The following is a 72089-nucleotide window of genomic DNA, read 5'->3' as shown; positions in this document are numbered from 1 at the left end:
TAATACACTTACCTTAAATGGTAAGTGTATGCCATGTATGATATGTGTGATAGATACGACTGATTGCGTGTCGGTACGGGAACGATCTTCTGATATTGCACGTACTGTCAGGTTATAAATAAAGATGTGAATATTGTATGTAATGTAAGGATGATGTATGAACGTTATGAATGAAAGCCTGTCGGTACGTGAACGATCTTCAGATATTGCACGTATTGCCAAGGGAAGTGATTAGCTCCTTACATGGACATTAAATAATAACTTATAAACAGTGTTCCTTCTATAGATAATATATATAGTTCCTTCTATGGATAATGTATAATGTTCCTTCTATGGATAGCATAGTGTTCCTTCTATGGATAGTGATGTGTTCCTTCTGTGGATAGTATAGTGTTCCTTTTATGGATAATATATAGAGTGTTCCTTCTATGGAAAGTATATAGAGTGTTCCTTCTATCGAATGTATACAGAGTGTTCCTCTTACGGAAAATATATATAGTATGGGTAATAGTAATGGTACAGTTAATAGATATTACGTGACGTTCCTCTAATGGATATTTATACAAGGTTAAGGTATTAATATGCGTCTTCGGATACGGGAAGAAATGCATGAGAATGAATTGTATGTTGCCTGATTAACTAGAACTCACTCAGCGTAGCTGACTTTTAGTATGCATGCAGGTGAATGTGTTTAATGAGCTAGCATGAGGAGGGCACATGGCGTGGATTGAAAGGCTGGCATCTGAAGATGGAAAGAGAAATGATGTTTTAAATATGATGTTGTATGTTATGTTTTAAAGAAAAGATAGAATGTTTTGTATCGAATGATTAAAGTTAATGTTTCCGTGAAAGTTTTAATAAACTCTGATTTGTAGAACCGTGTTTATGAGTAAATCCAACGTCCAAAGTGAGGCACCGGAAACGGGGCCTTACGAGTTGGTATCAGAGAAAAGTTCGAGAGATTTAAGCATCCTAAATGCTTAAACTCGAACAGAGAATGGGAATTAAGTAAGAAAATAAAGAATATGCCAGTTCAAGAATGCCATGTGTCACTCAAGCAAGCTCAGTAAGGGTAAAGTATATGGTTAAATAATGTACAAGGATGTTAGCTTAGTTGTTAAAGGAAGGATATGTGTATGTTAGGGATAGGATTAACTGATTGTTTGATTGATTAACTGTTTAAAAGTAGAAACTAGCACGAGTGAAATCATAAAGGGAAAGTATGTAGAACCTGAGAAGTAATGCAAATAGTTAATTACACTTGGCCACTATCATTAACTACTTACCTTACGAATCATGTGCTAAATAGTTCCTAGAGTGATGACGTTTGTGTTTTCCCTTTTAGAATACGATGGCTGGAGCATAAGAGATTGTTGGCACTGGAGGTCGCACTGGACGTCAAGGCAGGCCACGTACTGCCCGACCACCCTCTATAGAGACAGCTTCCAACACAGGAGATGAAGGAAGTGCAGCTAGACGAAACCCGAGCAACAACAAAGGGGTTCAACTGGATCCCGCAATTCAAGCAGCTATTCTTCAAGCTGTAGCTACTGCTGTGAAGAACTTGACTCCTAAAGGGTCTGCTAGAATTCGTGAAAGAACTGCTGAAGGAGCGGGTGGAGTTGGTAAGAAATATGATGAAGGAGAGAATGAGGCCTCGAGTGTGGTTAAGTCAGTGAAGGTTGATGATAGGAAAAGAGGTCGAGGTGGGTGTAACTATAAGTCCTTCAAAGGATGTGGCCCACCAAAGCTAACCGGTTTGGGAAACACAATCGCTACTCTCCAATGGATAACCACTATGGACGGTTATCCGCATTAGCGAGTGCCGTCCCGACCAAGCTGTGGGTTATGCCACTCAATCATTTGGTGATGAGGAAATGTACCGGTGGGAATGTGTGGAGTAGAGGAAGACTTGGGAGGAGATTAAGGCGATGAGGTGGAATGGTCTGAGAGAGTTGGTGATGAAGAGGTTCTGTGCCAATACCGAAGTTGAAAGAGCTGAGATGAAGTTCCTGACCTTGAAGGCGGGAAAGATGACACACCGTGAGTATACTACTTAATTCAACCACATGTCTAGGCTGGTACCTCACATGGTGAAAACTGATGTGTTGTAAAACACACTTACTTTCCGTACCTTTTTAACATGTTTTAAGTGCTTAATAGTATAATAAATAAGAGTTATGGCTTGTTTTTTGCATGTTCTTACAAAGATTGATAATTGATTGTAGGTTATGAGTTTTAAGGGAGAAAAGTTTCAAGTTTGAAGACTCTAGGGGCATTTTTTGATCAATTTTGAAGACTAAAACTCAAGGCCCAACCCAATCCCACAAGATCAAAGCCTTACATGATATTATATAAGATTATTAACAAAAAAAACAAACCCTAACCAGCCCTAAATCCCGAAATCAGCAGCCCCCATAGTTCCAATCGCAATCTGCAGCCAAGAAAAGAAAAGAAAAAAGGGTTTTGGAAGCTAGTGGCGGCTAGAGGAAGATGATGATCATAAGGGAGGTTGTGGACAGCAGCTAGGGTTGATATTAATCAATAATCTCAGCCCCAATTGGTAGTAAAACATCCATAAATTTTGTGTTCTGTTCAAAACTTGTTGATTTGATCTTTAAACTTAATTTCTTTTGCAATTGAATTGAAGATTGGATTGTGTATGATCTTGATAGATTATTGAATGATTAATATGATGTTTATGATGATTAATATGGTGTTTATAATAAGATATACCTGCTGTCCAAAAGTTATGTTAGGCTAAACTTGTTAGTTCTACACTTCTACCTAAGTTAGATGAATATTGTTAGGTTTTAGTAAGTTTTATGGATTGTTTGATCATCATGACTTGATTTGTTAATGAAAGTTTGGTTTAATATTGAATTAGCTTGTGTTTAGTGGCTGTGATTTTCTTAATTATACTCACAAACCCATTGCTTTGATTGATTGAATTAGTTTTGATTGATTGTTGCTTGTTTGACTCTTTACTTTGAATTTAGAGATTGTTTGTGGGGTGTACAACCGTAGGGTTTAGTTGGGTGTCTTAATTGATTGAATTCAGCAGGTAGGCACCTTCTTAGAGACCGAGAGGTGATAGGAAGTAAACTCGTCTCATAGCTTTTACTTGTTAGGATTAGGATCGCGCGAGAGTGGTTTCGGTTCTTGCCGGGTTTGGGTTTGTGAGCGATTAGTTGATCTAGTTTAAGTTAAACCAAATTGTTTCTCTATCCTTGTTACGTAGTATTCATTTCCATTAGAGTCGTGTGTCGGTGAGACCGAGAGGAGAGTCGACATTAGAACACTTTAGCAATTCGTTTCCCGGTTTGCTCTTAAAATCAATTAAGTGTAAGTTAGAGTTTGTTAGTGAGACCGAGAGGTGATCTAGCTTTCTTGAATGAGCCTTAGTTGTGTCATCCTTAGAAACCGGTGTCGTGAGATTCTTTAATCCATTAGCTTATTATACCTTCAATATGATTCTTACCTAGGTAGACGTTTTCTCCAATTGCAGTTAAGTCTCTAAGTTTTATCAAGTGTTTAGTTAAGTTAAGTTAAGTTAAGTTAATTAATTTAGTTAAAGTAAGTTAGGTCAAGTAGTTAATTATTAAAAATCATTTAAATATTCTTAGGTGAGTCTTGGTTAGGGTTAAGTATTAAAAACGTTTTTACGTGTCCTTGTGTTCGATACTCGGACTTCCTTAGTTCTATATCATTAGTGATCGGTACACTTGTCGGTTTTGTGTGGTTTCTTTAGGAGTCTTGTTTTATAAATTTAAAGCTTAGTTGTGAGTTAATTAGAAAGAGCATCATTAGACACACATCAAACACTGAAGCTAAGAGGATTAAGTGTTACATCATAGGACTTCCGCAGAATGTTCGCACTTTGGTTAAGACTAGTAAACCCGCAACGTTTGACTCAGCTGTGGAATTGGCTGAGATGGTTTATGAGGACTTTGCCATAAGTGAAGAGGAAGAGACTGAACCAAAGAGAATGAACCCAACCCCAAAACGAAATGAAGCTGACGAAGAGGATCCACGTAAGAAGAAGGCAAGGCATGAGGAGTTCACTGTTTGTGAAAAATGTGGAAAGAAGCACTCGGGAGAATGCAGAATGGGATTAGGTGTTTGCTACAGGTGTGGGAAAGCAGGACATTCCTCCTGGGAGTGCAAGGATCACCATAGGTGTCATAACTGTGGAGGGCATGGACACCTACAAGGGACTGCAGGAAGCCAAGGGACGAGAGCAAAGCGGAGAAGAATGCTTGAGAATAGTTTCCTCCGTTTGCTTAGAGAAGACCATTCAAGAAGGCTAGCTACTAGCCATAAGTTTAATTTATGTTTGACTTATTAATGACTAAATGCGTGTTGTTTTATATTGAAGTTTAGACTGGCGTTTATTAATTATATGAATTGTCTTAGATGCATGATTACTTATGTTATGATAAAATGTCGTTTTAAACAATAGTGTTGGACACCACGAAATAACGTCCCTTGGAAAGGACAGTACGAGACTTGGTACATCGAGGGCCTCATGGACAAGCTACCACGAATAGCTAAAACCCGTGAACATCACTCGGTGACTGAAAAGTCAGGAGAAAGAAGGATAACCCAGAAAACAAAGGCGATTCGGCAAATGTGTGAATATTATAAGTGTTCATTTTGCCAAGAATGAGCTAGGTTTCTAGGACGAAACCTCTTCAAGGAGGGAAGACTTGTAACATCCTGAATTTTCAAAGAATAATATTTAAATATATTATTTATATAAGGCATAATAGTTACTCGAATTAATAAAGAAATAATAAAATAATAACAATAAAAATAAAATATGAAAGGATAAGTAGGCATTGTATATGGGATTAGTTATGGACCCAAAAGGAAAGATGGGCCTTAGGTTCATGGGCTTAAGGGAGTACAAATACCCCCCTTAAACCCTAATCATTTCCATTTCCATCCATATTATCTTTCCATAATCTCTACACACTCAAAACACACGCATAAACCTCTCTTAAGCCGTGAGCAAGAAAGGAGAGATTCAAGATCAAACCTAGCCTAAATATTGATAAGATCTTTGGTATACAATATAGATACAAGATTCAAAGCTCATAACCAAGCTAACCGTGACCTATCGAAACATAAAGGTTTGTTCTTCATATTAAAGTTTATGTTTTTATGAACGGTTTGTTATGAAACTAAACCCTAGAGTAGATCGGGTCTAAATGAACCATAAAGCTGTAAACTTGATGTTAAAATGAACATAACGAACTAATGGATAAGGATGGTTCACAAAGAAAACTCTAGATCTAGCTTAAAGAGTGTTTTTATGCTTAAAGGTTCAATCTTGGCATATACACAGATCAAGTCTTGGACGGGAATGGTCAAGGGGACGGTTACGGGTTATTATAAGGCCATAGTAGAAGTGAATATAGTAAAATACCCGTTGATAAGGGAAGTAGAAGGACAGAACAGTAGCGGCATGTGTGGTGTACGTATACGAACACCCAGCTCGTTCGATTACACCTGCTGAACTCGAATACATTGCTCAAAGCGATTACAACATGTAATCGAATACTACTTAGGGTCGCATACATATGGAACTCGTTTACAATATCAGTCGCATACATTCGACTCGCTCGCATAAGGGTCGATTACTATGGACTTAATCTTAATAAGGGACTCACTTACTTTATAATCGATTACAAGCATATACTCGCTCACATTATCTAGACTCGATTACAAAGGTGTGGTCGCTTACAATCAATGAGTTCGATTACAATATACCCGATTATATACATAGCTCGCTTACAATACAAGACTCGGTCACCTTGCCCTTATTCGCTTACATGCCTTAACCCGATTACAATACTTAGTCGCATACATACACTTATACTTGATTACACAGCTCAGAAACGATTAAAATATAGTAAATCGCTTACAACTTGGACTCGATCACATTGAGATTCGCTTACAACTTATGAACTCGATTACTTCTGGTAACTCGATTACATTGATGATTCGCTTACAACCTTATACTCAAACATAATCTAACTCGCATACATTACAGTTCGGTTACATTGGGCTTCGCTTACGATGTGAGTTGCATACAATACTACTCGCTTACATCTCTTTACCCGCATACACAGCCTACACTCGAATACAACACTTGGTCGCATACAAGTGACCAGTCGATTACATTGTTAAACTCGTTTACATATCAAACCTGATTACAATTTGAAACTCGCTACATATTAAGCTCGATCGCAATACGAACACTCGCATATATTCATGTTGGTTACGAAAGACTCGATTACGATATCATAACCGAATACATATGCACATCGATAACATGGACTCGATTACGTAACATGTGATCAATTATTTTAGGTAAATCTCATGCATCGCCCTTAATCGGTCATATCAAGACTTAAATACATAAGACTCACATTATCAAGGCCTGTATGCATGTATACACTACATGGATATAAACACACCTGAGGACTGAACACATGGGTGACCAAATACATATGTGCATGTAGGATACACGGTATAGACCCAAACACTATATACCCGATAGTATGCATAAAATAAAGAAAGAAAGAAATACAAAGGTGTATTGATATGTGTAACTCTATATTCAAATGCATTTGGGTTAATGATAAAATAATCTAAGTAAATGAATACTGAGGAATAAAGAAAAGAAAGGACACAATACATTACATCATAAAATAATCTAAGTATAAAGTAATCTAAAACAAACCATTAGATTAGACCAGACTTAGCCATTTTGGCTAAAATATGAATAATATGAATAAGACATGTATTGATATGTGTAACTTATATATAGTCAGCAGAGCTCAGTTAAGAAGAGGAATAACAATAAACAAAGAACGTAACAAGATCCAGGTGAGTTTCTAGCCCCATTCCTTGTTATGTTTTCGGGGCTGTGTGGATACTCGATGTGACAGTTAATACACTTACCTTAAATGGTAAGTGTATGCCATGTATGATATGTGTGATAGATACGACTGATTGCGTGTCGGTACGGGAACGATCTTCTGATATTGCACGTACTGTCAGGTTATAAATAAATATGTGAATATTGTATGTAATGTAAGGATGATGTATGAACGTTATGAATGAAAGCCTGTCGGTACGTGAACGATCTTCAGATATTGCACGTATTGCCAAGGGAAGTGATTAGCTCCTTACATGGACATTAAATAATAACTTATAAACAGTGTTCCTTCTATAGATAATATATATAGTTCCTTCTATGGATAATGTATAATGTTCCTTCTATGGATAGCATAGTGTTCCTTCTATGGATAGTGATGTGTTCCTTCTGTGGATAGTATAGTGTTCCTTTTATGGATAATATATAGAGTGTTCCTTCTATGGAAAGTATATAGAGTGTTCCTTCTATCGAATGTATACAGAGTGTTCCTCTTACGGAAAATATATATAGTATGGGTAATAGTAATGGTACAGTTAATAGATATTACGTGACGTTCCTCTAATGGATATTTATACAAGGTTAAGGTATTAATATGCGTCTTCGGATACGGGAAGAAATGCATGAGAATGAATTGTATGTTGCCTGATTAACTAGAACTCACTCAGCGTAGCTGACTTTTAGTATGCACGCAGGTGAATGTGTTTAATGAGCTAGCATGAGGAGGGCACATGGCGTGGATTGAAAGGCTGGCATCTGAAGATAGAAAGGGAAATGATGTTTTAAATATGATGTTATCGAATGATTAAAGTTAACGTTTCCGCGAAAGTTTTTATAAAATCTGATTTGTAGTATCGTGTTTATGATTAAATCCAACGTCCAAAGTGAGGCATCGGAAACGGGGTCTTATACTTATGCAAGGTTAAGGGGTAAAGTGCACTACCTGCATATATATTTCTATTTGCAGGTGTTAACCAAGTTCAGACGCTGGCTCAGTTGGCCAGTGCCTGTTTTTGTAAGTCAGTGAACCGACCTGGGGCGCGGATTTGAGTCTCCCAGGCCCGGTTTTGAATTTTTTTTAAATTCATTTTTTAATCAAATCTTATTATTAGTATTACCTATATACCACATTAAATAAATATTTCTTTGATAAACCGAACCCCAGACTAATTCTTTTCTTGTGTTGAACTTTTTTTTCTAAATTAATCTGTTACACATACAAACACACATAGGGGAATGATATTTTGAGAACATGATTAGTTATAAGAACTCAATATGGATCACACATTTAATTAATTGATTATAGAATATGTGACTGAGATAACATTTAATTAAGAAATGAATCATGAAAGAGAATAAAGATTTGTGATAATTACACAAGTTTAAATTTTAGTTACACATGTGTAGAAAGCCGATTCGGTGTGTAAAAAAATGATGTAACTTCTTTTACATTACTTACACTTACATATTACATATGTGTAGAAAAATTCAAAAAAAATAATATTTGTTACGTTGAGTTATTTCAAGTCCTCAAAATTCAAAGTCGTTCTCAAAATAAATCAATGCTATACACATATTACATATCACATTTATATAATAAATATAATATTCTCCACCATTCGCTTAACAAATCGAATCATATTCTTTGTTCAAAATAAATTTTCATTTAACTTTCTCATATTATATATACGCATTATATTATATAATGTTAATTCTCATTTACATGTAAATCTAACATAATAATAATAATAATAATAAACTATAATAATTATGAATATTAAACTAATAATATATTAATTACAAACTTTACTTAAACCTCATCAAAACCCAAAATCCCTCATATTTCGTTTATACTTAATTTACGTTATCATTAACAACTATGAACTCTTGTCGACGTATCCGGAGGAGTTCGATCGCATTTAACTTAATATGTCTCATATTCACTTATCCTGCTCTATGAGGTAAGTAATTCACATCCCCCTTTTTACCATTTATATTTTGGGGGCGTTATGCGTTCACAAGGTAAACTTACTTAGATTTTCACTACAATTCCAATATATTCGTAAATTAAAATTGCTCGATTAGTTGATACGTGAGAATGTGACTATGTGTTTATTTTTGTTGTGGTGGTTGGTATCTCATCATCAACCTCATTCTCATCAGTATGATCATACGCCGCCAGAGTAACTCAACCCTTGGGACGAGAGAAATGGCACTTTTATTTATTATTCTTACACTAGTTGTAGTGATTCGTATTTATCACATGGAATTGTCTTTTTAAATATTATATTCACACAAAACTGTGATTACTTGCTCAACTTTATGTTGACAAAATATATATTTTTTTTCACGTGTGACGCAGTAGCTTTTTGTGATGAAGAAGGAAGTTAAAGAGTAGTTTTGGACTTTAGGTTGCATGTTAAATAAAGACCTATTTTTATTTTCTTTTGTAATGTTATTTAATTTGAGAACAATGTTTGTGCTTTTTTGGAATTTGATATATAAATTAATAATTTAGATATTGACACGTGTATTTTACTTAGTGTCTTCTGAGCTATGATACAAACATTGTCGCGTCCCGACATGTTCCGCCATAGGTTGTGGTGTGACAAAACATTAGTATTAATAGAGTGTTCGGTGTCTTAAAAATATGTGTAATTACAACTTTTTTTCTTCTAAAAGTTTTTACAATAGTGGAAACGGAAAGTGCAAAACTAGAATAACAGATCGTAAAATTGTATACTGAAAGTTACATGGTTTTGTCTCATTTTTTCATTATATTGAGCAACAAAAGCCTTTTGTGTAATCAATGGATAACTGGAAAAAAAACATAAAAAGTTGATGAATTTAATATTGGATTATTAGATCAATTCAACCTCTAATGAAATTAACCCGAAACGAAACAAGAGTGTCAATTATTCAACACAAAAAACAAGAGAATAAACAGCTAATATTCGTTCGCGTTATGACGTTGGAACTGTAAACACACCAGCCTTGGAACCGAGTTCCAAAACTTCATAACTGAGTTGGGAAGCATTAACCAATTGATTATTATATCACAATTGTTGCCCGTTTGCCTTCTGTCTTGATGTAAACACTATATTTTATTGGGTTTAAGCATTCTCTGCCTTGATTGTAAATGCCACTTTTCAAAGGTTTAAGAGAAGTTAATTAAAGATAATTATATTCATTGATTCCACAAACTACATAAAATTTAACCCTAAAATTGGTAAAGTTTCAACAAAGTAAAACAATCCCAAAATAGCTCGTCAAAACCTATTCCCCAATTTTAATTTTACAAGTAGCCACATTATAGTCACTTAAAAATAGAAAACATCCGTAAGGGAAGACGGAACAGAGCATACAGCGAACATGTTTAAGTCCATGGGCAAACAAAGTTACCTTCGTCGGTGCAAGAATTAAAGGCTATTGGAGTTAAGAATGAATTTCTGAATTTAATGATGGAAGTGAATAAGAGGGGCATATACTTATATACAGATGGACGACATTCAATTGATTGGGTTTAATCACTTCAATGGTCTACATTCAATTGAAAGTGATCCAACTACTCATGAAATGGCTTCTAAGCTCCATCATCCAAAAACGCAATCACAATATGAAAATCATATAAAATAAACATTATTTTAAAGTGTATAATTAATTATAATATTGATAGTACATAAAAGGAACATAAAATTGAAATTGAAACAGATACAAAAATGGTTACATAATTAATATCATAAACTCGTGAAGATGTTTCAAGAGAGAAAATATGATAAATATTTTCAAACTACAAATACAAAGAACATATATGATAACCATCATAGTTTTTTCAGATATAGTCAAAAGTCGAAGCATGCATCTTTAACGCAACGCATAAATATTGAATATTATAAGCTCATACACAAAATGTAGAAGTGCATACATGATATTTTAAGAACTTAAACAATATTAAAACGGTTTTTGAGTTTTATCCAATCAATCCAATTGTACCCCGACCTATTATGACCCGTACATGACTGACGCATTTTGGCACGAGCTCGGTTTTACCCATTCGTTTTCCACAAAATGTATAATATGACACATATATAAGCAAAAGGAGTGAAATATTCACCTCGGGCTCGACACAGTTCGTCTACACCACTAATAAGCAGAATGCCATTTTTTGTATGCATGTTGCATGAAGATCCACTATGAAAAATAATGTATCATACCTAGTCTAAAAGAGAGAAGGATGTAGAGAACACGTAAAAATGTATATATAAATTGTACAACAGAGCAAGGCATCATTTTTATATTGCATAAAAGCTTCTAAACTTGTTTAGTCCACATGTGTTCTTGGATGAATAATATTAAATTATCGCATGATGTGGTCCAAAGTGATACTTTGGATACTTCTGTGCAAGAACTAGGTACAAAAATGTTTGCAAGGATAAAATAAAAAAAAATCCTTTTAAAAAGTAATAATTATAAATCACATAACTCATAAAAACAAAGTTGAGAATGCAAATTAGAAGCAACTATATAAAACCGAGAATTAAAATATATGTACAATTATCAAAGACACCTAGTTTCTAAACTATATTATAACTATCTGGTTAAAATTTCTTCAAGCTGCAACTGCACCAACAACTTTCAAAATTTAATAAGTTCCCATGAACCCGATAGCTTGAACGTGGGTCGACCCCTGACCCTCAAGAACTTCTTTGCATATTTCTCACTTCCCCTCCTATACGTTTTATAATAAGTTCGACTGTTTAATGACAATAATTATCAGTGATGAAGTATTTTAATTCCATAATAATGAATTATGATGGAATTTACATGAAACATTTAGCATCCCATGAACGATTTAGTATTTCAATTATATAATAATGAGATGACAATAATTATATATGATAAAGCATTTTAATTCCATAACAATGAATAATGATGGCATTTACATGAAAGCTTTTGCATCCCAAAGGAAAGATATTAATTTTGATAAACGGATAAAGCTTTATAATGTTTCACTAAGCGCTTTAAGAACGGATCCAAATGTTGGCAAATTACTTTTTCTGACCAATTATGAAATGTCTTTTTATCCTTGTCATGTAATTGTAAAATTACATCCATTGCCTATCACCCGTGCTTAATAATATAATGATATAGATATATATCATATGAAGGAGTTGGTGATGACATATTCATTACTTGGTATATCTGTAGAAACAGTTGGACCACCTGAATGAAATTCAAAAACTGAATAAGTTATTTGTTATTTAGTATAAAAATTAATAGTGATAAACCTTTATCTTAAATGATACCATAAATACAAACATAAAAAGATAATATCTGAATCCGAATAAGATCATAATGTGGGCTGCAGCAAAGGTGCGACCGGTCAATGCACAAGTAAAATACATTTCCTCTGGAACTACCAACTATTATGTGAGAGTCAACTCATAAATAAAAAATGTGTCCAACCCACATTCTAAATATCAAAAATTGACATACTGCAATAATTTAATGTCGATAGTTGGCCCGACCCATATTCAAAATATCTAAAATTGACTATTTTAACCCTCTGACTTTGAATTTACTAAAATAATTAAAATGCCCCTTTGCTGAAATTAACTTGCATCAAAACTTTTTTAACACTAAATGGTCCTTTCGACAAGTAACCTATATGTTTCAATTTTATAATTATAATTGTATCACGTAATCTCTCAATTACAATAATATATAACTACTAAATATAAGCCTTCTATTAAATACCCTTATGATAAAAAACTATAATTTGACAAAAACATGCATAATGCAACAAAATCACATCCGTTTGCAAGCAATAGCGGGATCTTATCCTTTATCCCAAAACTACCCGTTGGTGAACGCATAATACAAAATATCTAGGTCTGGGCTATATCTCCTACAAAATTTAATTGACCTCGTGAACTTGTTTAGCTGAAGGGATTAGTGTTATGTTTTACTTGACAGGTTAGCGGCTAACCGAGCTAGCTATCAAGTGAAAACATACTAACTGGTAAATTTCGGGCCAAATAAGACATGTTTGGGTAAACCCGCGAATATGGGTGTCGTGTTTAAGTTCACATGCTTTACAAAAATTATTAGTAACCTAGATTTGAACCCTAAAACTATCCATATGTGTAATGAAAACTACTTTGTTTCTTTTTATATATATATATATATATATATATATATATAACTTTTGCGGTATTATTTAATGTATAAGACTGCATAATAATAAGAAGTCTTCAAATCTCACATATCCTGTTACTTCCTCTTGAGTTATCTGCATCAAACAGTAATAATTTATTATTTAATTTAATACCTTAATATGGTCTTCAGTTTCCAATTTTTTTCTCCATGCAGTGATAGCCCTCGCATCAAGATTGCAAGTAATGAATGCCAATGATAAATCGTCTCTGTGTCTTCATTCTAATAAAGTAAATGGTAAAGGCATGGCACATAGATTAAATGGTAGAATCTGGAAAAAATCATACCTTCATATACAACATGAATTGACCAAGTAAATGTAGCTTTTGGTTGCTTTGCATGAGGTGTGGTGGTGAATTATAAAAACTTAAGGCATATCATTTAAAGGCAAAAGCATGAAGTGCACCAAGCTGAAAATAATTTGACCTCCTCATGTCAATAGAGTTTTCTAATAACATGTAATTAGACAAAACTAACTGATTACTCTATGGCCTATCATTATGATGCATCAACAACTTATGATTTCCTGACATGTCTTATTATGCTTCTCCTACATCAATTATTTTTTAGATTATCTAGTAGCCTTCGGCTCCGTGGGCTTTATCCACAAAATACAAATAAACACTATTATGAGACTTATAGAACTCATTTTACATCAAAATAGCTAAAGGATCCCATATGTTTCATCCATACTTTTTAATAACATTTTATGCACGCCATAAGATACATTGACAAATGATAAGATCTCATTTTACATCAAAATATAGATATAGGCTCCCATGTGTTGTAGCATACCAAGTTTATAAAACAACAAAGAATTGCATTTCCATGAAGATTGCCAAACCAACATGTTTAGTCCTAAAAGAATAAAAATGGAAATGAGTCACAAATTTAAGCTCAAGTATGCAGTTTATGAATAATTATTAGTTAACTGAAAAACAGAAGATCAAAACATGAAATCAGCCCCATAATAGTATGATTATCCAATAAATCACAAATTACACACATGGGATTTAAAGAATGGAAGCTCAATGTGAATGCCTCTCAGGTGAACTCAAGAATTATACATATTCCTGCAAAATTAAGTGAAAGAAAATCCAAATTACAGGGAGAAGAGAGATCAAATTTCAAACCCGATGTCTAATCATCGATTATGTAGAAATCTACAAGTATCAAAAGATTTCTTGGGTTCTAATGTATATAAAATTATATCTTTTTAGCATCAAATAAACTCTAAAAACTGCAACTTCTATCAAATAATATAGTTCAAATAGCTACTTATCATGTCAAAATGTATTTTTAGGTAATCCCAAGCCTCAAACGAAGAAACGAACTAAAAGCCAAAGAAAAAATCAAAGAAAACAGTGAACACGCCCCTATGCCTCATGGAACACGTCTTCATGCTTTCCTGTGCAAGTAAAAACAAAAATCTGAAAGAAAAGACAAAATACTACACACAGGGCCGTACCTCACAAGACATGGGGTCGTGGTCAACTTTCAGAAAAGACAAAGGATGGACATGGGGGACAGATGGACATGGGGGGGGCGTGCTTCCCTTTTACACGGGGTCGTGCCTGATCACCCAGACTACCTATAATAGTGGAGCATGTTGCATTCAACAAGTGTTCTTGAAGAAAACTTCTATACGAGTTTCACTTATAAAAACACCCACATTACACTTATATTGAAGATCTTATGGAGAGTTTGAAGGCTTGGAGACTATCATCATCATCATCATCCATCATCATTGAATAAGGAAGATTCATCCACATTTGGTTAGATTATTCTAGTATCATGTGTTTGTTATCTTCTTCTCTTTTGATGTTCATAACCATGCTCATTATGAGCTAAACTCCATTTACCATCTAATTTCTATTAAGAAGCTTTGTTTTACTTGATGATTATATTAAATATGTGATTTAGTTTAGTAAAGTACATGATTATTTTGCAATTATCCTTTGATGAAAAATGTTTTTATCACTTTAACTCAACAAATCAAGGTTGATAATTAACACTTATTCATGATTCACTCATATTCTTGGAGACTAGAAATGGTAAAAAGAATATCTTGATAACTTATTCAAGATAAAACATGGATCCTTGTATTGTACTTAGAAATGATGAGATATAGGTTATGATCTATTTCTCTAGTTTTGATAATGCTGAAATAACATTGTTAACATGATTGCTTAGATTATCATGTTAGTTAAAGAAATCATATGTTAATGGAATGTGTAATTATTACCTAATTAAATCAACCAAGAGGAGGTTGTGTGAGTTAACTACAATCATCCAAAGTTGTTAGAATTGGTATTTGAGAAATCGAAGTCAATCCTAATCTTTTTACTTTACTAAACTACTTGCCTACTTAAATTGACATTCTTGTGGTAGTATGAGATTAAGCAAGGATTGACTTAAAAATACGCATGCTACTTTCTTTTATGTCATAGAATATGTTCATTTAGAAATAATGGGCTATTCTATCATATATTATTAGGGCAAGTTTATCACATGTTTACTTAATAATCATCAAGGTAGAATGGAGTGGATTCTTTATCTTAGATGGTAACCTTCATATAATTGATTTACTCATTTAGAATTTCTCTTCTTGTTCACCTATATATTATATATAAGTATTTCTATTAAAGTTTGAAAATCAACCCTAAAATGATTAAACTTTTCGATTAAAGTAAAACGAAGATTTATTATTAAAACATTTGTGCCCATGGATCGATACTTGGTTCTTACCAATACTATTCTACATATACGATAGGTACACTTGCCTATTTTGTGTGTGTTTAGTCTTAGTATAAATCAGTTTTATAAACTTAAAACATGATCTTGTGCGAAAGCTAAAATTTCATCCCATACTATTTTACCACACCGCACACACCACATCAAGTTTTTTTGGCGCCGTTGCCAGGGACACGGTACGTTTCTAAGAACGTTCCAAGTTTTAATTTAATCATTGTTTATAAATTGTACAAATTTCTAACTTTTATTTTTTCTACTAACTATTAGATTAAAAAAAATTTAAAGCTCGCCTAACCTTTACTTTTATTTAATTACTAACCTTTAGTTTCAATTTAAATAGTTTAAATATGATTTAATCCCATGTATGTCCTCTACATTCGGACCTGAGCTTGTTTCTCCAATTTCTGGACCCGAACAACTTTTTCGCCGAAGAATACACAAATAGGCAAAAGAAGACGTTGAAACAATCAAAGACGAATCGGTAGAAGCCACAACATCGGAAGAAAATCAAACCGAAGAAATGATGGCAGCACCAACCAATAAACCAAACATGAGTCAGTATGCAAACCCTCGAAGGCTACGGCAATAGAGTGGCTCCACTCGAAATCACCGAAAATTTCGATGTCAAATCAAGCTCTATTCATATGGTGGAAAATTCAGTTCAATTTCATGGTCTTCTCGACGAAAACCCTATTTCTCATATATCTCGATTCTTACGAATCTGTGGAACCTTAAAATTCAAAACTGTTCAAAAGATCAGATCTTATTCTTTCTCTCTTTATACGAATATTATATAATAGAATAAGTAGTTAATCATTTAGGCTTACTCTGACTAATCAATCATTAAAATCAATTTACATCTTATAATAATTATTATCATAATTACTTAACTCCCACTAAATGGATTATCATAATTACTGGCCCACTAAATGATAAACCTTTGGATTTCCTCCAACTTCAATAGGAAAAGGACGGAAGAATAATTTCATAAAGCATGAAGTTTCATGAAGTTGCACAAAACGCTTTAAGAACGAATCAAGGCATTGGCAAATTACTCTTTTGGCCAATTATGAAATGTTTTTCTTTTGTCTTTGTCATGTAACTGTGAAATTACCTTCATTTCCCGTTATTGTTCCTTAATAATATAATATATATATAGACTATTATTTTATTTATACACAATAATGATAGTTTTATGAGCCACATAAAAATTCCAAATTATTCATGACATGTTAATGTCAATTTAAATAAAAGTATGAGCTTAAACAAAATCTTCATAATGATTCATGAAAATACTTAAAAAGTCAAAACCAAAACATCAATGTAATAATGTAATTAGTGACATGGTTTTATGATTCAAAATCAAAACATCCATTTGATTTGTGACAAAATATTATCTTAGCATTAGTCTCAAATTCTTAATAAAGTAACTGAAGAAAACACGTATCTAATCCTCTAAGGGAAAAGAAATCACCCCTCGTGGGTGCATCACTTCGCCCCCAAAGCCATACTCAGGTGCATGAATTGGTTTGAGCCTCACCTTGTCTTCCTCATCCAGTTGTTCAAAACACCGCTCATACATAATATCTGACGTGCTCCTAGTATCGAAGAAAACATACTGTGAACGGTAGTGACCTATCAGAGCGGTGATTATTAGTGGGTGTTTGTTACTTGGACCTCCTTTCACCCGCGGGAAAATTACGGGCTCACTCTTCCATTCTTCCTCATCAATTTCTTGCCTTTTATTACCACATATTCGCCCTCCTTGAATCATATAAACATTCAAATCCCGGACCTGCTTTTTAGGCGGGCCTTGGTTATCCAAGTGTTCTAACTTTCTGGACTTGACTGCAGCTTCAATTTCGTTCCTTAAAGTTACACACTCATTTGTGTTATGACCGATATCGTCATGGAACGTACAATGCTTTTTGGGATTGAGGAATGTTCTCTTCATGATTGGCTGAGGCTTTTTGAATTTAACGTTCTCGGTAGTCAAAATTTCTGAAGGAGTCTTCGTTAATGTAGTCCAGTTGTTGATATTGTGTGTTGAAGCACTCGCTTTATTTTTGTTGACAATCAGTGACCTTGCATCAAATTGCTTCGATGTATCCGCAGAGGGTTGGAACCTTGACCAAATTGATCCCTTAGCTTGTCTATTCGGTCGCGGATTCTGAAACTCCACCTTTGGTAACTGTTTAGGGCTTTCTGACCCTAAGGTTTTTTCAGTTCTTGCAAACACTTTTACGGCAGTCATTATTTCATCCCATGCTTCCATCTTTGCCGGTTAAGCAGCGGATTAGAGTGTTACTCCGCACCTTCTTGCGGAAGGCTTCTCTCAACATGTCCTCACTTATTCCTCCGATATTGAGGCTTTCATCGTTAAACCAGGAAATGAAGTCTTCAATAGACTCATTGTCCCGTCTCACGATGTCCAAGATTTCGGAAGGATCACAGGTGTGCTTCTTTTGTTGACTGAAGTGTTGAGAGAATTCAGCCACCAGGTCATCCCAACTTTTGATTGCCCATCCGACAATTTTTCAAACCATTCGCGGGCTGCTCCAGTCAATGTCAATGCAAACATGTGGTACCAGTAAGGGAGGGTCCAACCACTGACTCCTCCAACAGCCACAAAGTTTAATAAATTATCACTTGGATCTGACATTCCATTATATTTCCCCCAAAGTAGTAGGAATCTTAACATTAACGGGGAACGGAGCAGTAACGATGCGTGAGATAATTTTCGATTTCTCAGCAAATGTCGCGGGACGATACGGTTTCATGAAGTCTTCTTCCGCATCGCTGTGATACTCAGTATGATGAACTATCGCATGCGGGCGACTAGTTCCCTCTCTTCCATGGATTCTGCTATCACCACTGAAATAACTAACTTCACTTGGACGATACGTTGGATCGTAGCTTTCATACTCAACTCTGTAGGAAGGCTCGCGCATGACTGTGCGAGGACGTTCATGTATCCTTCTTTCAAAATCATCTTCAGAGAATCTCCCCGTCTGAAAACTATCCTACATCTGGCTCCTTCGACCTGTTGTAGGAGGAGATGGAGATCTCCTTGGAGTCTCATCATAGGCCAAAGTACGGACACGGATTCGCTCTTCACGAATCATGCGCTCGTATTCGGCTAAGGCATTCTCTTGCTGAATGCGTAACCAATCCTCGGGAGATTGAATCCCTCTAGATCTAGAGTTACGACATTGAGACCTCACCGGTTCGGAATTGTCGGATCCGTCTTCCAGACCCAATTCCGTGCGAGCTTCCACTGTAACACATCCTAAATCACCTGGAGTCGGACCCCCAGGTGCTTCGACATCATTAGTACGCCTAATTGTCGCCGGAGTTCCCATCGAGCCTTGGAGAGATTGACTCATATTGTTCGGAACAACAAAAACTCTTACAATTCTAGCACAAGCACGGATGGCGCCAATGAAGAAACACGGATCTAATACCCTAAGGGTCTAGATCCAATGAGTCCACGGGTATGGGTCGAATAAATACTAAACAACGATACAAGCCTAATCTCCCAAGTCCAATGACGAAAACCTGCAAAACAACCACCATGAGCTCGTTACGGGAAGGACAAGAGGGGGGTCTTCCCGTAACCACCCTCCGGCGTGAGAATAAGTACTTGTTTCGATTGAGAAGAAAGTACAAAGTATTGAGAGTAGAAGTGAAGTGTGAATGAATACCTCATAGAGATGGTGAAGGTATTTATAGCCGAAGGGTAAGGGAATGTGATTGGTCCAGCTGTCCCTTTCTAGAAGATGCTTTTGTAACTGCCTGGACACGTATCCGTGTATGATAGGACGAGCTATATCGGCCATGTGCATGGTTGTAACAACCTGGACACGTGTGTGCTCATGATAGGACGAGCTATTTTGGCCATGTGCATGGTTGTAACAACTTCGCCAGTTGTCCTCCTTCTATTGGCTGTTACGTCTCGTGCTCTTCAAAAAAGGATCTTGGTAAATCTTCTAGAAATTAGTTGGTTAATTACAGCTGTTCTCTGATGTCACCTTCTAGTCATCCTTGTGGTTGGGAATAGTACCTTGCGGATGACTTCTGAGGGCGTTTGGGTTCTTCCGCGTACAATCTCTAGAGCTTGTTATTAATGTTCCTCTATCTTGAGTTATGCGGGTGATTCATATGTCCCGCGGGCGACGTATGAGGGAGGTCCCCTCTTACCCGCAGATAATTTTCAAGGATATTTGGGTCTTTTTGATACCCTCTATCTATAGTAACCCAAGTTTAACAATATTCATTCCAATCATTAAACTTCAAAAAACATCCATATAGCTATCACATGATAAATTACAAACCCTTAGAATAATTATCTATTTATTAATACAATTATTATTAATGTTCAAATTTAATTAGTTTTTCCACTATTAACCAATTCATCACACTTTGATAACTTAATAAATAAAAGGAGGTTTTATACATACACATATAGATACGTCGTAAACGATGCAAGGTCCCTAAATTTTAATGCAAAGTTTCCATAAAAGTGAAAAGAATCCTTCACCACACCAGGCATCCACAAATCATCGCCCCGAGATCCATTAATCGCACAACCAACGGTCATTATCTATCTGCAACCGCCTCACTACGCCACCGTCGACGTCATCCATCGCCACCGCATTTGATCTGTTTAATTGAAATATATACATACATATATATATATATATGGAATCGATAATGGCTAGGGCGCTTGAGTACACTCTCAAATACTGGTTTAAATCCTTCACCAGAGACCAGTTCAAGTTACAAGGACGCACTGTTCAGCTCTCCAATCTAGGTACGTACCTCTTTCTTTTATCTTATTAATTACCTACTCGTTATTATTATTATTATTAATTCATGCAATTTCAATTCCCTGGATGATAGATATTAGTGGTGATGCTTTGCACGCTAGCCTTGGATTGCCACCAGCTATAACCGTAAGCATGGCCAAATCCGGAAAACTCGAGATTGCGGTGCGTTATAACCTCTCCACTAATATCACATGTGTATTTGTTATATATGTACATGTATTGCGTTTTAATATGTAATAATTATATGCTTGAAGCTTCCTTATTTGAGTAATGCGCAACTCATGCCAATTGTCGTGCAAGTCGATAAACTCGTGATGTTAGAGGAGAATGATGACTGTAGGAGCACAACCAGGTAATTACTGATTGATTAGTGGTCTAATAATTTATAATTTTGGGTTTAGAGTAGCAACTAATTAATTATATAAAAGTACTAATTCATTTTCATGTGTTAGTGCACAAGCACCTTCTAATTCATCGAAAAGCAGTGGCTATGGATTTCCTGAGAAGGTTAGTTTCATCGCTTACTTTAATTGCAGCCTTTTTGAACTTGATTCTTGACACTAGATTACTGACTTTAGTTTTTTAATTAGATAGCTGATGGAATGACACTACAAATACAGACTGTCAATCTGTTACTTGAAACTCATGGTGGTAGTAGACATCTCCAAGGAACAACTTGGTAACTTTATGATTTTTGTTAAGAATGTTTCGGCTGCTTCTTACAGAATGTTATTTCTCTTCTTATTTATTTGTTATTTATATGCAGGGCATCACCGATGGCATCTATTACTATCCGCAATCTGGTGCTGTATACCACAAATGAGAACTGGCAGGTCAGTTCCTAAATCCACGTCTACTTTAATAGCCAATGTGTTATAAATTATAATATCAAACAGTTTTTCTTGGAAAACAAATGATTATTCAGCAATTATGTGTGACAGGTTGTAAACCTAAAGGCAGCAAGGGAGTTCTCTTGTAACAAAAACTTCATTTATGTGTTCAGAGTAATTTTCTTGTGAATGTTTCTCTAAATTACATCTCATAATTTGCATTTTAGGTTCTTTATTGTTGGCATGTTATTTGTGATGGTATCTGTTTACACAAATGCATGCATATTTATGATTTTAAAGTGTTTTTATTTATTTATTTATTTATTTATTCAACAAATGACCAGAAACTTGAATGGGAGTATCTATCTATTGATCTCCTGCCTCATCCTGATATGCTATCAGAAAACTCGGAGGGGACTTCTAACCAAAAAGATGATGATGGTGCAAAACGAGTATTCTTTGGTGGTGAACGGTTTATTGATGGAGTCTCTGGAGAGGCTTATGTAACACAATGTTAACCCTCTTTAAGACTTGATATCCTGCAAACTTCCTGTCAATTTCATTTTATGAAAAACATTACCTTAATTCTATACAACTTCCCTTTTTTTTTATAATCAGATTACAGTACAAAGGACAGAGGTTAATTGCCCACTAGGTTTGGAAGTTCAAGTGCATGTTTCAGAAGCCATCTGCCCAGCATTAAGTGAACCAGGTTAGCAGAAGATTAACAATTAAGCGTATTTTTATTTATTAATGGGTCAAATTCATAATTTAGCTAAGGATATGGGTCGAATGGGTGAAATAGATCAGATTAAACAATTGTTATACAAGATAATAATATATATTTGTAATCATATTTGACTGATTTAAGTGTTTATAATATACAAAATATGAACAGGACTTCGAGCTCTTCTTCGCTTCTTCATGGGCTTATATGTTTGTCTTAACAGAGAAGATGTGAATTCAAATACTCAACAGGTTAAATCTTACTTTTTATACTTTTCCAGTTTGCAATATTTATCAAGTGCATTAATTGGCTTGTCTAAAAGCAACTCTTTTCTTGCAGCAATCAGCAGAAGCTGCAGGGCGTACACTAATCTCCTTTATGATAGATCATATATTTCTTGGGATCAAAGATACTGGTTTGTGATTTTTTACAAAGGAAATTTGTCTTCTTTTTTTCTGTTGTAGTAAACTATACATTTATATTCGGGTATATTCATGCCATAAATTAATGGCACTTATTGAAGACTCTGGATTCTACTTCCAGGGTTCCAGCTAGAGTTTCTGATGCAGTCACTTCTTTTCTCTCGGGTAGTTTTCCACAACACTTAAAAATTTAAATATCAAAGAGCTACATGTTTATGTTTTGCCCTAATCGTTTCTGCGTTTCATTTGATCTTGCAGGCAAGTGTCTCTGATGGAGAAACTGGCAAATGCTTAACTCAGTTCATGGTTGGTGGACTAATTTTAAGGTATACCTGCATTAATACCTTTGCATATCCTATTAATATTTGCCTACTTTTTGGTATTGATGTTCGGTATGGTAATAATTACTGACCGGCATTGGTGGCCTGTGATTTCATGCATTTGAAATCTTTTTAGATAGCACAGTTTTGTACAGATCTGATTTTTCTAGCAACTATGAACATCGCTTTTTTTATAGGCAGCATTACTTAGAATGACTTAGCAGAATCTAGGAACCAGAACATGTAGTCACATCACATAAGTATTAAAATTTTGTGATCATAGTAAACTTTTGTCACTGTCAAACTATGAAACTTACAGTTATGATAACTAATTTCAGGGATACTTACTCTCGCCCTCCATGCCCACTTGTGCAACCGTCATTGCAAAATGCTCCAGAGGAAATTCTACAAACTCCATATTTTGGTACGAACTGATTGATTTTTCATATTGTGTTGCTTATTAATCTGCAAAGTGCAAACACCACTTACTCATTTAAAAAATTGACAGTTTTCATTTTTTCTTATCAGGCAAAAATTTTTGTCCTCCAATATATCCACTAGGTGATCAGCACTGTGGACAAAACAACTCTATGTCACTCTTATCCATTCACTCCCTACTATTTATGCCCTCTCTTGCCCCACCTTCATTTTCTTCACAAACTGTGATCAACTGCAAGCCTCTAACGGTACAACAATGGATTTCATTATTAAAAGGTAAATTGCATAAAAGGCAACCAACTTTGTTCGAGTTTCTATTTCACGTAACCACTTATTTAGGCAATATGCACCATCAAACTCATAAAAGTTTTATGATAAACCCGACCTAGTTACCCGTTAACTTTGTCCATGTTGACTTTTCCTGATGCCACGCCTGGAAATTGGTTAACTTGAAAGATCAAAATTTTCAAAACTTCGATGTTTTTTTGTGAAGGAAAATGTCACATAATAGCAATATATTCGGTGGTCTGTTTTGGTAATTATATATATATATATATAGGATGAGTATCATTACATAACTGTAAAATTATTTAAGAACTTGAAGGAACCCTTGAAAACTAACGTTTTTTATAAAAATTTTTGTATGTTAATGTTCTTTGAGATTAGTTTTATCATTTTTTATATCTATATCTACAATTACAATTATGAAAATTAGTTTTTATACATATCTATGTTTTGTTTGACACCTATGTAAATTTGTTACTACATAACGTTTACATATATGTAAACTTGTGATTAATATATGTAATCAAAAAATTTTATATAAAATATGGTACAACTACTCTTAAATAATGTTAATATATAAAAAAATTAAAAAACTATATGGTTGTTGAGGGTTCCTAAGAGTTCTTAACTTTTTTAGAGTTCTTAAATGATACCAACCCTATATATATATATATATATATATATATATATATATATATATTCAACCCTGCTTGCGGTGCGTGCGTATAATGTATATATGTGTGAACCCTCGGGTGGGCAAAAGTGAAATTGCACCAATTTTGACGTTATTTTACTAATCTCGTGAAAATAACGTTAAAATTGGCGGAAGGTTAATCAGGCATCATGTGGTGGCGTTGATAGCCTAAAGACAAGGGTACATGCACCGATCAGCCGGTTTCCCGATGATTGAGTGTTATGTGCCTTATGTCCAAGGCTTGATGCAAAACTACTATCGAGCCGGGGGTCTCACCGGAAGCACCCTCTCTATCCCTATGGGGTAGAGGTAAGACTGTCTACATCTTACCCTCCTCAGACCCTACCATAGCTTTGCTATTGGTGGGATATACTGAGTACGATGATGATGATATATTCAACCCATTTTGGTAGTTATAACTTTTTGAGCGGCCTATTCTAGTATTTATAGCACAAAAACCGTAAAAAAATAAGCAAATAGGGATAAAAAAATTTCTATAGCAGAAGCAGCCTGTTAAAAAAAGACCAAAATGAATCAAAAACGTTTTGGTTATGGATAACCACCTAAAGTATATTGCTATTCATTAACATTTGCCCTTATTTGCGGCGATGAAAAAAGTTGGTCGCCTTTTCATGCAATTTGTCCTTGCTATATAAACAATCAAACATGCGTATTTAACTATTTTGGTTCTGTGATATGTTGCAACTCAATCCAGATTCATCTTCAAGAAGCATCATGTCTAAGAATATTATCCCTTTTAACTGATGGAATTTTTGTTAATCCTGATGATGTAGCACCTGATCCGTCCATCAGCACCCTTCATTTCAATATCAAGGAATTAAACATTACTGTTCCACTTGAGGCAAGAAAGCCTGATCATTTAACAGATCATGACAACTCTAAATACAACCTGTTTAAAGGGGCAAGGCTTCATATTGAAAACCTATACCTCTCTGAGTCACCTGCTATGAAGCTCGGACTGCTTAATCTTGACATGGATGCTGCATGTTTCTGTATGTGGGAAGGTCAACCGATTGACTCCAGCCAGAGAAAAATGACAGCTGGCGCTTCTCACATTGGTTTGTCTCTGGACACATGTAGCAATTCCATTGGAGGTTATGATTCACAATCAAACTCTTCAGAACTATGGAGGTGTATGGAGATGGTTGGTGTTTGTGTGCAGGTCGCGATGGTGACGTCAGACGGAAGCCCATTAAGAAGCATTCCGCCGCCTGGGGGAATCGTCAGAGTAGGAGGTGCTTGTGAAAAACTTGTGTCCAATATTTCGATTGAGCAGTTGTTTTACGTGTTGGATTTTTATTCATATATTGATAATGTTAGTGGTAAAATGGCGATGACTGGAAAAGATAAATGGAGTAATAAGATGGTTAAAAAGGAATCTTCTGATAATAAAAGTTTTAGCTAAAAGGGTCCTGTTGATACTGCCATCAGCTTAGCATTTAAGAACATGGAACTGAAGTTTCTAGAACCTTCTATGGACACTCAAGGAACACCTCTAGTTCAGTTTATTGGAGATGAGTTATCACTGCAAGTTGCTCATAGAACCTTGGGTGCTGCAATGGCAATTTCATCAACTATACGCTGGGACAGAATACTAGTGGATTGTGCAGCGAATGATATGTTGCCGCCTGGTGAAATGATAGCTGTATTTTGGGTGGAAAACAAGAGGGATGTTAGATCAAGAAACAACACAGACCTGATTCCATTTTTGAATTTAAGCATAGTGCATGTAACTCCATATGATGCACAAGATAGAAAGTGGCATAGCTTGCGTGTCGCTGGTTGTATTGCGGGTGTACGCTTTGCTGGCGGAATGAATTACAATGAAGCTTTACTTCACCTTGTTGGAATTCTAGGGCCAGATGGTGGGCCTGGAGTGGGGCTTTCTAAAGGTTTAGAGCGTTTATCTACAGGACCTTTGTCAAAACTGTTCGAAGCATCACCTCCATCTGTCAATGAGGTGAGGGAGGGTCAAAGTAAGCTATTTATCCAGTATGTTATGATTTTTACCATCTGTGGTAATTTTGATCCATACACTTCTGAATGGGTCGGGCTGTGATCTATCTTAAATGGGTTAAATGAGAACACACAAAAACATTAGCTAAAGGGGACGTCCAATGTCTATTTTGAATGCACAGATCTTTGTAAATTGTTTTACACGAAGAATTATATTATTATTATTTATATCATTAACCTTTTATAGTTTTCCAAAGGATAATGCATGTGAGGCCACCAATGTATTCTGCTTTTTCATTAAGAACACCCGTATATTAAAACTACTTTACAGGCGACAAACGTATGTATTCATTCTTATTTATACCAATTTCAGCCAAAAACATGCCTAATGATGAAAATGCCCTTCAGAACAAAGTCAAAATACCGTTATACGGACCTATCAAAAGGCAATGATTTGATGTAAAAACACTTGGGTATTTTTGTCATTTTATAATTTTCTGGTACGTTTTTTAGTTGTGTATTGAACAATACAATACTGAATACATTCTTGGGTAGCCTATAAAGCAGTTTCAATAAACGGGTAGCCTCCATATATATTATCCTTTTTTTAAAAAAAGGATAATTACTTGTTATTCAGTTCTTCAGATTAAATATTATGCATTTCTCATTTAGATAAAAGTATAGGGGGTGACAAGAACACTAGTTACTTGAGCTTGGGTGCACCAGAAGATGTGAACATATCACTAGAATTGAATGATTGGCTATTTGCCCTGGAAAGCATGGAGGTAATGTTGGAAAGACGTATATTCAATGATCTTGAGGATTCTTACAGAAACAGAGGATCTTGGCACACGTGTTTTGAGAGTATTAAAGTTCAAGCAAATGGAAGCCAAAATGACAATGAATCACATAAGTATCCTGTTGAAGTAGTCAAGGTATGTATTTAGTATTTGAATTTGTAAGAGTTCCCAACTTTGTATTTCAGTTGATTAGGCATGTAAACTAACTGAACATTTATTTAATAATAATCGCACAAGCGACCGAACATGAATAACTAAACGAACAGAGCTTTCTTGTCTGTGTCTGTTCTTTAAGATGTTCATGTTTTTTTATGTTTGTTAGTTAACGCTATAAATGAACGGTTCATGAACGTAAATGAACAAACATAACTGAGCTAAAACCATTAACGAACGCATACGAACAAACTTAAACAAATGTGAACTAAGGAATATAAATGGACGTAAACGAATGAACATAAACTAAACGAATTTAAATAAAGGAACGTTCATGAACATAAATTAACGAACAAGACATGTTCATGACTTCATGTTCAGTCGTTTACTAGATAAATAAACATAAAAGAACTTCCCGCCGAATGGTTCACGAACTTTTCATTGGACGTTCGGTTAGTTTACAAGCGTACAGTTGATACATTTTTATAACTTTGTGTGGTTTTAGGTTCGTGTTGACAGCTGGAAGACAGTGAAACCTCAGCAAATGGAAGATGCACTCACAAAAGTAGAGTCGAATGATGGGATAGATCTTGATTTTGGCATAGCACTTTCTCAAGATAATGATGTCAGTCACACGATTAGTTATGCACTGGAAGATTTAAAAATTTCCTCAAAACAACCGGTGAGTTGTGTTGAGCGTGTATGATTTGAACCCATTTTCGTGTTGTGTTTTAGTTGCTTGACAGGAATTATCGCCCCTAGTATTTTGGTCTGTGTTTCCAAAGGATTGTGTGGTATTGACCAATTAGAATTATAAGCTTCTGATATCTGTTGATATTCTGCAGATTGAGGTGGTTGTAAATAAGGAAGAAATTCAACATTTTTCTGAATTATGCAAGATGGAAATTGGTTCATTGGGGCGAATAGCTGCTGGGATCATGCGATTACTTAAGCTTGATGGGTCAGTTAATCAGGCAACACTAAATCAACTAAGCCACCTTGGTAATTTCCTATATCATGTGTTTTGATAATTGTGACATGCTATGAAAGAATTAGTTTGAACTTTGAAGTAGTTTGAACCTTGGTAATTTCCTTTATCATCTATTAGCTTCCAAAAAAGTTAATTAATACACTCTTATTGTGATCATGGTGTGGTATTATTGTATTTTCTTTTTTCTAGTTGCCTATTTTCGTTTAAAATATATTTATTCTTTTATAAAGTTTTACACATAATGTTCTATACCGTTTTGAATATAATGTTACGATGGGTTTATCTTTAGCCACATTTCATATAAATTGTATAACAAAATGAGCCGCTTTGATGAATTTTGACACGGCTCAACTTTTTATAAAACTTGTATTGAAATGTATATAAAGATAAACTCATTGGAATGAAATATTCGAATTTATCTAAAAATATTATATTTTAGAAGTAATAAAAGAAAATAAAAAGAAAAAATGATACCCTTATCCTATTGTTTTTATTGGATTTACCCCATGTCACATCATATCGCTGCTTTTACTCACAAGGAGGTACATTCAACATATAGAGAGATGTTTAGCCTCATCTTAGTTTTTGGGATGAGAATTGTATAACCCAAGAAACGAAAAGCGAACTTGTCAGGAAACCTATCGACTATCGCCAACGCCTAGATAAAGTTAAAAAAGTGTTCAAATTATGATTACAACTTTTTTTATGGGTTTCACATCACAAAAGGGTGTCTTTTAAGGTGGTTTTTATGCTTAACTAACATCCGCCTACTACCTTTAACCATGAAGTGTTACCCTTAAATTAATATTTCAGAAGATCTCATATATTTTCAATACATTTTGTGCGATTTTCGACATACTCCCATTTTAGCCAGTTTAGATAATTTACCCATTGCAGGAAGTGAAGAGAGATTTTCTCCAAGAAAGCAGATCACAGATACTAAACCTCCTAGCTTTGACCATGGTCAAACTTCAGTTTCACTTCTAGATAACCAACATTCTTCACTCGAGTCAACGATATCTTCACTTGATACAGAATTGTTGGATTCACAGTCCAACTGTGAAACCTTCTTGGCTGAGCTAAGCACATCAGATTCTAGCAATCCCCATTTTCATAATGTACAACAACTGGCCCAGAAACTAGAGAGTATGAAGAGATTACTAACCAAGTTGCGGACTCAGGTATGAATACTTTCTTGATCATGTAACTTTATTTATTCTTTTGTATAGTAGTTTACATGTATAATGTACAAGTAACTGCATCATTAGGTAAATTTTTTGTAATAGTCAACGTATGAATGTTGACCGGAAATTCTGTACGAACAGTTGGTAGAATTAGTGAAACTTAGTTGGTGTCACGGACCCTTCCATAAGGGTCCAGTGGCACATGACACCAGATAAAAATTTTGTTGTATAGTATATCTTATACTTGTTTTTAACGTGTTATATGCATATCCGACCCTTGAGCCAAGCCGGCTTGTAAGCTACTCAATATCGGCTTGTTAAAAGCTCAAATCGAGCCAAGATTGAGCATTGAAATAAGCTTTTTTAATAACTGGGCCCGAGCTACAATAAAGTATATCAAGCTCAAGAACCTAAACAAGCCTAGTTATTATATAATTTTGATTTAATGTATCTAATATATGCGATAATATATTATATATAAAATTTAATAAGAATAACTAAATGATATATATTATCTTACATATAAGAATAATAATTAAAAAAATGTATAAAAATAATAAAACTATACATAAATTAATTAATAAATGATAAACAAGCCGAGCTCGAGCTCTTCTAGGTCAAAACGAGCTGAGCTCAAGCTTTCGTAAGGTAAAACGAGCCGCACTAGCATTGTCTCGCTCAGCTTGTTTACATGTGATACTCATTTGATGTGAGAGAACGTAAAAGATTTTAAGGTCCGTGATTGGCCTTGGCGTGACTCATTTTAAGGGCAACTAAATTTGAAAGAAGAGTGGAATCTCTTATCATTGTTATGACTGAGAAAAACTGGAAGTACAAATTTGTCGCCCCACTACGGTTTGTCTAAATAGTAATTTAGCCGGATAATATTGAACAAAAATTTTAAACCTTCTTGTATTGATGATATATATGATACTTATCTATATCTTTTTTCTCTTGTCACTGATTACTGTTCATATATTCGTAGGGTTATGCACTTATGCTGAATACATAAACAATTTATGAAGTCCCTATAAGCATTTATGCATAGTGCATTGAAGATAATCACATGTAATGAGACAAGGGAAAAAATGCACGATAACGAAAGTAAACAAAAAACACAATACGAGAATTTTAAAATCAACAAGCTAGAAATCGAAAAACGAAAACCTAGAATTTGATATCGTAGAGCAAACTAGACGGTTTCAGTGCCGCTAGTTTGAGTTTAACCGGAGTCCATTTGATATTCTTTCTATGACTTTCTAGTTTTAAAAGACTATGTATTTGAACTAGTCCTACATTTCAAATCAAATTTTGATAATTTTTAATTATTTGAAAAGTGTCAACTAAGATTACATCTAAAGGAACAAATCAGTGATTATTAATTTGTATTAAATAACAATATACTTGAAATTGATGGATTTTAAGACCGTTGACATCGTAATCAATTATGTTAAAGAGTTGCCATTACGTCAATTTTCATAATTGGATTTTAGTGTAATATAATAATTAAAATTTTAACTCGTCTAGGTATGTTTTTAACTTTTATCCGATGGGGAAAATACAAAGAAACATAAGTTGGGCATGTTTTTGTCCAACGGAGAAAATACAAAAAAAAATAGGGACAAGGTTGACGTTTAGAATGTTATCCAAACCGCACCCCAATTACTCTGATTAAAAGCTAAATTATTATTGATATAAAATTATATTTTATAATCATATTTGACATGATGATATATGCAAATTTAAGGATTTAGAAAATGTTAGTATATCTGAATAAACACGGATCTAATCCTAGTTAGGATTATTATATCTATATTTTCATCGGGTATGGGTTAACAGGTGAACCAGGCTAAAATGAGTAGAGTCAAGCTAGATCTACATCTGATCCTGCAAAATAAAACCACCGTGAGCTTCTTACGAGAAAGACAAGATGGAGGGTCTTCCCGTAACCACCCCAGCATAAGAATAAGTATTGTATTTAACATGGGAAGTGTGAATCAGGGCCGGCTTCGAGGAAGCCAAAAAAGTTTTGGGCCGAAGGCGAAAATCTTTGAGGCAAGTAAAAGGAGTATTTTGTTGGTTTAAACAATTTAATTTTTATATGGGTTTACTTGCTAATAATTTGGGTTGTGTAAAAAACTTTTGTATAAAAATAGGATTAAATATTGTCTCAACTGATACTAGAAACCATAACCTTTTGGCTAAGAGTAATACTCATTTGACACTACACCAAGCCAGTGGTTATGTAATTAAGTTTAAACATTAAATATACATATTGTATTTAATAAAAATACATTGGTAGACCAGAGAGAGGGGTAAAGCTCCTTGGAGGGGCTGTTAGTCGAGATCCCTACTTTATTAAGGAGTTGGCGAGGCGGAGAGCATCTCGTGCGGTTGATCTTATGAAACTCTTACATTGCCTTAGGGATCCCCAGATCGAACTCCTCCTGCTTAGGTCTTGCATGGGGGTTGCTAAGTTGCTTTTTGGGTTACGAACATGCCACCCCCATATGATAGATGATGCGGTATCCTGTTTTGATAAGGGGCTTCGAGAAGCCATCGAAGACATAGTTGTATGTGGGGGCTCGTTCTTTGGTGATCTTCAGTGGCGACTTGCATCCTTACCGATGCGCTTGGAGGGTTTAGCCCTTCTTTCGGCTCATGATGTTGGGGTTTACGCTTTTGTAGCGTCGAGGGTTCAGTCTTAGAAGCTACAGAATCACATCTTAAGGAATAGCGGAGTTGTCGACCTGGACTCAGACTACGTGCAGGCCCTGGAACGCCTAAATGGCGCTCTCCCAGACTTTGACATTGGTGGTTTCTCTAATAAGGACACCGCCCCACCAAAGCCTCAAAAAACTTTGACGAATGCCCTTTTTGGCAAAATCACTCAGAGCCTGGGAGAAGTTTTTAGATTGTCCCCCCGACAGAAGGCGGTTATTGAATGCTTATAAGGTCCTCATGCCCAAGATTTTCTGATCGTTATCCCGATTGATGACTTGGGCCAAAGCATGTATGCGGTCGAGTATAGGGCTATTCTTAAGTACCGTTTGATGGTCCCAATGTACCCAGAAGACGAAACATGTCCGATCTGCCGTAAGGCTTGCCTGGATAAATTCGGAGAGCATGCGGTTCATTGCAAGGAGATGCATGGGTTTAAATACCGACATGATTGGGTGCGGGACGTTCTTTGGGACATCTTAAGGCGAGCTGGGATATCAGCTAAAAATGAAGCCCCCGTAAATTTCCTTACAGTCCCCACGGAAGGGAGATCCACTCTACGACCGGCAGATTTGCTCGTCTTTGGTTGGGCCGGGGGAAAACACGCTTGTGTTGACCTCACAGGGGTATCTCCCTTAGCTGGTTTGAGGGATAATGGGTTTGTAGCTGGGCAAGCAATGAAAAGGGTTGAAAAGAAGGTGGAGAAACATGCTAAAGCCTACGAAGAGAACCAACATGTTTTTGTCCCTCTGGCTTTTGATACCTTTGGCTCCTTGGCACCGGAAGCTATCCGTTTCCTAACCAGGGTCCAACGGGTTGTGCATAGCAATGTGTCGACTCCAAATGGACAGGGGTATGTCTTTAGCAGGTTAGGGTTTGCAATTCAGAAAGGGGTGGCGGCGCAGCTTGTTGCCCGCCTACCTGCTATGTTGATGTAATATCTATGTTTCTATATAATGAAAGAAATATAATTTAAAAAAAAAATTCGGACCTAATGGGGTGTCGGGCCTATGGCCGTCGACCACCCTGCCACCCCCAAGGGTCGGCCCTGGTGTGAATGAATACCTCATAGTGATGAATTAGGTATTTATAGCCGGTGGTGAGGCAATATGATTGTTAGAGTTGTCGCTATCTGAAAGATAGTTCTTTCTACCTGAATGGACACGTGGTTGCTTTTGATAAAAGATGACAACTAGCCATGTGTCTGGGCGTAACAGAATGCTCAGCTGGCCTCTCGTGATTGGTTGTGTCATCACGTGCTCTCCATAAAGAGATAAATGTCGCTATCAGGGAATATTTCCACCAATCTTCTATAATAGAGTTGGTTGTATATATGTGAAGTTGTTTGTTTGTTCTTCCGCATGCGGAAAACTTCCGCATCTCGGGTAGCTCCCATGTTCTTTGGTATATAACTCCCACGGATTGTGCCCATGATTCGAAGGTATTGTAAATGACCGGCGGGTGGTTCCCCGGAGTGTCCTGCATGACCCGCAAGTATTATTTCATGGATCATTGGATCTTTTTATTACCCTACCTCTATAATATCCCAATTTATTAGTTTAAAAATTAAAGACCCAATTACAAATTTTGTCCTTTAAAAAAAGCCAAATTACGGTTCGTGTCCTTTCCTTGCAGGCGGTGTCCTTTAAACTTTTTTTTTCTACACGTTATGTCCTTTACGCTAACTGGGTTAGAAAAACTCAGTTAAATGCCCTCACGTGAGACGCATGTGAGGGCATTTTTGTCTTTTCACCACCTGCAACTTCTTCCTCTTTCTTCTTCATTTTTCTTCTTTATTATTATTTTTCTTCATTTTTCTTCTTCATTTTTCTTCTTTATTCATCCACTCCCACAATAACCACCACCAAACGCCGATTCACATCTCTTCCGACTCCCACATACTCCCAAACACCAATTCCCACCATGGATTCCGGTCTTCCCGCCGCCGTAGACGCCAGATCCGGCGGTAAAATATCAAAACGGAAACCAATTTCCGCCAGAACCACTCCGTACGACCGACCGGAACCCTCCAATTGGCGTAACGGCCTTCTTTTTCCGGCCAAAATCGTCGCCGGCGGTGCAAGTAAACTTATTTCGTCGATTTGGAGCCCTAAAACTTGGGGCTCAAATGGGTTGTCTTCAGAAACTGATTCCGATTCAGGTTTGTGTTCAAATTTGGGGCATTTTTGTGTTCAAACCCTCCACGTCATCCTTCCCAATAACCCACACCAAACCCTTAATCACCATCCGCCACCCAACCCCTAATTCATGAACGGCTCTGATTCAATACACGCACATCCACCAACGGCTCCATAGATTGATATATAAAAATTAGGGCTTGCAACTACAATGCAGATAATTGAGAATCAATAAGGGATTTGGGTTTGCAAACAGTGAAATGATTTAGGGTTTGGGTTTGGATCTTTAGTGGCCTCCCAAATCTCTATTCAATTTCAACCTTCTGCTGCCGGTGGAAATTAGTGGTCGCAACAGCAGGTGATGGGTGGTGATGGCGGTGGTGGCATGTGGTGGCTGGTTGGTGATGGTGGTAGTTTTGAATGTTATAAGAGTGTGTTGGTAGGATGAAAGAAGAAAAATGAAGAAGAAAGAGGAAGAAGTTGCAGGTGGTGAAAAGACAAAAATGCCCTCACATGCGTCTCACGTGAGGGCATTTAACTGAGTTTTTCTAACCCAGTTAGCGTAAAGGACATAACGTGTAGAAAAAAAAAGTTTAAAGGACACCGCCTGCAAGGAAACTTAGAAAAGGACACGAACCGGTTTTTGGCTTTTTTTAAAGGACAAAATTTGTAATTCTGTCAAAATTAAATAAATAAGTTGAGTTGGTTACTTGATTGGTTTAGTTAGACCCGACGGTTTAACAACAGCAACTTCATAGTTTTAACGGTTTGATTTTTCTATCATTAATTTTGTAAACATACCTAATTGCGTGTTCTAAAAATATATATAACATAAAACGTTAAACAAGCTGTTCCAAGTTCCAAACAAACGACCAGAGCACTGAGCCGACCGAACCCCAAATCTCAAACCAGTCAAACCAACATACTTACTTCAATTTGAACAGTTCGACCGGTTATAAACCCCATTTTTGACATCTTATACAATCAGACGCTTAATTCATCTCAATTCCCAGCCAAAGGTCAAAAAACTAGCACCAACTACTAGAATCCAGATACATTTATGAAGAAATTTAAAAGTAGTATATGATCTTTAGTTCTTTAGGGATGGAGGAAAAAGATGTACAAATTACTATGATATAACCTGAATCCCACATTTCAGATGCCCCCGAATGTAGCCGCTTAACAGTCCATTTAAACCTAAAGTAAAATCAAGACAGGTAACTTATAATACTTGCATTGCTTATACCTTAAACATATCAAGAGATACAAAAGAATCACTTTAAACATGTATGTTTCCAAAGCCTGTTTTGACTTGATATTTCAACACTATCGAAACATGTATAAAAATAACGTTACACTATTTAAACAAAGAACATGCAGCAGCAGCTAGCAACAACAGCCCAAAAATGGATGCAATTCCCTCGTTTACATCCCGAAATTGCACATTTGCACAAACTCCATTTCACTATCGACATATTTAGTCCACAAATGCTTGAACTGGTTCATAGCTATATCGAGCCACGGTTTCATATTCCCGTTGTAATGAATGACAGCAGCTCTATCAATCTCATCCATACTTATACTCGGGTTGTATCCTAGTCCAAGAACATGCCATGTTTTGTCCAATGGTTTTGTTGTTGAATAGAATGTCATCAATCCCGGTGGTAGTGTCCCCACTTTCCACAAACTCTGGTCCTCGTTCTGATTCAAGATTTATTAAAATATCAGTTTCATTATAGCTACTCGAGCTCGGCTTCTTGATTCAACCCGACCCACAATGGGCTCGAGCCCAATCTACACTTAGTGAGCCTATTAGTTATATAAGTAAAATAATATATTTATAATAAATGAACCAAGCTCGAGCATGTAAGATTACCCATGAGTTGTAGCACTCTTAGATTAAACAAGTTGATAGGAGTGTTCAAAGGCTGTTGAAACCGCCCGAACCAAAGCAAGTCAACCAGTTTTGAGTTCCAAATGGTTTGGTGTTCGGGCTTTGGCGGATTAGTTCCCTTTGAAACTTAGAACCGAGTTTGACCTTTATTACTTATATTTTGAGAATATGTAGTCACGCATGTGTATTATAGTCATGAACCATCTTCACCATTTTATAACTTTAGTAATAAACTATTTATTTTGGAAAATAAAAGTAAAAAGATAAAAAAAAAACTCATTTTCAAACTGTTAAAATTATATAACAGGCCAACCCACACAACCAGTTTGGACTAAAATTTTTGTCGAAACCGGACCATGAACACGGAACACCCCTGTTTTGGGTCTAATAATTTATATTATATATATTATATGGGTTAAAAAGTTGTGTTGTGTTGGAAATAAGAATATTTTTATATAAGATGTTCTACATTTTTGTGACCTTGTATTTCTAGTAACAAAGCAAAAGTTGTTATGAAAATAAGAATATTTCATGACGTGGATTGTGCTAGAATAAAATAACTAAACTAAAGTTTAATGTGTTATAAAAGAGAGTTAGTAGGACTAAAGGAGACAAAGGCTGTAACTTGATTTACATAGCGGTAAATCTATTTTGTTACTCATATCTAGTTCTAGAAAATTCAAGCGTGCGAGCATGAGAAAAGTAGTGATCAACAAGGTTAAAATTAATTTTTAACCCCGTCGATCACCACCCCTCTCACAATAACACACTTAAATTTTCTAAAACTATATAAATGTCTAACAAATGGGCTTACACCTCATTCAACCCTTCTGCTTCTCTTTTATAACATGTAAACTTAAATCTCAGTTATTTATTATTTCCAACTCAAATTTTGTTTAGTTACTAGAAACACAACTAAGGTCACAAAAATGTAGGGCATACTACATAAAATAACAGTACCCATAACATATACGATTTAAATTAGTAGATCCAAAATCAAGATGTTGCCATTTTGAAATGTTGTATAGATTAAAACACCTTAAAAATAGCAACATATCACATAAACAAAGAAGACGTACCAGATCCTTCCAGTAATGGTACTGCTCGGTTAACCCTTCACGCCTCCACGCATCAAGATCAAAAATATTTATACCAAAAGCCCACGCACATGCTTTAGGATTAAACTTATCCTTAACCAACGGGTGTGAAAAATTCAAATAATCAGCATATCGATGAAACGACCCAAAACACGTCTCAACTGCCCCGTTGACCTTATTATCCAAGTCAACTTTCCACAACGCGGTCAAATCCCTTTGAACAACAACATCATCATCCAAAAACAATATCTTATGCAGCTTTGGGTACATCTCAGGCAAGTAAAACTTAAGATGATTCAACATTGACGAATGTTCCGTGTTATTATTATCTGCCTTGTTGTCCAAGTAAACCTTTTTTAAGAAAGCGTACTCTTCAATCGCTTTAATCTCAACATGAGCCCCACCTTCAACAGGCCTCATTTTAAACCATACTTTCATTGCAGCAAGATTCATCTTATCAGTAACAACATGGAAAACATGTTTCCAAGGTTCTTGCGCGTTTTTAACAGCCGAATTCACCACAACCGAAACCGCAATCACATTATCAGAAAAGATAGCATAATGGTACAATAACGGGTCTTCAAATTCGGGTTTGGGTTTCTCTTCTCTATATTTTTCCGGGTTGTAAATCCGCTCGCCCATTAACCGCATTGCAAGACAATGTAAACTTTTCGGGGTCGATTTAGCAGCGATTAAGCTAGCAAACGCCCCGTTCTTCTTGGCTTTAGTTAGCAGCTCGTTAACTGCAAATATTGTGTCTTTTAGTTTCTGAATCTTCAGTTGATTGTCATAAGATTCCTTATTTTCTGCAATCATCAATCTAGCAACCTTAATCTTGTCCTTGACTTCCTTTTCAAACTGTCTCAAAATTTCCTCGTCTACTGGCTCGTCTGACTCGAACAATGCAGTTCGGTAGGTTGGTTTAAGGCTCAATTCTGAAAAGTTTTGTGCCATTTCATCAAATGTTTTAAGCTGCTTTGATATTTCAAGCTTTAGTTTTCTTGCATATGAAGCATATGCATTCACAAGCATAATATGATCACTTGCTTGCTTGTGTATTAATTCTAGCCTTGTCTTCAATGGATCTGATTTCAGAGCAAGAAATGTTCTGTGCATATATGCCCTTCCAGTTGTTTCAATTTCCTGTTAATAAGAAATTGAAAATCATTCCTATATAGCCCTGCTTGCGGTGCGCACATATGATGTATATATGTGTGAACCCTCGGGTGGGCAAAAGTGAAATTGCACTAATTTTGACGTTATTTTACTAATCTCGTGAAAATAACGTTAAAAGTGACGGACGGTTAATCAGGCATCATGTAGTGGCATTGATAGCTGAAAGATAAGGGTACATGCACCGATCAGCCGGTGTCCCGATGATTGAGTGCTATGTGCCTTATGTCCAAGGCTTGATGCAAAACTACTATCGAGCCGGGGGTCTCCCCGGAAGCAGCCTCTCTATCCCTATGGGGTAGAGGTAAGGCTGCCTACATCTTACCCTCCTCAGACCCTACCATAGCTTTGCTATTGGTGGGATATACTGAGTACGATGATGATGATGATGATGATGATGATGAAAATCATTCCTATGATATTTTTCATCTTAAGGAATACTTTAATTCCATTGCTAAAGTTAAAAGGAGCTGATCCAAGAGTTACTAGACTGTTACCTAGCCAAGCTAGATTGAGGAAACCAACGTAGATATGGGTTGCGGTTTTGGGCTCAAACCAAACCAAAAATTCAGTTTTTTTTTAAACTGATCGGTTTTCACAACAGGTTGTGTTGGTTTCAGTTTCAGTTTTAGCATTTGGGTATAAAAATACTGGGCCGAAAAGAGCTTTGGTTCTAAATTTTGTTTTTTTTTTTAATAAATTGATTATTCTACATTTTTTGTTATTGTTTATGTAGTTTGCAATAATTCAATATATACTGTGCGATTTTATTGAGTGGATGAGATCCAAGTGAGGCTAGATTTCTCAGTTTGAAATTGAGATCATTTGTAACTAGATTTGGAGCTTTTGGTGGTAAATTAGGTCCGGTAATGTATGATTAGAACCGGATACTTCCAGCAATATATTTTCTATAAGTTATTTTGTTTCAAAAATCAATTTTAATTTTAGTTTCAAGCACAAAAGATAATGAAAACATTACAATAGATATAGCCAAATTTCAAAATCAAACTATGAAACAAATATTAAAAGTCAAGACACATATAACTAAATACATGATTTATGCGCTTGATTGGAAAACACTCAAATTGAGAAAAAATTTAGGTGAAAAAACTGGAACCCTCAATTTAAGTGATTTCCAATAGACGCGTGAGTTGCTTGCTTTATAAATATTTATTATGTCTTGAGCTCCAATATTCATTTCACGGTTTAACGAAATTTAAGAATACATACCGTAACATGTTCATTTATCATTCGCACTCAAACATGAACTAGACTAGATTTGTGAAACACTATAACTATAAATTACATAGTTTTGGAAGAATCCAATTGTCTTCAATTATACATAATAACCACCTGACCTAATAAACCACTTGATACTCTAAAACTAATTACAAACTATTTCAATTTCAAAGTGAAGCATCTGAACCGTACTCAGATCTCATCCACATAACAAAACCACACATATAGTTGAATCATGAAATTAGAGAAAAAGAAGCAAAAGTTTCTCGACTTACAGAGCTATTAATATCTGAGAAATGGGCAGGGTTAGATGAGAAGAGTACAGAGGCAGTAGCGAAGAAGAGAAGAGTAAACATAGCGGATACGAAGATCCGGTATGAGAAGATGCTCCGTAGGCCGGAGGAGAACGCAGATCCGCCACCGCCTCTGCCGGAACGTGATACCACCGCCATTGTCGATCTAACTAACTAGTTGTTTGTTGTTGACACAGTAGTTGAATTTGTATGTATAGATTGATTGAATACAAGATGTAAGTGAAGTGGAATTGGTTTGAAAGTGTGTTATTGGTAGCTGTGAGAGTGTGAAAGCAGTAGCAGCTGCTGCATAATAATTATAATGAAATGAAATGAAATGATCTGAAAAAGGGGGCTCAGAGTGTAAATTTGGGGGAGAAGAACGTGATGGTCGGCTCCACACTACGCGTCGGTGGCTTTTTTTCTTACTTCTAAACTTTTAAGCCTATTTCTAGTGCAGGGCAAATTCGCGTCCAAATTCGCCGCTAACTCACGCCCACTACATGTAACCTAATGAGTGAATGTTGTTAAAGTAACACTAGACTGGATGGACACTTTGACTAGATTATTATTATTATTACTGGGTTTCTACCATTATTGCTTGAACCGTTTTTTTTTTAATTTTAATATTATTAGATAGAGAAAGGACAAGTTTCAAGAAAAGTTTGATAAACAGATCGTTTTGAGTTCGAAATTTCTTATATGTTGTTCAAAAACCTCTCTTTGGTCTAGGCTGATTTTCTAGTTTTCTAGCCTTGTCATAAGAAATCACCCTTAGGTTTGACGGGTTCACTTTGATGTTCATCAAACGTCACTAGGACCTTCTTTCTTAAGGTTTTAGCAAGGTTCTTGATGAAATTCTTTTATTCGGTTGTCATAAGCAAAGGTACAAATACTTCATTTTATCAACCTTATACCTAAAGTGATCGAATTGCAGTTCCTGATTATCGGATCGATCTAGTCGTTTGCATTACAAAGTCATTGTGAGCGTTCCATTGTAAGTGCACTCGTCTATGTTTGTTCAGGCTTGTGCTTTTCTTTTTGGTTTCTTTTTCTTTGTAAGTTTTTTGAGCTCCTAACTACTTGTTAGGTGGTTCATGTTTTAGTTTTAATATATTCAAACCTTTATATCAGGTTGAATGTTTTGGATGGTCACTAATCTTGAATGAAACCTTCTTGTGGTTTAAATACTAACAAAAAAAAACATACTTTTATTTAAGTTGATTTCATAAAAAAAGTGCTCGACATCTTAAACTAGGATTTCTTAGATTTAGTGATGGATCAAATGGCCATCTCTTCGGCTTATAATCTAGACAATAGACATTATACACAATATTAGAGCCTCGGTTGAGGACCTTCTCTTTTTAATTTGTTTATGATTATTAAATATAGTGGTTTTAAGTGTTTAAGCATAACCACCTTAATGTGGTGAAATAGTACTTGTTAACATGTCCGTCTTTGAGGCATAGCAGGGTAGTCGACGGCCGCAGGCCCGACACCACGCTAGGCCTAAAAAATTTTTTTTCAAAAAAAAAAGTTATATGTATTTTTATCAAAAACATGTTTATAATCAATGTTTCAACACAATTACATAACCACTAACTTGATCTAATGGTAAAAGGGTATGACATCTAACCAAAAGGTTATGGGTTCTAGTCTTATTTGAGACAATTAAGCTTATTTTTATACAAAAGTTTTTTACACAACTTAAATCATAATCAAATAAGCTCATTTATAATTAAATTGTTTAAACCCAACAAAATGTTTCTTTTACTTAAAGCCCAAAAAAAATTTCGTCTTTTCGGAGCCGGGCTTGCTTGTTAAATACATAAATTTAAACATAAAGATTGCTTAAAAAAGTAATCACTTAAAAGTAACCTCTGAAGTTCTGCTTACAAACACTCTTTAGGTACTAAGATTTTTATTATGCGAGAAAGTCAATTTTATTTAGTGGGAAATGGATCGGAGAAGGTGGAAAACACATTGTTCACTTAATAATTAACAAAACTAAATGCAAAAATCTATATCATCATCATAAAGAGACTATGAATTAAAGTTCCACATTTGTAATTGACACTTTGTCACTCCATTTACTTGATTAACAGCTTGGAATAGTTTTAAACGTAATTTTGCACACTAGCCACCAATGATTTAACAAAATGTTACATTGAAGGTTACTTTGTGAGGGTTATTGAATGTTCATTTCTAGCTTGTGTTTGGAAATTTTTTCTACGCCAGGTACATTACTTTTCAAACAGTGTTGACTTTCACAACCCGATATCAAAATGAACTAATGATTTCAGAAACATTTTTCTTAAAAAATTAGCTATTTATTTGCAGGTGTAAATATGTTTTCTTAGTTATTATATATAACATTTGTCTGTGATCTAAGTGAATAAAAACATTTTTTTTGAAAAACTCATTTGTTATTACATATAAATAAATCTACTTTAAGTTAAAATCAAATAATTTTGAAACTCACCAAATTCGGAATAGAACTCGGCCAAGTAAAGAAATACTCATCCAACTAATCACATTTGTTATTATTTTTTTTTGAACGGCCAACTAAGTAACGCCGGGTGCTTCGTACGCGGTCCCCATTGGTTAAAGGTAGCCCGAGCCGGCCGCTAGTCCGGACAGACAGGTACACCTGTTGAGGGATTCACCGGATAAAACCCGACCCCCACGCCCGTCAAACGGCACGACAGCGAGGAGCTGGTAAAACCGGGTGAGATCAGGACTCGAACCCTGGCAAGTCAGGATCATCCCTCATATCTCTCATATAAATTGGTGGTAGTGAGGTTTGAACCCCCTACCTCTCACTAGTAAAGTGAATGCTTTACCGTTGAACCACAACCAATTTATAATCACATTTGTTATTGCTTTTAAAACCAGAACAGAGACCATGAAAACTAGCCACAAGTCCACAACAATACATATTTGATATTTTGTCGTATGAGCTTTCAAAACCATCTTCATATTTAATATTGAACCCCTCATTTTTCAAGTACATGAAGCCGACATGTATATATGAGGCTATGTGTAGTGGAGGGGCTACAATTGGGAGCGAATTGTGATACGTGGCGTCCAGTTAGCATGGAGTGAAAATTTTTTTTTAGGGTGTAATGGTGTAGGGGCTACAAGTTGGGCCCACAGTGTTTTTTTTATTATTTTCTTTTCATAATTAAACTAATTAAATAAAAACCAATTTATTTAAATAATTAAATAAAAATGCATTAAAATTAAAAAGAAATACAAAAAAAACATAACTAAAAAAAATACATAACTAAAATTATTAAAAAAACATAACTAAAGAAAAAAAAACATAACTAATATCCGTAATATTCACGCATTTTTTCACGTCGGCGTTGAAACAATAATGCGGCATCCTCGTGAAACCCCTCCGCTTTGAGGGATTCGTAGTCGCTTTTCATTTGTTTTAATTCCAACGTCTGGTTCAGCTTTTCTTGTTGTTTGTTGGATGCTCGAAGGTCGGCTCCAATTACGGTGGCATTTGTTTCCAAACGACCGACCAACTCGTTTATTTCAACGGGCTCCGTATTGAATCGTGTTGACGACGAACCTTCCCCCTTATTTTTCCTCGATATCCCGCGTGGTCGAGGCAACTCCTCTACCTCATCGTCGTCGGGTATATTAAAATCTTCGGAATTAACCGTGTCGTCCAGGAAGAAGCTACGAGCATCGGAGGGTGTGTTGGGTGTGCTCGGATTTGTCGATGACGATGTCTTCGACCTTTTTGATTGTCGGGATGAGCCGACTCGTCGGGCGACGGGAACGGTTGGTGCCCCGGCACATTTCGCGCACCCGCGTAGTTTTTTCCAACAATTCAAATACTTGAACGGTTTCCGGGGCCGCTCAAAAGTTTGGCCCTGAGCTCGAAAGTCGCTCAAGGCTTGAGTTATAATGTCGATGTCGTTATGCCCGCTACGCCACCCGGGCCCCTGCAACCGATTAATTATGCCGGCAAATTTTTGACAATCGGCGTTAAGCCCCTTCCAGTGGGCTTGAACCGCTTCTTTTCTCCGGTAGTCTTCGGGTTTATTGGTTATCTCGAGCCAAGCTTCAAATACTTTCTTCCAAAACACCCCGGTGGCTTGAAAGTTAGCTACAAATAAAAATTATTTGTCACAATTAGTATATATTTTAATAAACACTAAATACATTTTTAATAAATACTTAATATTAAAAAACTTACCGACGTCGGGATCCTCCGAAATGACGATCCAAGCCCTTGCAAGGGCCACCTCCTCCTCGCTCCAATGCTTGTATGGATCACGTTGCGCCGCCGACTCCCCCGGTTGTTTTTTTTTTGTGTTTACGGGTCGGCTTTTTGCTTGAACCGGAGGCCCATGACGTTTGCGTATCCGATACCGTCACCGGTTCTGACTCCGACTCCGGTGGTGTAGACCCGAACGCCGACATTGTGTTTTGGGGTCTGAGATAGTTGGCGTGCATGTTTAGGTTCGGGTCGGAAAGTTGATACGGATAGCTCGGTTGGTTCAGGTTCATTGGGTTCCATTGTAAGTTCGGTTGGTTTGGTTGGCTCGATTGCGAACCATACGTTTGACCGAAACCAGGGAATTGGTAGTTCGGTTGGTTAGGGTTGTTTCTAGGATTCATTTTGTTAATTTTTTGTAAGAATTTGGGTATGATTTGTGTATAAAATGGATATAAAATGGAGAAGTATGGTGTATGTGTGTGTGTATATATATATATATTGTATAAATTAAATAATTTTTTTTATTTGGCCGTTTGACAACGGTAATAATAATAAAATATTATTATTTTTCACACAACCAGGCGACAAACTAACCCCGTTCCCGCCTCTTTTCGCCCACATATCGCCGGGGGACGGTGTTCTCGCCCCTCTTCGCCCCTTTTCGCCCAAACTGACGCCCCACTACACTTGCCTTGAAAACAATGAGATATTGTATAAAATAATATCTATGGGGGGAGTCGTCAAAAGCAATAATGAAATCTCTAAATAAAAACCTTCAATATATAAATGAAAGTTTTAATTAATAATACTTGCATTATCTTTGAACTAAATAAATTTGTATACGGGTTACCTTCCAAATCAAATCAATATATAAAGGCATGAGTTTACACAACTCGATCATTTAAGTTTTAACACGAAATCACTTAAAATATATAAAAATAAATAGGTTGAGTCATGAACTAGTATAGTTAACCCGAAACCAGTCATTTAGCTAACATGAAACCAAAGTGAGCCAATGCCAATCTAAGGTAGATCTAATTTCGAATGTGTATAATATGAAAGCTTAGATTTCATAACGACTACTGTTAACTGTCAGTAATAAACTTATTTCAAATTTTATAATCATCTAAGATTATATATATACATATATATATATAAACAAAGACATAAAAATCCTACGTGTCGCGATGTGGTCGCTCCCCCTTTTTTTAGAGTCACCAGATTTGCTTGATTTTTAAATGGAGGCTTCTCATGCATTTGATCCGAATTCATGGGTTTGGGTCTTACCAAACCCAGATATTTTTTAAACGGGTTATAACATCTTATTAAATTAAAAATTATTCTCACCAAATTATTTATGTAAAAATCATATAAAATAGGATATAATAAAAAATAATATCTTATTTATTTTTAAAAGATATATATATATATATTATTTAAATTAAAAAACCAATTTGATAGCACAAAAATAAACGGGTCTTGGGTCTCATTAAACCATAAGTATATTATTAACTTTCATAAATATTATTTATAATTAAAAAACCAATTTCATAGTAAAAAATAAACGGGTCTTGGGTCTCATCAAAACCATATAGCTTTTAAACCGGGTTATAACATCTCATTTATTTGTGAGTCAATTTATCATCAAACCATAAGTATATTATTAACTTTCATACAATAAAAAAATATAAATTAAAAAAATAAATAAATATTAGAACAAACAATATAAGATAACCCCCGTAATACGGGGGATAAAAACTAGTATATATATATATTAAATTAAACCAAGTAAACATAAGTTAGTTTTTTAGATAGACAATTTTCTTGTATTTAGGTTACCGCACTCTTCGAATTTGGAAAGCTCTGATGCCTCACTCTGGTCAGACTAAGTTGTCTTAACCGAGCTCACTGGCTTCGGCCTTCGGAGTGTGGCTTGGGGTGTTTCCTGGAAAACCATCTCGCAGACTGTCAATTGACAGTCGTTATGCCACCATAAGAGAAACTCTCTAACGTAATAACGCATATTTATACCAAGTGAAAAAATAATTTTAAACCCACAAATTATGTATATATCATTACTAAAAACAATATTTAAATAGAAAACTACAAATACAAAAAGATAAACAATATTTAATTAAACAACCACCAATAACAAGACACTAAAACCAACCAATAACAACCCGACCGGAGACCACCTCCGTCGCACCGGACTTCAACCGTGTACCTTTATACTGTTTCTTCTTCCCCACATCATTGACTTCAAAATCAGCCCCAACCACCAGTCTCTTCCTCTTCGTCTTCCAAAACACTATCTTAAACCGAATCGCCGTCGTCAAATCCACCCTAAACACTCCACCATTCGCAGCATCCTCCCACGGCACTCCATACATCTCCGTCCAGTTCTTCCGGCGAGCCTTCTTATTATGCCCTTGGTAAAACCCACCAAGCGTGTAATTCGAAACAGTGATTCTGGTGCCGTTGTTGTTAAGGTAGTATTGTAAAGTGATGTTGAGTGGGTCGTAGTGGACGCCTTTGTCTTTGTTGGTGTTGTCGAGTTTAAGGTCTAGGTAGATTTGTTGGTACGAGGTTGAGTTTAAGGTTTTGTTTAAGGCGGGAATGTAAACGTCTTGGATGGACAGTATTGGGTTGGAAGTGCGTAGGCTGAGCCACATGAAGAGAGATGTGAGGCCTAGGGTTAAGGTGAAGCTGAAGCAGCACCGGAAACAGCCGGTGCCGGAGCTGTTGTTGTAGTCCGACATGGTTCCGGTGAGGTAGGATGTGAGATAGATAGGTTTGGTTGTTTGTCAGTGTGGACTGTTGACTCACGCGGTGTGGTGGAAGCCTTCAAGTAGTTTACAAGTAATGGTTATAATTTATAAACTTATAAATATAGGAAAATGAAAACTTGTATAGAGAATGTTAAAAATTAAAAAAAAAAGTAACGTTTTTTTTTAAATTTGATTAATTTTACTATTTTAAGCACTGCAATAATAGAAAATTATAAGTTATCATATTTAATATAGGTTCGTAAAAAGCTTTAGAATATATAAAGATACAAAAATCTTGAATTTAATTAAAAGACAAGCACTTTTACTCGTGTATTGGTGTGCGCCACGCTAGACATATTACGTGTTTGAAAGTTATTGCACACAACGATTGGTTGGTAACGGTTCGATTTGTAGTAGTAAAAGTTTTGTGATCAAAGTTGAAAGGATAAACGTTTTGAAAATTTTGTGCCAAAGTTGAATGCTAAAAGTCTTGTGCCAAAAGTGTAAATTTGTGAAAGTTTGATGACTAAAATTTGTAGAACAAATAAATAACTTGTCCCAACCCGAACTAAAATAACCCTTTTTTAAATTGACCAGTTTGCCAGTGCTACGTAATGAAAATTCCCTTTTATAGGATGCGAGTATCATCAACAAATATTTTTATTCGTTTAATGAATAGTTTTAGAACCTTTTTCATAGCGTCTGCATCACGGGTCAAGTTTTGCCTCCATTTTGAGAACTCTTCATCTGATTCCTTGAGAAGCGGATGGGTCCTAAGCACGGGAAAATTCGCACAGCTTTGCGGTTGCTGCTAGTGAGTTCAATAGGAGGTGATGGCGGTGACTGGATGAAAAAAAACAAAGGATTTGAGTTTGATTGTTTGAGTAAAATTATATTATTAGAAACAATCAAAACTGTTAACAGAACGCGCATTCGATTCACCTAGAATATGTATCCGATTAAAACAAAACGGTTTGTGCAACAATTGGGAAAATAATTTCGTCGTTCTAAAAACAGGGAACATAATTTAAAACAATTAAAAAGCTATTAGTTATAAAACTTCAGTTTTCAATAATCTATTTAGTTTTCAATACATGTTTCCTTCACCAGTTTTTTAACTATTTCTTTAGCTTTTAAATAAAAAACTATTTCTTTAACTTTTTTAAATTAAAAAAACATCGTACAAAAAAGCAAAGCCGCCAGCGAACTGTACCAGGATGCAATTTTAATGATCCAAAATTCACCTGGAACAACATAATGATTTGTGCAACAAATGGGGAAGATTAATCCATCGATCCGGATCGCGTACCATTGGTGATCAGTACCATTTTGTCCCCAATTTCGATTGGCGCGATCCGGAACAAAGATCGCAGGTCATAATACGTTTTCTGTGACTATGAGTTATACTAATAGAAAGGCTTTAGATTTTACCTCTTCGAGTCGATAACCCGAAACACTATAAACAATCAACATGTTATAATATACTCCCGATTGAGTAGCCAAATCCATATGTATTATGAGAAGCGTAACACCAAGCCTAACATTTAAAATGGACATAGCAAGTAAGAGATGTAATATCCTCAATGCTTTAAACGCATCAAATAAGGAACCAAAAAAAGTCATTTACAACTTTTTATCTGTTTACAGATCTATGATAGAACATGAATATAGTCAAGATAAAATTCTTAAAATGCTTTAAAAAATTTAATCGGTAACAGTTTTCTTTTTTTTCCAACCGATTTGAACATGTTACATTGATACACGCAAAGTCTATGGATATACGTCCATAAGAATACCAAAATTAAAAATTCAACAACCCCTACTTTTGGAAATAAACAATAATTTTGTAAAGAAATATTTTGAAGCACACCAGATTAGATCAAACAAAATTAAAAGTGCTTACATTGCTACCGGATAAGAGATCCCGTTTTTTAGAGCGAGATGTGGATGAGATAGAGAAGCAAGGGTGCGGCTGAAACTAAAGTTGGGTTCATTTAAATAGAAAGTTCAGTAAGACGGTAACCCTAATTCAAAATTTTTCATAACCACCCAAGGCGGCCGACATTCTTTAGATAATCAATTAGGTCTGGGCCTAAAATTTTTCAGCCCAAACTCCCAAAAAAAAAGCAAATAAAGAAAATTGTTTATATAAATAAAATTCACTATTTGGATCCAACTCAACTGATCAAGCCCGTTGACCGGTCCACGTTTATGTTGTGTTCCTAAATCATTTTTTAATGGGTGTTTGGCCTAGCTTTTTTTAACCAAGCTTATAGCTTTTTTAGTTTTTTGTACAAAATAAGCTTAACTTAATGTTTGGTTTAACTTTTAAGCTTATGCTTATGAGCTTATATAAGCTAATTTGAAGAAGCTTGTTTGAAGATGGTTTTTAACTTATTTGAAGAAACTTATTTATATAAGTGTGTAAGTTACTCATTTTCCCTTAAATTGTGATGAATTATTAATTATTGAAGCAACTTATCACTCTAACAAGTTAAAGAATGATGAATTTAACAACTTATTAAGACACATAATTAACTTGTAGAATATAAACTAATCTAAACACTTAAAAAATGACTTATCAAATAATAGAGAATAAGCTATAAGCTATATAAATATAAGCATAAGCAAAAAAATAAAAAAAAAGCTAGGCCAAACACCCAATAAATAGAGAATTTGAAAGAAATGGATAAAAACACAAAAACAATTGTGCATTCTACATTGTTTTTTTCAATTGATGTAAATGAAAAAAAAGGGAAACCTTTAAATGAATATAAAGAACATAGCTAAACATAAATGGATTAAAATAGATCAAAGTATATTATAAATTTTCTTACAATAAATTAAATTAAAATATAAAAAAATATATTCACGGTTTTAAAAACAACAAACGTAAAGAAACCCTATAATATGGGGGTCTAAGAGCATTCTCAACCCATTCTCTAAAGTTATTAAACCCATATAATTTAGGGTAAAATTTAAGAAAACCATCAGAATCACATCTCCAATCCATTCCCTATTATATGGATAAGTTATATGGCAACTAAAGTAAATCCCTAAATATAGGGACTCATTTTTATCCATACCATATAATATGTCACATATCTCCCAATCATCATTTACTATATAACAAGACAAAAGAGAAAAAAATAACAAAGAATTAATTTATGGATATGAATTGGGTATAGAATGTGGAAGAATTTTGAAAAATGATAGATAAATTTATGGAATGGTGTTTTTTAGCTAAATTATAGGGAAAAATATATGGAATGGGCTGAGAATGCTCTAAGAGCATTTTCATTCAACCCTTATCCTTAAATCCAAAATTACACTAAAACGCACTACATTTTCTCTCTTCTTTACAATTAAATAATACTTTTTTATAACTTTATCATTACCATTTCTCTCTCATTCACTCACAACCACTTTAAAAATATATTAAAAAATTATAGCGGGTGAACATTAACTTTTCAAATATACAGAAAAATCACTACGTTTTCTAAAATATAAAAACTCTTCACTCAAAACACCCTAAATCACTCTCTAAATTATAAAAACACTCCTCACCATAATATAGGATATTGGATGAGAATGCTCTAAGAGCATTCACGTCCAAACCACTAAATTTTGGGAGTGTGGTTTTTATAATTTAGGGAGTGGTTTAGGGTGTTGAGAGTAGATGAAAAAGAAAATGCAGTGACCTTTTCTGTATATTTGAAAAAATAATGTTTGCCCCTGTAATTTTATAATACTAGGATAGTACCCGTGTTACACACGGGTTGAAAATAGATTAATAACAAAATCAATATAGACAACCGAAAAATTTCATAAATAGACAACCATATATTAACATTAGGATGGCCTAAACAAATTCTTAAAGAGTAACATTGTCCACATAAAAAGTTGATAGTAACACAAACTTGTCTATATTAACAAAGTCATGAAAATATTTAAACCGTATTATCCCAGTATGAACTTAAAAAACTTTCATCCAAAAACAAAAGCATTTTTCTATAGAACCTGAAAGAGAATATCTCATAGAATAGTAACCAAGTTTCAAAAATGTTCTGATTAGGTCACTTATGCATATTTTTTTCCAAATCGAGTCACCAAATCTTCATATAAAGTCTCGCCGATTTTTTTGTGTGTCAAGAAAGAAATGTAGGATAAGATGTGGGGTCGAATTTGCAATATATGTAGTTAAATTAATTTTTTTTTTAAAAACGTTAATTATATTAAAATTCAAAAAAAATAAAATAAAATTCACTTCGCCACTCAACGTCAACATAAGAAAAAGATAAAAAGAGTTCATGTCTGAAACAAAAAAGATAAAAGGCTAAAAAAACATGTTAAAATCTTTAATTTAATAAAATATTAAAGTTGAGTGACTTAATTGGAACACTTTTTTAAGTTGAGTGGCCTAATTGGAACACTTTTGAAACTTGGTTACTATTCTATGAAAACAAAACAAACCATGCAACATGATTAAGTATTAAACTAAAATGTTAATGTATGTCATAATGAGTTTATTTAACATTAATATCTAGAAGAGTATGTAAAACTAAAAACAAAATGCGTGAATGTAATAACTACCATATAAATATAGACAACCATAAAATTTCACATAAAAACATTTAGAAAATTATAAAATTTAGCATAACTTTATAACCACAATCTTAGAAATTCAGATGTTTTTTTAAAAAAATGCAACAAACTGGTCATCAAATCATAATATATTTTCAAAGTCATTTTAAACATATACACATAATAAACATAACTTATTAACCAAACCATTGATCATTCAGATTGTCTTAATACAAGTTTAATACTAAGACAAACTAAATATACACATAAAAATGATAGACCAAAAGAAGATCTAAACATGTCGGAGTCAAATTTACCAACCATTAACTTCTTCAAAATTTCACCAAAAAAAACAAATTATCTTCATAACCTGACAAACAAAATAAACTATTATGGAAGTTTATTGTACGTTTTTGAAAGTTTCTAGTTATGAACTAAACTAATAACTTAAACAAAAAACACAAAGTAAACAGTGAAAGTAAAATTTTAGAGTAATCAACTACATAACTAAGTTATTGAATTAGTGTTACTTTAAATTTAATCTTCAGATTCCAAAGAGTTTAGAAGATCATCAAAACTCGTAGTTCTCACACTCTAACAATGATGCGTGCGTGCTAGTGGTATAAAATATGAAAGGTTGGATGATTTGCTTTTGCACAAGATCGTGTTTTAAATTTATAAAAGTGATTTCTACAAAGACTAAACACACACAAAATAGGCAAGTGTACCTATCGTATATATAGAATAGTAATGGTAAGAACCAAGTATCGATCCGTGGACACAAGAGTTTCTAATAATAAATCGTTGTTTTACTTCAATCGGAGGTTTTAATCATTTTGGGGTTGATTTTTAAACTTTTTATAAAATATAAATACTTATATATATAATATATAGGTGACTGAGACAAGAGATTCTAAACGAGTTATTCAATTATGCGAAGGTTACCATCTAAGATCAAGAATCCACTCCATTTTAGCATTGATAATTAATATGTAGACATGTGATAAACTTGCCGTAGCAATATACGATAGATAGCTCCTTAAGCCTTAAGTGAGCACCTTCGGCACTAAGGAGATGGTATGCGCATTTTAAAGTCCACCCTTTCCTAATGTCATACCATCTCAATGATGTCGATTTGAGTTGACAGGTAGTTTCATAAAGTAGAAAGATTAGGATTGACTTCAATTTCTCAAACACCAATTCTAACAACTTCGGGTGGTTGTAGTTCATCACACAACCTCCCCTTGGTTGATTTATGTAGGTTATAATTACACATTCCGTTAACATATGGTTTCTTTAACTAATTTGATATCCTAAGCAAAGCCATTTTCGGATTACCAAGGGTTAGAAAAATACACCATAACTTATATCTCATCATTTCTAAGTACAATATAAGGATCCATGTTTCGATAATGTATCAAAGTATTTCTATCTTTCAAGAACATGAATCGATCATGAACGATTGCCAAAGATATTGACAACCACCAACTTTGATTTAGTGATTTAAGATGTGAAACATTTCTCATCAAAAGAATTGTAATATAACCATGTACTTTACTAGACTACATCACATGTCTTGGTTAATTATCAAGTAAAACAAAGCTTCTTCATAGATTATAGATGGTAAAAGGAGTTTAGCTCATAATGAGCATAGTTATAAACATTAAGATGATTGATAATAACAAATACATGATTAAACTTAGAACAATCTAACCAAATGTAGATGAATCCTTCTTCTTAATGATGGTAATGATGGTTGATGATGATGATTAGTGGTGATGACCTCCAAACCTTCAAACTCTTCACTAGATCTTCAAAGTGAGTGTTAGTGAGTGTTTTTATAAGTGAAAACCGGAGAGAATTCTTTTCAAGGCACACTCTTCAAATGGCACAAGAGCCACTATTAATAGGCAATCTGGAGTGTGAAGCACTGCCCCGTGCTTGATGAGCATGGCCCCGTGCATTTTTATGACATGTGCCAGATTTGTTTTGTCTTTTGTGTGAGCTGGCAACGGCCCTGTGGTTGGAAGGCACGCCCCCGTGATTTTTAGTGACATGTGCTCAATTCTTCTTTGTCTTTTCTGTGTTCCCGTCCACGGCCCCGTGCTTTTGCTTCCTGATTTTGTCTTTTCTTGTTTCAGAAGCATGGGGGCGTGTTTCTTGAGGCATGGAGGCGTGTTTCTTTGTTTTCTTGTGTTTTCTTCTGTTTTTCTTCGTCTTTTTGCTTGTTTCTTCGTTTGAGGCTTGGTTTCACCTGAAATTATGTTTTATTATGATAAGTAGTCTTTTATGCTATGTTATTGGATGGAAATTGCAGTTTTTAGAGATTATTTGATGCCGAAAAGATGTATATTTATATGTACATCAAACATCCCCACACTTGAACATTGCTTGTCCTCAAGCAATCCTCTTATAAATATCCTCTAAAAATAGCAAACTTAGATAATAGCTACCCCTTAAGTGAGCTTTAAGAAGACGAAACAAAATAACCAATCTTTATGTTAGTGATAAGAAAGAGAACTTTTGTTTTTATGAGTTTCCATTTTATGCAAAACGTCACGTTCTCACAGTGTTCACTCACACTCGGTTTTATATCTGATCATACCTGTGATGTAAGTATGTGAACACTCTTAGCCAAAACGCAACCTGTGATAAATAAGCTTGTAACAAGTTCAAATCTCCATCCTTTTGAAGGGTTGCATAGCTTAGAAGGTAAAAAGGGGTTTTGGTTTGGTGTGAGTCGGAATTGGTATTTTGTGGTGGTTCAAGGGTTAATGGTAAATACAACTTCCACTTGTTTGGGAGTTTTGAGATGTCTTCAATGGTTAGCTCCTTTTTCTCCGAGAGTTTTTTTTTGATCATATATTTAATGAATCTTTTAAGGTCATATCGTCAAGACCAGTTTTATCGAGGATGTGGATCAATTCCTTCTCAATCCTGTTCTGAATATAACTTCCAACTCTAATGGATCGTTTGGCTTTGAGCCTAATAGCCCCCACCCTCATTAGTTCGGTATATTCATGCTGAGACTGAGTTTGACTTTTTCTACATCTTCCTTCGTGGGACTAGTTTTCGCAACCTAAATATCGTTCATATATTTTTGCTCTTCTCTTCATTGCGCTTTTGGAAATTCCACAGAATGGTGGCCTTTGTTCGTCTTGGCGCCACTTTTTCCTTACTCCATTTCTAAAGAGAAAGATTCTCTCCCTAAGTTCTGGAGGCAACCTAGGTTTTGCGAAATGTATGCAGCAAAGGAAATTGAAATCGAAAGAATGCATTTCCAGTTCTTTAGGGTCTGCCGGTAAAAGACCAGTGTTGTATTTTACCGGTGAAAATGGATAAAGTGATCGGGTTTTTGGGTTTTGTAATTTGATAACGGGTTTGGTGTAAATATTACCTTCTTCCTTATACAACTCTTCGTTCGGTCTCGAAATGAATAATTGCGACAAATTCTAAATCATATGAAACATATGACTCACTCAAAGCTTCCGAAAAAATATTTATACGGCATGAGGTTTATCTCATAGTAACGGAGGAATTGGGTATTAACGCCATATTTTGCATAAATTTATTCTCAATGTTACAAAACGTTTTCTTACCTTTTCACTTTTAAATGATTGGTTATTTGCAAAAAATTTTCTTGGATTTCTTTTTAGGTTTAGAATAATCTTTGTCTGCTACAAGAATATTTGTTTTAGAGAATTTTTATAATTAGTTGGACAAACAATTGGTCAATTAATTCCCCTCCCCACACTTGAATCTCACATTGTCCTCAATGTGACAAGATTCATGAAAATCTAAAAATTCTACTTTATGGGTGAAAATGGAGAGTTACTTCCCTACGGGTTAACGAAATTTCGACAGAGCGTCCCCTGTTTTTTGTCCGTTTTCCGGTTTTTATACCTGTATAATATAAAACTGCAAACATCCACAAACAACCAAGCATAACTACTGAAAATTGGGTATGGAATCATCCATCCCTTACCCTATCGGGCTAAAATAGTACCTAATAAAATGTCTTTGGTACTCATGGACATAATAGTATCCAAACCAACACAAACATAAATAAACAAGTACGACGAAAAGTAAATTGTTCAAACACAATTAATAATAAGTTCATAAAGTACTACCAACCCCTGCCCGTGCCCGTGCCCATGCCCAACTACCTGTGCCGTCAGTCATCAGCTACCTGTGTCCAGGTCAAACGGTCCCCACTGCCTGTCCATGCGATAGCCCAATCGCTCAATCTCTCGCCTCGTTTCTTCATACTCGGCTGCTCGCTATGCATCGGAGGCAGCCATTTGCTCGTTGATCCTGTTAAATGAGGCGGTAGTGTTAGCTGAGAATTGATTGATTAGTCCATATATACCCTCCAAAGAGTATCGGCTATCATGTGATGAACTAGGGCCGACCCCTGATGAAGATGGGCCTCCTGTCTGATGGTAGGTTCGGCGGCGGTGTTGTCTGGGCGGTGATTGTCGTCTCTCATTCACATCCTGTATCATCATATTTGACGGGTCTTCTGGGTCCCAAACCTGATTGTACTTGTCACAAAATCTCCACACACCCGGGCTGATCTGCTGAACCATCTGCATGCTCTCACAGTAATCAAGGTTGAGAGCTATCGAGTCTGGGCTCGGGGTTCCTTTTGTGTCTGCACCATAGGCCCTATAGAGGTTGTAGATCCAGGGACCACCAAAGATAGGGGTATTTCCTCGGGCAGTGGCATTTGACATGAAAAGCTTGCAGAATAGCATAGTGATATTGCATGGTATTTCGTTTTTCATGCAGTATAATGCCCAAAGATCCCTTAGGTTGACAACCCCTTCGCTCTGACCTCTAGCTGTGACGGTATGACTCAGCAAACGGTGAATGTACCTCATGAGTGGGTCACGCAGTGCTGTGCTCTTTGAAACGCTTGGCCTATAGCTTGTTGTTCCATAACTCAACTGTTCCCAAGCTTCGTCCCTAATGGCACCTACTTCAGCCTCGTCATCATCACCTTCATCTGTAAAAGTCGTTTTGGCCTCGAACAAGATATCTGTGTCAGTTTCCTCGGTTGGGTAGATACCCAAATCGATTCCTAGTTGAGTGACAGAGGTTGTATGCCAAATTACCCCCACATTGGAACTCTATTGCCTTGGTATCCCACAAGTCGAACCTTTTCTTCTTCATGTTGAATGAGGCTAAGAACTCCTTTGTAAGTTCGGTTACTGAATCCCCTGTCTGGTTAAAAACTCGTTTCCACGGCCCCGTGACGATGTTCTGGTAGCGCTCCCATTGGTTAACTTGTCTGAGAGTTTCTTCTCATGCACGGAAGTGAGCTTCAGGATATCTATTATTGAGATAGGCTAATCTTTCGTTTGCCGATCGGTCCTTAGTCCTCCAGTTTCCGAAGACTAGGAATGCATGAAACTCTTCCCCATACTCGGTCATCTACAATTTAAACTTAAATCAGTCCAAACTTATGAAAAATTTCCAATTTTGCTGAAACAGAGAGCAAAGCACGGCGGCGTGCTTTCAGAAGCACGGTACCGTGTTGCTGCTTCTGGTTCAGTTTTCTGTGAAGTTTGACTTTTTGTTGACCACGACTCGTGTTGTTTTGGGCACGGCTCGTGTTTTTAATACCGATTTCTATCTTACTTAGACTCGAACCCTCGTTTCTAAACGGTTATATCAATTGGGTTTAATGGTTTGTTGGGTATTTATTTTAACACCCAAAACCCGAATTGTTTCTTTCAATTAATCCCTAACCATCAAACAACCTACAATCTATTCATCATAATTAAGCATAATAACACATACCCTTTTCGGGTTTTGACCCGATTTGGTCGATTTGAACAGTTTTAGGGTTAATCTAAACCTAGAATGACGATTTTGAATAATGCAATTGTTAAATTAACATACCTTAGGTTTAGGATCGAAGATTAGATGAAGAAATTAGCAAAATAGTTGAAGGTCGGCGGTTTCTTGGTTAAGAACACAGTGAAAAATAGGGTTGGTGGTTGGAGAAAGTTATTTTGTTAAGTTAAAACTCGTAACTGCCCTGACACCAAAAACACGGCCCCGTGCATCTGGAAGCACGGTACCGTGCTGCTTAGAGCAGACAGTACTATTTTGTTTATTTTGTTTGTCGAGATTGGTTTGTTTTTACTGGGTTTTTATTTTCTGGTTATTTTAACATGGTAATTAAGAATCCTAGATTTCATTAAAACATAAAATTAAAGACATAATTAAAGATAGATGAAATGAAAAGTACAACAACAATTCTCGGGTCCTAACACATAGTACTAGAGGTAACATCTTAAACACGAAACAAAGTCAGAACTTCAACGGCCACCACCCCCGAACAAGTCCTGGATGTGTGGTGGTGCTCGTTTGGCTTCCAAAAGTTCGTCAAGTTTTTTGTTGAGCGTGACGAGTTCTCGGTTGAGAAAGTTAAGTTTGGAAGTCACATCTTTGTGGTGGCCATCCACAACATGGAAGTTCTCGAACCTAAGCAGGTCCACTTGTTAATCAACTCTACCACTCAAGCCTCAGTTTGCATGTTGCTCTCAACTTAGTCTCTTACGATGCATTGGAGTCTCATGATTTGTTCCTCAAGGAAGGAAGATTCATGTTGTTTCCCCTTCTTCACTGGTTTCCATTCAACCCGTTTTCCTTCAATTTGGGTAGTTTTTGTTTGGTGTGAATGGAATAGTGAATTTATGCATGCATTATATAGAGACTGGAAAGTTGAACACGGCACCGTGTTTACTGGAGCACGGCCCCGTGCTGCTAGAAGAATAAATGTTTCTGATTCAGAGAATTGAACGGAGTCAGCGCGTATCATGCTGAAGATTCTGGGTGACCACGGCCTCGTGCTTAGGAAAGCACGGCCCGTGCTTTTTGTCACAGTGTATTTCTTTCTTAGTTTTCAACATGATTCACGATCCGGAATTTTTAGAATGACATTTATTGTAATAATTTGGAAGTTTGGTCATCTAAAGATTACTTTTCATTAAATAAAGATCCTAGAACAGTTATGGGATAAGCCCGGGTTTCCTAAGAAAAGAAAATAATCGGGTTAAGCCCGAAGTCCTAATACATTGTGCTTAATGCACTTTTTTAACATATAAAAACATAAAATTAAGTTTCCTAGAGTTCTCCGAAAGGTGCTCCTCCTCCGAATGGTCCTGGTGGTGGAAAATACGTGACACCGAAAACTTGAAACTGGAGTTGCTCGTTGATGTCTCAGAGTACCATTTTCATGTTCTCCACCGATTCGGTGAGTTGCATGAGACGCATTTCCGCGAGGATATTCATTTCGGTGAGTTCTCTCACGAGTTCTTAAAGTTTCAAGAGAAGCTCGGTTTTGGAAACATGGCGGGCATCGTTTCTCGGATGTCGGGAAACGGGAATTGCTTCATACATCTCAGTTGGCATGCTGAATTATCAGAGGTTTTTGGTTTTGGTTTTGGTTTTGGTTTGTGCAAGGAATGCAATGACACAAGGTGCCTTTTGCAACATAGATGCCGGCCCGTATTTTTTGGCACGGGACCGTGCTTTAAGGAGCACGCCCCCGTGGTTTTCTTTGAAATATATATATATATATATATATATATATATATATATATATATATATATATATTATCAAGTAAAACAATATTTACAAGGCCTATTTTTGCGAAGGTCTTGGCCAGACCTTGTTTCCTTAATGTCTTATTTAAAAAGTTTGGAGGGTTAGTATATATATATATATATATATATATATATATATTTTATCAAGTAAAACAATATTTACAAGGCCTATTTTTGCGAAGGTCTTGGCCAGACCTTGTTTCCTTAATGTCTTATTTAAAAAGTTTGGAGGGTTAGTACCTCCAAAACTTCTTTAAGTGGACCTTCGATGTATGGTTTTAATCGATGTCCATTGACCTTGAACTTTTGACCGTTTGAACTTGAAATTTCGATGGTTCCATAGTCAAAAACTGTTTCAACTACGTATGGACCTGTCCATCGGGATTTCAGTTTTCCTGGAAAAAGACGTAAACGAGCGTTGTATAACAGTACACAATCGCCAACTTGAAATTTTTTGTTTCTTTTTAAATGAGTGTCGTGTACTCGTTTAGTCTTCTCCTTGTAGGACCAGGAATTTTCGTAGGCCATTGTTCTTTGCTCCTCGAGCTCACGAATTTGATCTTCCCGGTTTGCTCCGGCGGACGTAAGATCAAAGTTCACCGCTCTGAGAACCCAATAAGCTTTGTGTTTTAATTCCACTGGTAGATGACATGCCATCCCGTAAACGAGCTTGAAGGGTGTCGTTCCTATGGGAATTTTGTAGGCCGTCCTGAGGGCCCACAATACGTCATCTAACTTTTCTGCCCGATTTTTGCAATTCATTCCTATAGTTCTTTCTAAAATCCTTTTAATTCCTCGATTCGAGACCTCTACTTGCCCACTGGTTTGCGGGTGATATGGTGTTGCCAGTCGGTGGTTAACCCCATATCGTGCTAAGACCTTGTCCATCAGGGTGTTACAGAAGTGAGTACCTCTGTCACTGATGAGAGCTTTCGGAGTACCGAATCTTGAGAATAACTTTTTCAGAAATCGTAAAACTACTCGAGCATCGTTGGTGGGAAGAGCTTGTGCTTCTACCCATTTAGACACGTAATCGACTGCTACAAGGATGTATTTATTCCCGAATGAGTTAGGAAATGGCCCCATGAAATCTATCCCCCATACATCAAAGATTTCACAAATTTGAATGCCTTTTTGAGCCATCTCATTTTTCGATGAGATGTTCCCGGCTCTTTGACAAGCATCGCATGCTTGGATCAAAGTATGTGTATCTTTGTATATAGTGGGCCAGAAAAAGCCTGCATCAAACACTTTCCTGACTATGGTGGCGGTACCGTGGTGTCCGCCTGTTGGTCCTTCATGGCAGTGTTTGAGAATATCTAAGGCCTCTTTTCCTGCTACGCACCTACGAATGATTTGATCCGCACCTATCCTAAACACGTATGGATCTTCCCAGAAGTAAAACTTAAGATCGGAAAAGAATTTCTTCCGCTGTTGATGAGTAAGTCCTTTTCTGAGGATCCTACAAGCTAAGTAATTGGCGAAGTCGGCATACCAGGGACTTTAGTCCGTTTCTTCTATCACTCATTGAATGTGCATGAGAACCTCATGTGGGAAATTATCGTTGATAATTTCTTCTTGAAGCTCTTCGGGAGTTGGACATTATAATCGTGAAAGATGGTATGCGGCTACATTTCTGCTCCCTTCTTGTCTTTAACTTCGATGTCAAATTCTTGGAGTAGTAGGATCCATCGGATGAGTCTAGGTTTGGCATCTTGTTTGTTGAATAGGTATCGTATTGCGGCATGATCGGTGTAAACTATGGTTTTGGAAAGAACGAGGTATGATCTAAATTTTTCAAAGGCAAAGACTACTGCTAGTAACTTTTTTTCTGTTGTGGTATAGTTTTCTTGTGCATCATTAAGAGTCTTACTAGCATATTAAATTGGGTGAAAGTGTTTTTCCTTGCGTTGTCCGAGTACGGCTCCAACTGCAAAGTCACTTGAATCGCACATGATCTCGAATGGAAGGGTCCAATCGGGTGTAGTCATGATTGGTGCGTTGACAAGTTTGTCTTTCAGTGTATTGAATGACTCAACACATTCCTCAGAGAAGACGAACGGTGTGTCTTTCTCTAGAAGTTTGGTCATAGGTCTTGAGATTTTTGAGAAGTCTTTTATGAAGCGGCGGTAGAAACCGGCGTGACCTAGAAAACTTCTAATGGCTTTGACTGAAGTTGGTGATGGGAGTTTGGATATGGTTTCTATTTTGGCCTTATCAACTTCTAGTCCGTTTTGAGAAATCTTTTGACCTAGAACAATGCCTTCCTTTACCATAAAGTGACATTTTTCCCAGTTGAGCACTAGATTTACTTCTTCACACCTAGCTAGCATTTTGTCTAGGTTTTTCAGACTGATGTGCGAAAATATATATATATAAATAAAACACGAATCGCAACTAAGCTTTAAAAACCAAACAGTCTATCCTAGTTCACACAAACGGCAAGTGTACCGGTCGCGTATAACAAAGATAAGGAAAGTCCGGATATCGAACTTGAAGACACTTGAGAACGGCTCAGAATATTAACCCTAATCCAAGTCCTACCTTAAAATATTTAATTGATTCTATTATTATTTTTTTATCTTATTTTAATTAATTTAACTAACTTACTTAACTTGACAAAACTAACAAGAAAACTTAACTGCACTAAACGAGGTTTTAACAAATGTGGAGAAACGACTACCTAGGCAAGAATCCTACTGACAGTTCAACGATTAATGAAGTTAACTAAGCACACGACACCGGGATCTTAAAATAATCAACTAAGGCTCATTAAAGTTCGCTAGATCACCTCTCGGTCTCACCAACTAACCCTCATAAATCTAAAAAGATTGAATAAATGCACCGGGAAAAAGATTACTAAGGTACCCTAATGACGCATCTCCTTTCGGACTCAACGACACAAAACCCACTTAAAATTGGTACTAGCAATTATAGGGATAAAGGGGTAACAATATCTAACCCAATATAAGACACATATTTGCACGCAAAACTAAACAGGACAAGACCAAAACTCGCTCTCGCGCAATTCTAAGCTAACCGAATAAAGACGCGAGACAAACCGACTCCCTATTACCTCTCGGTCGCAAGGAAGATGAACCTATTGAAATTTAATAACTAATCACACTCAAGATTCCTATGGTCGCGCTAACCACAAATAGATCAGAAACACCAAGTCTAAAACCTAAACGTAGAACCCTAACCAAACGACACGCAATCAATCAATCGAAGTCAAACACGGAATCTCAAATAATAATTATATAAAAACAATATTTTAACACATCAAAGATTAAATTAAATAAAGTTTTTCAATAATAATACGTCATGTAATTAATTAAAACCAATTAAACCGTCAAACAATGTCAATATTCATCAAACCCTAGGTAGTGCAAATAGATTTAGCCAATAATCATAACCAAAGAAAACTTAACAGATTCAAAAGTCATAATCATCATATCAAGAAATATGGAGATGAACATATAAAATAAATAATGCAAACCACTTTGAAGAAAAATAATGTTCTCTATTGCGGTTGTTGTCCCGGCTCCCCTTGACTTCCTTCTTCTTCCTTTGGCTCAACAAATGCAAAAATCGATTTTTCTTTGGTGAAAGGGCTGGTCCGATCGGTTCTATGGGATGATGAGATGATAATTCTTTTTTTATATTATAGTTGTTATTGTAGTTTGATGCTCCACGTGAGTAAAACAATCACAGCCACACACACCATCAAATTCCCAAGTTGGTCTCCTTAAACCCAACACTACACAAGCCGTCCACCACAATCCGACAAACTCTGTTCTTTTTGATAATTCCGATCGGCTCCTGGGGCTCGTCTTAGGGTTTTTTAGTTATAATATATATTATTAACTTATGCAAGTCTTCACACAAATGGGTCGGGCCGGGCTTTAACTTGGTTCTTCAAACTTGATCATGTAAGCCTCTTATGTCTTCCAAAACACGCTCCTTTTCTCTTTTAAAACTCGTCACCTACACAAAATAATAACTTTGTAAGATCAAGTTAAAACGAGCTAAAAGCATTACTTATTATATAATTAAGTCATTAAATGATGATAAAAATGTACGGAAAGTAAGTGTGTTTTACAACACATCACAGACAATGATCGAAGGAATCTCCAAAGACTTAGAAGTCGTCCATGAAAACTTCCATAGAGTTTTTGATCATTTCATGAAAGATGGCCACCATGCAGCGTTGGAAGGTGGCTGGAGCATTACATAATCCAAATGGCATTCTTCGGTAAGCGAAGGTTCCGTATGGACATGTAAAAGTGGTTTTCTCCTGATCTTCAGGAGCAATGGGGATCTGAAAGTATCCGGAAAATCCATCAAGAAAACAGTAGAACATCTTTCCAGATAATCGTTCGAGCATTTGATCTATGAAAGGAAGTGGAAAATGATCTTTTCTTGTGGCTTCATTAAGCTTCCGGTAGTCGATGCAAACTCGCCAGCCTGTGATGGTCCTCATTGGTATTAGTTCGTCATTCTCGTTCATTACGACTGTCATTCATCCCTTCTTGGGTACTACCTGAACGGGACTTACCCAAGGTGAATCTGAGATTGGGTACATTAATCCGGCGTCAAGCAGTTTGATTACTTCCTTCTTCACCACATCTTGCATGTTAGGGTTGAGACGTCTTTGATGTTGGACCACGGGTTTGTATTCTTCCTCTATGAGGATTTTGTGGGTACAAAACGAAGGAATGATTCCCTTGATATCCTTGATCTTCCATGCGATAGCCTTCTTATGGTTTTTGAGAACCTTAAGAAATTCGTCTTTCTCTTCTTTAGAAATGTGAGATGAAATAATTACTGGGAGCTGAGAATCCTTCTCTAGAAAGGCGTATTCGAGATGTTTTGGTAGTTCTTTTAACTCTAAGGCTGGTGGTTCTTCAATTGATGGTTTTGATTTTTCATTGTTTTCAATGATTTCGTATATCGTTTCTGATTCTTCGTGGTAGTTGTTATTGAAATTTTCATTTTCTAAAATTGGTTTGTTTAGTGTTTTGTCTAAGACTTGTGTTTCTAGAGGAGTATTGATGGAGGAATCTCGCATATAGCAACTTACGATGGAGTCTATGATGTTAACACAATATAAGGTGTCATCATGTTGTTGCGGATATTGCATATATTTTCTTATGTCAAAAGTGATTGCCTCGTCATTGACCCTAAGAGTGAGTTTGCCGGTGCAAACATCAATGATAGCCTTTGCGGTGGCTAAAAAGGGTCTTCCTAAAATTAGAGGTACACTTTTGTCTTCCTCTATGTCTAGAATCACAAAATCTACTGGGAAAACGAACTTGTTAATTTTGACAAGCATGTTTTCAACAATGCGCCGAGGGTATTTAACGGATTTGTCAGCTAACTGAATGCTCATGCGGGTGGGCTTTGGTTCTCCTATCCCTAGTTTTGCAAAAAAACCGCATAAGGCATTAAATTAATACTAGCTCCTAGGTCAGCCAGGGCATTGCTAACAGATAAATTTCCTATGAGACAAGGGAAAGTAAAGCTCCCTGGATCGGTCATCTTTGTTGGTAGCTTACTTTGGAGGACAGCTGAACATTCTTCACTTAGGGTGACATGCGAGAGTTCCTCCAGCTTCCTTTTGTTTGTTAGCACTTCTTTGAGAAACTTGGCATATTTTGGCATTTGAGCGACAACTTCGACAAATGGGATGTTTATATGGAGTTGCTTAAAGAGTTCTAGAAACTTCCCATACTGGGCTTCCAATCGCTCCTGCTTCAGTCTTCCAGGGTATGGAATAGGCGGAACATAGGTTCGGACTGGTTCTTTAGGCTGTACTGTGCATGTTGGAGTCAGTCTTTCCTGTGTTTCATCAGGAGACTTTTTCTCCAAATTTGATGGAACAATAGTGGTTGTACCACTCCTGAGTGTGACGGTGTTAGCTGTCGCATTTGGGTTGGTGATTGTATTGCTTGGAAGAGTGCCAGGTGGTCTTTCGGATAATTGTCGGGCAATTTGTCCAATTTGGGTTTCTAGGTTCTGAAGCGATGCTTGTTGACTTTTGAGATCGGCTTCATGTTTTAATAATACTCAGCTGATATCAACAGCTCTTGAGTCGGCTTTCTTTTCTGCTTCATTTGTTTTGGTCATCAATTGAATTAGCATTTCTTAGATCTTCGAGTAGCTTGGGTTTTGATGGCTACTAGAACTTTGATCTTGAAATTTAGGTTTAGGCTGGAAGGGTTGATTCATAGGTCTCTTTTCGAATCCGGATAAAGGTTGACGGTTACCTTCGTCTTTCTAGCTGAAATTCGGGTGGTTTATCCATCCTGGATTGTAGTTATTGCTGAAAGGGTTGTTCTGTCGTGCGATGAAATCGACTTCTTCCATGGCCATAACGACTTGTTTACAGTCACTTGTCTTATGACTTCCTCCACAAGTGTCACAGGTGAGTCTGGTTTTTGATAGTTCGGCTTGAAGTTGTTCGAATTTTTTAGAAAGAGCTTCAAGCTGTGCTGTGACAAGAGTGTTGGAATCAACGTGGTGTATTCCTTTATGGGTAGGTGTAGATCTTGGTGGGTTGTAAGAGAAACTCTTCTTTGCGGCTTTCTCCAGGACTTCAAATGCTTCGTTAGGTGATTTGGATCCCAGGTCTCCACCAGCGATCTGGTCGATGGCCTGTTTGTTTTGACTGGATTGTGCGTCAAAGAAAGTTTGGACTTGTAACCACACGCTCAGTCCATGATGTGGGCACCTTGTCAGAAGACTTTTTTATCTTTCCCATGCTGCGTGTAGCGATTCATCATCATCGGTCCGGAATCCGGTAATGCTGGCTCGGTATTTGGCAGTTTTGCCAGGCGGAAAGTATTTGAGGAGAAACTGTTCAACCATCTGGTCCTAAGTGGTGATGGAACCAGAGGAAATAGATTCTATCCATTCTAAGGCTTGGCCCCTTAGAGAGAAAGGAAAGAGTTTGAGTTTGATTTGATCGTTTGAACAATTTTGAATTTTAAAGGTTCCGCATATTCGTAAAAATCGAGATATGTAAGAAAGAGGGTCTTCGTCGAGGAGACCATGAAATTGAACTGAATTTTCCACCATATGAATGGTGCTAGATTTGATTTCGAAATTTTCGGTAATTTCGGGTGGAGCCACTCCATTGTGGTAGCCTTCGAGAGATGGCTTGGCATACAGGCTCATGTTCGGCTCATTGTTCTGGGCCGCCATCATTTCTTCGGTTTGATTTTCTCCTGATGCGGTGGCGTTTACTGATTCGTCTTTGATTGCTTCTGCGGTTTCTGTTGTCCGTTTACGAGTTCGTCGACGAAAGATTCGTTCCGGTTCAGAAGTTGGAGAAACAAGCTCACGCTCAAAAGTAGAGGACATACATGACGCTAAATCAAAATTACACTAAAGTAAAAGTTAGCTAAAGTTAATCTAAGTTAAACTATGAGTTAGGCTAAGCTATTTTAAACTATCTAAGGTCTAAGTTAATTAAGCTAAAGTAAAGTAAGATAACTAAAGGTAAAAAGTAGGCTAGCCGTAAAATTATATAGTTTAATATTTAGTAAAAATTAAAGATAAAATAAAATAGAAAGAAATTTGTACAATTATAGACAATGATTAAATTAAAACTTGGATCGTTCTTAGAAACGTACCGTGTGTCCCCGGCAACGGCCCCAAAAACTTTGATGCATGCGTGCTACTGGTATAAAATATGAAAGGTTGGATGATTTGCTTTTGCACAAGATCGTGTTTTAAATTTATAAAAGTGATTTCTACAAAGACTAAACACACACAAACACAAAATAGGCAAGTGTACCTATCGTATATGTAGAATAGTAATGGTAAGAACCAAGTATCGATCCGTGGACACAAGGGTTTCTAATAATAAATCGTTGTTTTACTTCAATCAGAGGTTTTAATCATTTTGGGGTTGATTTTTAAACTTTTTATAAAATATAAATACTTATATATATAATATATAGGTGACCGAGACAAGATATTTTAAACGGGTTATTCAATTATGCGAAGGTTACCATCTAAGATCAAGAATCCACTCCATTTTAGCATTGATAATTAATATGTAGACATGTGATAAACTTGCCGTAACAATATATGATAGATAGCTCCATAAGCCTTAAGTGAGCACCTTCGGCACTAAGGAGATGGTATGCGCATTTTAAAGTCCACCCTTTCCTAATGTCATACCATCTCAATGTTGTCGATTTTGAGTTGACAAGTAGTTTCGTAAAGTAGAAAGATTAGAATTGACTTCGATTTCTCAAATACCAATTCTATCAACTTCGGGTGGTTGTAGTTCATCACACAACCTCCCCTTGGTTGATTTATGTAGGTTATAATTACACATTCCGTTAACATATGGTTTCTTTAACTAATTTGATATCCTAAGCAAAGCCATTTTCGGATTACCAAGGGTTAGAAAAATACACCATAACTTATATCTCATCATTTCTAAGTACAATATAAGGATCCATGTTTCTCTAATGTATCAAAGTATTTCTATCTTTCAAGAACATGAATCAATCGTGAACGATTGCCAAAGATATTGACAACCACCAAATTTGATTTAGTGATTTAAGATGGTGAAACATTTCTCATCAAAAGATAATTGTAATATAACCATGTACTTTACTAGACTACATCACATGTCTTGGTTAATTATCAAGTAAAACAAAGCTTCTTCATAGATTTTAGATGATAAAAGGAGTTTAGCTCATAATGAGCATAGTTATAAACATTAAGATGATTGATAATAACAAATACATGATTAAACTTTGAACAATCTAACCAAATGTAGATGAATCCTTCTTCTTAATGATGGTAATGATGGTTGATGATGATGATTAGTGGTGATGACCTCCAAACCTTCAAACTCTTCACTAGATCTTCAAAGTGAGTGTTAGTGAGTGTTTTTATATGTGAAAACCGGAGAGAATTCTTTTCAAGTCACACTCTTCAAATGGCACAAGAGCCACTATTTATAGGCAATCTGAAGTGTGAAGCACGGCCCCGTGCTTGATGAGTACGGTCCCATGCATTTTTATGACATGTGCCAGATTTGTTTTGTCTTTTGTGTGAGCTGGCAACGGCCCCGTGGTTGGAAGGCACGCCCCCGTGATTTTTAGTGACATGTGCTCAATTCTCTTTGTCTTTTCTGTGTTCCCGTCCACGGCCCCGTGCATGATGAGCACGGCCCCGTGCTTTTGCTTCCTTATTTTGTCTTTTCTTGTTTCAGAAGCATGGGGGCGTGTTTCTTGAGGCATGGGGGCGTGTTCCTTTGTTTTCTTGTGTTTTCTTCTGTTTTTCTTCGTCTTTTTGCTTGTTTCTTCATTTGAGGCTTGGTTTCACCTGAAATTATGTTTTATTATGATAAGTAGTCTTTTATGCTATGTTATTGGATGGAAATTGCAGTTTATATAGATTATTTGATGCCGAAAAGATTTATATTTATATGTACATAAACAACCATTTTACCATCTCACTAACTTCATTTTCCATATCCAAATGTGGAATTTCTTTTCTAACATTAACAAGCTTCAAGTGATCCAAATTTCTTAAAAGAAACATATCATTAGATTCCAATATGGATTTAGGATAGTACCCGTATTACACACGGTGTAACATATTTAAAAAATAATATATATGTAACATCATATAAATTTAATGAAACGAAAATATTGTGCTTATAAATAAATGATACTTTTACATGAACTATAAGACATCATAACTTATTTGAGTCAAATATAAAAACATACAAAGACTAACAAAGATAAAAGAAAAGTTAAAATATTTTATAACTACCATTAGTACAATAATAAGCAAATAAATGATAAAGTCTCCAAATTAATAAAACAATTCTACAATGTCGATTCAACAAAAACTTTTATCTCAATGTTGATACAAAAGATGAACTCTCTAAGATATTTAATACACATCAATAACTGTAATGTTTATTACTCTAAGATAATACCCATGTTTATTTACACATCAATTTTAAACATTTATTACATATCAATGTTAAAAGGTGCAAAAGATGAACAATATATAAGACATTTCTTTTTTATAAGTATATTATAAAATTATGTTACAAAACAAATTGTTATGACAATCAAAACCTAAATTTAGTATTTCATAATACTATAATTAATTAATCTTTAAAATAAAGTATTAATCAATATTCAGTAACATGTTAATTTTCATTCAAGTGTTTGACATATAGTTGGTTCCTAATATATATCATTAAGGAATTAACCAAAGTTTTCTCATCCATTTTATAACTCGTTTGTAGATAAATTATGTTAAATAATTATTGAATACATATAATAATAATCTAATATTGTTTTGATAGATTGTGCTCTTTAGCTTTTATGTTTTTTTTCCAATGTGTATCCATTTAACCCGTTTTCTTTTTAGTTGTACTATTTTTTACCCATTTAGACAATTGCATCTAGTTAGGAGATTAAACTTTTCGCCATATTTTGTACATGCTAATTTAGTAGTGATGAGAATAGAAATTTATTTTTATTAAACTTTAAACATAGAAATATTTAGAAAAAACTTTTTTCTTATGGGAATAATATAAATAAATTAATAAAAGATTTCATGTTCACTAATAGTTATTTTATGAAAAAAAACATGTATAAATTAAGGAGAAAACATTTTTTTATTTTTAGGAACCACTATTTGTTTGACAGTTATGCTAAAATCTCTTTATGCCTCATTTTTAGGTGTTTAAAAATAAAAGATTTAATTTATACTATATATAATATACCAATAATGGGCAAATTAAGACGCTTTTTTTAAGTAATGTACAACACTTTATGCATAAGTTACAACATCAACTAGGGGCAAAAATGTCATTGTTACATTTAATCTCACGTGTATTTGCAATTTCTTTAATATATTTACAAGTTTCATCCCTTGAAATTACAATATTGGTCCTTTGTCTTTTACTTATATATTATTTTATTTTCACTTTTAACCCAACTACCCCCACGGATTTTAAACAGTTATAACTTTTTCGTACGTTAATATTTTTTAAAATAAATGGCATCATAAAAACGAGCATTTTATTATCTTTAATTTGAGTATCATATTGCTATAGTTTTCGAAGTAAAAAAATTTGTGCAAAAGTGTTTACGGTTTGCTTTTGATGGTTTTAAAGTAAACCATGAGCCAACTTTACACGTTTTTTGTCGTTGAAAACCGAAACTAAATTGTTTCTAATTAAAACCAAACTAAACCGAACCATTACCAATGATTAGGTTCCGATATAGTTTGTACTTCGATAAAAAAATGAGTTTAAAAATTAAAATAAGAATTATTAATCATCATATACCTTAACTTCAAACTAAGCACCAACTAATACGTTATTAAGAGAATCATACTATGAACAAAGATAACTTTGGTCACATAAATAATAAACCTTATTAGAATAAATAGAAGACGAAATTGATGTGCTAGAAACAGTCAATTAAATATTAACTAAACTAAATAAGTAATAAAAACTATACTTAAGACTCAACTACACAAAACACCGGCAAGTGAACCGGTCAATTGTACTAAAGCTAAGTAAGTCCGGAATATCGAACCCACAGGGCTCTATAAATTACGTTAATTAACTAATTAGACTCGATTTACGACACGACTATTTGTCGGTCCCTCAACACTCAGCTGGATCTTAATCAATCAAGTCATAACTCACACAGATTAATCGTGTTGACAAGAGAGTTAATGACGGGTTGCTATATTTAGAAAGATATCCGTTTGTTAAAGGCGGAATCAATAACAAACATACGGTTGCAATGAATAATCAAAGATAGAGAGGCACACTCAGGATTCACTCAAAAGATTTCCATTTATATCATATTAAAATCATACAAACGGATAATCGATTTAGGGTTTTCTAGGAATCCTAAGACAGCCGTCACACAATATTCTCTCAATAAATGAGTCAGTCTTATCCGTATTGTGTGTTCTGCCTCTCCTTTCGTGTTTCTGGCGGCGTGCCCTAAATATTCTATTTATAGGCCTGCCAACCTAGGACGGCTGTCATTCCTTCTAGAAACCCTATCCGATAATACATATTCAAATTACATATTCAAAAATAAACTAAGTGTAAAACAAGTCTTCCGGGTAGGCTTTTCATTAATCTTCGGTCTCCGAGTACGCAGTGTACTCGGCCTTCCTTCAGACTTGGTAAACATAGAAGTGTACTCGGGATCAGTTTCCGGGTAGACTTTACTTAAAGAATATTTTACCAAGTAAAACACTCACCGAGTAGACTTCAATCTTCTTGAATTTATCAGACTTTGCCGACAACTCCTTACGAGCAACCCTGTTCTTCTATGATCCTGTTCGGCTCTTTGTCATTGAATAACTTATTAGCAAAGTGTACTCGGGAATCACTGTACCTTGCTTGAGCTAAACCTTACTCGATATAACTTAGAAATATTCCCTTAACTCATCATGTATACTCGGACCATACTTATTGATAAATATCTTTCCCGGTCTTCCAATTACTTGGCTTCTTGGACTTGGTTGACCAAACCTTACTCGGAAGAGTAAAATACTTGGTCTTGAAGAACAAACCTGCTTGACAAAGTGAACCTTGCTCGGAGATACCAAATCAGTGATCCTTACTCGGGAATGCACTAAATAGCATACCTTGCCCGGATATCCACTTAAGAAGACTATTTGAAGTAAACCTTGCCCGGGAAGCAAAATCTCGTACTCGGCTAAGTAAAAGCTTGC

At 35.6% G+C, this 72089-nt stretch overlaps 2 protein-coding genes and 1 pseudogene across 3 annotated transcripts; 1 reads left to right on the top strand and 2 right to left on the bottom strand.

Annotated features, from left to right (window-relative positions):
- The first annotated feature begins 21026 nt into the window (after positions 1 to 21026).
- On the top strand, positions 21027 to 29756 carry LOC143545209 (uncharacterized; annotated as a pseudogene). Its single transcript, XR_013137388.1, has 18 exons — positions 21027 to 21097; positions 21198 to 21252; positions 21336 to 21424; positions 21512 to 21578; positions 21687 to 21749; positions 21920 to 22078; positions 22194 to 22287; positions 22474 to 22553; positions 22642 to 22717; positions 22846 to 22889; positions 22983 to 23050; positions 23383 to 23468; positions 23573 to 23730; positions 25177 to 26458; positions 27123 to 27373; positions 27897 to 28073; positions 28237 to 28393; positions 29280 to 29756. The product of XR_013137388.1 is annotated as an uncharacterized LOC143545209 (transcript).
- Positions 29757 to 35615: 5859 nt separating this feature from the next.
- On the bottom strand, positions 35616 to 40295 carry LOC143545217 (putative galacturonosyltransferase 9). Its single transcript, XM_077037140.1, has 3 exons — positions 40104 to 40295; positions 37399 to 38559; positions 35616 to 36126 (listed from the first exon to the last, which is right to left on the bottom strand). The coding sequence occupies exons 1-3, from the start codon at positions 40278 to 40280 to the stop codon at positions 35851 to 35853; spliced, it is 1614 nt and encodes a 537-aa protein (XP_076893255.1). The 5' UTR covers positions 40281 to 40295; the 3' UTR covers positions 35616 to 35850.
- Positions 40296 to 46489: 6194 nt separating this feature from the next.
- Positions 46490 to 47219, bottom strand: LOC143545197 (protein NDR1-like). Its single transcript, XM_077037122.1, has one exon. It carries the CDS (start codon positions 47118 to 47120, stop codon positions 46521 to 46523), a length of 600 nt encoding a protein of 199 aa, XP_076893237.1. The 5' UTR covers positions 47121 to 47219; the 3' UTR covers positions 46490 to 46520.
- Between the last annotated feature and the right edge of the window lie 24870 nt (positions 47220 to 72089).

Source organism: Bidens hawaiensis, unplaced genomic scaffold (assembly GCF_021521415.1).
Source record: "Bidens hawaiensis isolate Kalapana, Puna unplaced genomic scaffold, B.hawaiensis_p1.1 tig00013870_1, whole genome shotgun sequence".
In the NCBI taxonomy this organism is placed as follows: Eukaryota; Viridiplantae; Streptophyta; class Magnoliopsida; order Asterales; family Asteraceae; genus Bidens; species Bidens hawaiensis.
The sequence above is the reverse complement of the archived record's forward strand: the minus strand, read 5'-3'. Positions and strand labels throughout refer to the sequence as shown.

What these genes read in the sequence shown, in the direction of transcription:
- LOC143545217 (XM_077037140.1), bottom strand. Translation starts at nt 40,280, where the DNA reads ATGGCGGTGGTATCACGTTCCGGCAGAGGCGGTGGCGGATCTGCGTTC. An exon ending in TCTCAGATATTAATAGCTCT is followed by an intron (nt 38,560 to 40,103) that starts GTAAGTCGAGAA and finishes TCTTATTAACAG; the next exon opens with GAAATTGAAACAACTGGAAG. An exon ending in ACCATTACTGGAAGGATCTG is followed by an intron (nt 36,127 to 37,398) that starts GTACGTCTTCTT and finishes ATCTTGAATCAG; the next exon opens with AACGAGGACCAGAGTTTGTG.
- LOC143545197 (XM_077037122.1), bottom strand. Translation starts at nt 47,120, where the DNA reads ATGTCGGACTACAACAACAGCTCCGGCACCGGCTGTTTCCGGTGCTGC.